Source organism: Canis lupus, chromosome 17, assembly GCF_048164855.1.
Source record: "Canis lupus baileyi chromosome 17, mCanLup2.hap1, whole genome shotgun sequence".
Lineage (NCBI taxonomy): Eukaryota > Metazoa > Chordata > Mammalia > Carnivora > Canidae > Canis > Canis lupus.
This window is the reverse complement of record NC_132854.1, coordinates 59,540,953-59,613,041: the sequence shown is the minus strand read 5'-3', so window position 1 is coordinate 59,613,041 and position 72,089 is coordinate 59,540,953. Positions and strand designations below refer to the sequence as shown.

The following is a 72,089-nucleotide window of genomic DNA, read 5'->3' as shown; positions in this document are numbered from 1 at the left end:
TATATCTATCAAACCTAAGCTCTTAAAGGGGTATGTTTTGTGGTTTATGAACTTAGAGAAAATTTACAATATGCCACAGCCATTTTCAGTCATTGTTCAAATAACTGCTCTTTTTGAGAGTTAGTGTAAAATCAGATGCCAGTTGTTCCTGTCCTTAAACTCTTATATGTGTTTGACATATATGTATTTGACAGAATGATTTAAATGATTAAATCTGATCTTCTATCTATGCAAGGCTGTGTTTCTGCTCTCAACCAAATTGTAGCCATAAAATTTGAATTTTAGTGCTAAAATTATAGAAAGGAGTTGGATTCATTATTTTCCCACCTTGAGTAACATCTCAGTTCAAGATGGATGATTCAAAGAATAATAATAGGGAATTTCTTTCTTTCTTTTTTTGGGGGGGGAATTTCTTATTTATGAAGTTACCTTTGATGTTTTCTTAGGAAAATGAAAACAAGGCAAAATTTAATAGCACAGACCTTGCTTGAATAGAAAATAAACATACAAATACAATAAATTCGGCTATGCTAAGAATTTCAAGGTCTAAGCATAAATACAATAGGTAACTTCCGTAGACTGTTCAATGCAGTCTGCCCTTTGCCTCTACCTTTTTGCCTGAAATTTGAATTTTCAAAGTGATTTCCATGTAAAATAGGAATAAATTGAATGCAGAATTGAAATAGATATTTTAGGGCAGCCCCAGTGGCGCAGCGGTTTAGCGCCGCCTGTAGCCCGGGGCATGATCTGGAGACCCTGGATCGAGTCCCACGTCGGGCTCTCTGCATGGAGCCTGCTTCTCCCTTTGCCTGTGTCTCTGCCTCTCTCTCTCTCTCTCTCTCTACATCTCTATGAATTAAAAAAAAAAATTTTTTTTTTAAAAGAAATATTTTAAGTTGTCCGCAATGACACCTCACTTTTTGTCTAGACTATTAGTTTCATGTTCCCTGTTATATCCGGTAAATAAATTTCTTAAAATTTTTTTCAGTTTCATTTTATTTAAATTGTCTCAAGTTATTTCTTTATGCCCCTCATATTTAATATCCTACTGTCAGAACTTAAATGCAGTTTGTCCTCCAAATCCTTAAAAAGACAGCTTAGTAATAAAATATACTGAAAATTTCTAAAGTCAATTCTTTTAAAGATTATTTGAGAGAGAGAGAGAACACGCAGAGGGGAAGAGAGACGGAGAGCCTATCAAGCAGACTCCTGCTGAGCGCAGAGCCCCACATGGGCTCTGTCTCACAACCCCGAGATCAGGACCTGAGCCAAAACCAAGAGTCAGCTGCTTAACCAACTAAGCCACCTACAAGCCAGTTTTTTAATTAGCCTGTATTCATTTTATTTTAATCCTCAGAGTATTAGAATAAGAACCATTAATAGATAATGATATAGATTATGTTAGTTATAATAATTGATAAAAAATAAAATTCTCATAAGAGAGCAATATAATAATTGATAAAAAATAAAAATTCTCATAATTTATTATTCTCATAATAAATTCTCTGTTCAGTATATAATTTCATCCTATGGCTCTAGATAGGTTTTCTAAAAATAGTTTTTTTTATCTTCTCTGTAGGGTAAATATACCTAAGTCCACTGGTTCTCAGTATGAATGAGATCATAGTATGAGATGAGTAGTGTCAGTAGTATCCTGGATATTCCACTTTGGATCCGCTACATTTTGTTAATATTGCTTTAAAAATATTGCATATAGAACTGAGTATACTCTGTGGTTTGAGTACATATAGTCTGTCTTCTATGAATAAGAGGTCTGTTAATACATCTTGCCTGATTCCACTAACTTTCTCATTGTCAGCACTGTTGGTTCATGTTGAGTCACAATCCACTGAAACCCTAAGTTTATCCAAAGTATGTTTCGAAACCTACCGTAAGTTTAGATTCAGCAGTCATTTGTTAAATTACCTAGTCACTACTAGATGTGCTTATAAAAGTTTAAATTTGTAGAGTCTTAACAGAGCTATAAACTGGGCATTAATAACCCATTTTTACAAAAAAAAAAAAAACCTCAAGGCTCCGTGTACTAAAATAACTTACCCAAGATTCATAAAGGATAGAGCCAGGATTCTGTATTGGTTCTTCCAGATTCAAATTCACTGTTCTCTATCATTGTTGCCTCAGTGAATTACTTCTGCTGTTTATTATATTGATAAAATTGAAAATGCAAAAAATTTGACTAGTAAATCCTTTTGCACTCATGATGATTTTAGAGCTTTAGGAGACATGCCTAGAATGTTTTAATGTTTTTATTAACTGCAATAATGCCTTATGTTAACTAGATGAACTGAAATTACAGCAGCACAAGATAGAAAGTAAATATGCCTCAACAAAAATGTTAATGGAATCAAAATTAGAGTTACAAATTACTTACAAGGAAATGAGGGGGAAACCATTAACTTATCTAAAATTTGTATCTTTTTTTACTGTATTTTAAAATTTTTATTAAATTTAATAAAAATTTAATGTGAAATGAAAACTTAAGGTATTTAAAGATTTCTGTTTACTCAGATTCACATTCAAGTTGACTTCTTAAGCCAAACATGTATTGTCTCACCTTTCAAAATGACTATTTTTTCTTAGAAGATCACTTAAATGAAAAGTTGATATATATTAAAAGCTTAATAATTAAGAGCCCACAGGCCAGGATATAAATCACTACACTTGGAATTAAGATTTTGATAAAGATGAAGGACAAGAGCTGAATGGTTGTTTTCTAATCTTTGTTTGGTTCTTCAATCTAGCCAGTAGTCCTCTTTCCATATCTAGTTAGGGAAAGTGGATTTTCTTTTAGCCAGCAAACTTGAAAGCACAATTTAAGGGATGGAGGTACTCTAATGTTTGTAGTGGACTAAAATTAAAATATAAGAGTAGAGAAATGGCGTGAGCCATACCAGGAAATATTGGTACATAGTTAATCCAGTTTGAATGGTTGATAGGTATGAAATAACTAAGCCAGTTATGTGCTAAGCACTGTACTCCATACTGAGAATAATTTTCTCTATTCCAAAGTTTCTTAAATATGGGCAATTCAGTATCAGCCAGAAAGGTTGAGGTAAGAATACACTGGAGAAGATAGACTTAAGTTGTCCTCTAAAGTAGGGATAAATGGAAAGGGGATTAGTGAGTATTTTAGCCTCCAGCAGTAGCTTCAGTGGAGATTCAAAGATCAGGCAGTAATATATAACTTGGGAGAGGGAAGAACTGGAAAATGATTTATTAAAAGTATAAGTAATATTTATTCTACTTGCTACGTACCTGGTGGCCACAGCACATGCCTATCAGTTTTTGTCCACTCATAAATACTTCCTATGCTTCTCTAACCTATAGGAATCCTTTTTTCTTAAATATATAATTAGTCATTTTTATAATAACAAAATGAATAATAACCCCTTACTGTTTCTCCTAAAATTCCTGATTATTTGAGAAAGGTCCATATACTATATTAGGTTGTGATGTCTCTTAAAAGAGAGATATACACACACACACACACATACATACATACATACATACACATGTACATGCTTGCACACACACACACACAAATTTATATAGCCTGACTTTTCTGGAATAAGTTGTCTAGAGTGCAATCCACTTCACAGTTTCTAAATAATCATTAATTTCTCCATCAAAAAAAAAATCAAGGGGATCCCTGGGTGGCGCAGCGGTTTAGCGCCTGCCTTTGGCCCAGGGCGCGATCCTGGAGACCTGGAATCGAATCCCACGTCAGGTTCCCGGTGCGTGGAGCCTGCTTCTCCCTCTGCCTATGTCTATGCCTCTCTCTCTCTCTCTCTCTCTCTGTGACTATCATAAATAAATAAAAATTTAAAAAAAACAAAAAACAAAAAAAAAATCAAGGAAGTATAGACACGGTTTTCTCTTTACCTCAAAACTAGGTTTTTTGGAGTATAAAACAGGCTTCTTGGATATATCTGAATATTATTTCAGCTCAAGTCATGATCCCTGTCCTGGGATGGGGCCCCACATTGGGCACTTCCCCCTCTCCCTCTGCCACTCCCTCACCTGTGCTCGCTCTCCCAAATAAATAAAATTTTTAAAAATAGAGTGTTGATGCCAGATTAAGGTAAAAAAATCTAAAGCAATGTACTGATACATAGTGGGTATGTCTAAACAAAAGAGCAGAAATATTTTCATGGCATGTATTAGCATCTGAATATCTCTAACATGTGACAGTGGAAACCCTCTGTAGATTCAAAGAAGTTTTTAGTTTAAAATAACCCCTTCTTGGAAGCATATTATAAAACCTACTTTAGCATCCCCAAAGTAGATGATCATTATAAGTGGAAAGGAAGAATCAAAATTTATCAAACTGGGATCCAAATTGTTGTATTACTGTCGTTGAATACAAGTAAAGAGAGATTTATCTGGCTGGAATTGCTCCATTGACATTATTCAATTTGTTAATATATTTAAATCAAGAATTTCCACATTTTTCTGGAGTGTGGAAAGATATTTTTGCTAATAAGTTTACAGGCCTTCAAGTAGAAAGTAGTTCTTTTTTATTATCTCAGTTAAAAATAGAAATGAAAATAGTCAAAGCTCTTCCTCTGAAGGTGTTTATTAAAACATCAGTGATAAAATTGCAATAATCTTTGAGATGAAATTAAGATGAGAGAAATTGTAGCATTTTTGTTGATAAAAATGATCCAGTAGAAAGACTAAAGATGCAAGAGAACATGCTAGAAGAATATGCTATTAAGTAAGCAAAGAGAGGATAAAATCCTGTGTATAAGAAAAAGTTTATGCCTTATGAACAGTGATTGTTTATCCATTATACAGAAAAGGAAGAGTTACATGGGCATAGATATATGTAGGTAAATAAATGTGGTAGAAATTGATAAAGTTCTTTTCTAATAGTTTCCGTTAACATGAATGAAAATGGGGACGAAAGGGGACATAATGGAAATTTGGAGAGAAGAGATACCTGTTTGATTGTTTTCTAGAAGAATGAGAAAATGAATAGACCAAGGTTGCCAAACAGCTTCTGAACCAATTTTAGGTATAAAGGATTTATAAAGTAAAATTATTTCTGGTCGCAGATGACATGATCTTATATGTAGAAAACCCTTCATTCCAAAAAGAAAAAAAAAAAAAACCTGTTATAACTAATAAGCAAATTCATTGAGGTTGCAGGATATAAAATCAACACTCAAAAATCAGTGGCATTTCTTTGCACTAAAAGTGAACAACCCAAAAAGTAAATTAAGAAAAGTTATATTTACAATAATATCAAAAAGAATAAAATGCTTAGTAGTAAAATTAACCAAGATGGTAAAAGACTGTACACTGCAAAATATTGGTAAAAGAAATTTAAGACACAAATAAATAGGAAGACATCCCATGTTCATGTATTGAGAGTCTTGATATTGTTAAGATGACATTCAATGCAGTCTCTATCAAAATCCAATGATATTTTTTATAGGAACAAAAAACTGCTCTAAAATGTATCTTAATGAATCTTAAGGGACATGAAACGGACAAAACAATCTATAGTCACTATGGAAGACAGTATGGCAGTTTTTCAAAAAATTAAAACTAGAATTAATCCACAGATACCACTTTGGGGTTTATACCCAAAAGAAAGCAGGACTCAAACAGATAATTATATACTGTGTGTATACGAGCAGTTAATCATCATAACCAAAAGATCAAAACAATTTATATGTCCATATAAGTGGCAAACAAAATGTATATACAAAAAATTGGATACTACTCAGCTATAAAAAGGAAAGAAAGTCTGATATATGCAACAACATGGATGAACTTGAAAAGCTGTATTAAGTGAAATAAGCCTGGCTCAACAAATATTGGATGATTCCATACATATAAGGTACCTAAAATAGGCAAATCTATCAACACAGAAAGTAGCACAGTGGTATCCAGGGGCTGAGGCGATGAAGGTATGGACAGTATTTAAATGGGTAGTTTCAGTTGGTGAAGATGAAAAGGTTCTGGAGATGGCAGGTGGTGATAGTTACACAACAAATGGACTTAATGCCACATAACTGTATAAAATGGTAATCTTTATGTCATGTGTGTTTAACCACAATTTAAAAAAATAAAAACTGACAATCTTAGTGTGAAGTTTTGTTTACAAGACTATAAAAGTGATTTTCATTTTGCAGTATTCACATTTATTTCCTTCAAGTTTGGCATCTTTGACTTTGTTTAAAATGTATAGAATTGGGGGTGGGGGAGAAGGAAGGAAAAGGAAGAAGATGGGAATTGAAGGGACCAAATGGATTTCTTCCTGATTTTGGAGGAAATGTTCACTTGATTTTGGAGCTATCATGTATCTGTTATTATTATGTATATGTATACATGAACTACATATATGTATATATATACATGTATACATGAACTATATATATATACACACACATACTGTGGGGGGGGCAAAAACAATATATAGTCTTGAATAGTAGTTAATGGTTCCATATCTTATGTTTTAAATGATTTTAAATTCTTTCTGAGAAGGTACTGTGTCTGTATACTACTGTACTAACTAGTGTAACGACTGGGACGGTGCCTGGCACATAGTAGATGTTCAATAAGTTTTATTAAAATAAAAAAGTACATATATAAACTTTGTATATTTGAAAATGTCATGTTTACATTTTTTGTTTGGAAAGTGGATTTGTGGAAGAGGATACCCCTAAAGAACTGTACCTTAATGTAATTGATAAGTAGAAATATGTATTGTGTATTTCTCAAGTCATTTCAAACATTTATTTTGGTTACATACTCAAAATTGTACAGAAATTTGAAATAGTAAGAGAGCAGAGTAGTATGCTCAGATTAGCTATGTATATTTTTTAGTAATGGGGAAGATACAAAAAATGTGGAATATAGGGCAGTTATGCTTTTGTAAACAAATATGAGAAGAAGGGCGGATTTCACTGCACACTTCCTTATTCTGTAATAGGGGTATCATAGCTTTAGCATGGCCATTTTAAAGATGAGAAAACTGTAGCAAAAGGTCGCCAAGCCTTGAACTAGAATGGTGATAGTTCTCTGGTATCTTTTAGAGAAGTGATTGCATTCCTATATCTAAGTAAGTGGAAACTGTTTCAGAGTATACTTCCTTGCCTAGTGAAGAGTGAAGGTAGGTAGGATATAGGAAGATCAAGAGCCACAAGATACCAGTTTTATTTTTCATCTCTGGATACAAACTTAATACATCTTTCCAAAGCTTTGTAATCTGGAATAGCTTTTTTTTTTTTTTTTCTGAGAGAGAGAGATTGGTGTTGGTAGGAAAAAGGAGAATCTTAAGCAGGCATTTCCTTTAAACGTGTATTTATGGGGGTCCTGGATGGCTCTGTTGATTAAGGTTGATTTCGGCTCACGTCATGATCTCAGGATCATGAGATGGAACCCTTTGGGCTCTATGCTGAGCATGGATCCTGATTAAGATTCTCTCCCTGTGCCTCTCTCCTTCCTCTACCCTGCTCGCTTTTGCTTTTGCTCTTCCTCTAAATAAATAAATAAATGTATGTATGTATGTATCTTTTCATTTGCCAACTTAAGTTTATTGAAACTGAACTTCTGTATGTCATTTCTTATTTTTCCCTTGATACGCATTCTTACCTACTTGCTGAAGAGGTCTTTTGAAAGGTGTACCGCAAGGAATGAAGTGCCATCTGTAAATTAATGCTTTTACCAAGGTAAAGACTAAATTTTATTTGTGTTTATAAAAGGAAAAAGTAGCTTCTGTATATTTAATGCATTAAAAAATTTGATCAAGTATTTAACTGTATTGGCTTATTAAGTTGACTAAGAGGGGAAAATGCTTTTCATTTCCTCCTATTACACATCTTTGTGTTCCTAACCTATACCAATGTGCTTTGCACATAGTAGGCTTTTTTTAAACATTTGATGGAGAAGTAAATTTTATTATGCTACTTTAAAGCTTCTAATAGCTAATTATGCATACTTTGTCATTTATAATCTTTAAACTTGGATTTCTTAACATATTCTCTTCTAAAAGAAAAAGACTTTCTATCTTCAGGTGCTAATGTATGTTTTAAAAAACAAAAACCTTGGAGTAAAGTAGCAGCACATAATGGTTTGTGGATTTTGAAAAGGTGCAGGCCATATTGTGCTGCCTCAAAAATACAAGGATCTGATCTTCTGAAGAAAATATATTTCTTTTTATTCATAGCTCTTATGATAGTGATGTCAGCAGTGCCTTAGCAGCACGTAAATATTGGCGTTAAGATTCTAAAATTATCTCCAGTATTAACTGTGCTGCTGAAGTAAGGTTGGCCATACTCTACAGTTTGATATTTTATAGTATAATATGTTTTACAGTTTAATATGTCTTAATGTGTCTTAATATTATTGATATATCTTCACTTTTATTGATAATTTCAATATTATTGATAATCTTGTGATGTTTAGTATTCTATAAAAATAAGTACTAACATTTCGGATATATTATATTTGTACTAAAGTAATACATAATTGCAGGACACCTGGCTGGCTCCATTCAGAGGAGCATGCAACTCTTGATCTCAGGGTCATGAGTTCGAGCCTCATGTTGGGTGTAGAAATTACATACATATATTTTTTAAAATAAAATAAAATCTTTTAAAAATAGAGTAAAATAATATAATTGCAATTTCATAATTGTGTTGAATGCCATGAAGTGGTTATTGAAAGAGCTTATACAGAGTCAAATGTATTTTAATGCATATCATATTTAATGTAAATACTGAAATTTTTTCTTCCAATATTTTCTCCTTTGTTTCCCTAGTAAAATGAAATTAAAGATAATTGTTTATCTCACCAGTAAGTGTGTGTTATAAAATACACATTCTGAACAGAACTTAGGAAACAGTTTTTAGTAATGTTTCTGATTATTTCCTTATAAGGGAAAAAGGAACTATCAAAACATATGAATTAAATTCCTGAAATCCTGGGTCTCAGAATGCTCTCATAATCATAATTTCAAAGGTAGGAAAGACCTTGCAGATGACCAGCCTATTTTTTTGGTTAGCTCAGGAAACAGAAACTCAAATAATTTGTCCCACACAACAGATTACAATCTTAATATATGCCTTCTAATTCATATTGTTTTTTCCTCATTTTTATTAAAATGTTTTTCTAAATCCTTAGCTGAAGATTTTTGACAAGTTAAAAATATAAAGGCCTTGTTTGACTTTTTTTATATCCAATATTTAATTTCAGAGTAAAAATTGTTATAATAGTTATTAATTTTATAGATACAAACACAAGTCAAAATTTTTACTTTAAGATTAGAAGGAGGGATCCCTCGGTGGCACAGTGGTTTAGTGCCTGCCTTTGGCCCAGGGCACGATCCTGGAGACCCGGGATCGAGTCCCACGTCGGGCTCCCGGTGCATGGAGCCTGCTTCTCCCTCTGCCTATGTCTCTGCCTCTCTCTCTCTCTCTCTCTCTGTGACTATTATAAATAAATAAAAATTTAAAAAAAAATTTAATTCTAAAGATTGGAAGGAAAAAGTTTACCTTCTTTTTATTTTGTTGTTTTATTAAGTCATTAAGCTAAAAATTAATATTCAGGATAACAGAGGTATGTTTGTGTAGTATACTACACTTCTGGCCTCCTTTTCTACAAAGAATATCTTAATCTTTTCAACTGTATCCAAGCAGAAAATCTACAGAATAAGAGCAGTTCTTAACAAATCATTTTCTAATTATTGCCGCTTTTAGAAGCTCAAAAAGTATTTCAAATATAATTTAAGGAATTGGGGGATCCCTGGGTTGCTCAGCGGTTTGGCACCTGCCTTTGGCCCAGGGCGCGATCCTGGGGTCCCGGGATCGAGTCCTGCGTCGGGCTCCCGGCATGGAGCCTGCTTCTCCTTCCTCCTGTGTCTCTGCCTCTCTCTCTCTCTCTCTCTAGAAGTCTATCATAAATAAATAAATAAATCTTTAAAAAATATATTTAAGGAATTGTATTCGATGATCTTCTGTTTAAATTATCATTTGAAGGTAAAGAAACTATATGATAAACTGTTTTAAGAACAGTTTTTCCTATGCAAAAGAATTTTCTCTCAAATAAGTAAGCAGCATATCATATATATGATAGCTAGAATTAAATGCCAGCTTTTACATGGAAATATGTATTGCCTTGGTGTTTTAAAAATCATTCATCAAGCTCTTAACCTGTTTTCCTTTATTTCAACTATTTTATAAAAAGACTATAACAAATAATGATAATTTTTAATTCCACTGAAAGGATTCAGGATTTAACATCTCAATACTTAGAAATATCTATTGAATAAACTACAAAGTTTGTGTAGTATTTTCCAGAACAACTCAGGAATTTGATTTCTTTTTTCTGTTTTTGTTTTCCTAAGTATATTTTGACTTAATTTTGGGAAATTATATTTAATCTAATCTGAATGACAGAAAACCTGGATTTTTACATTTACTAGGTGAATCTTTGTATTTAACTCCTCCAGATGTGAAGAAGGAACATTTGGGGCTATTACAGCTAAATGAAAACTTTGCTTGTCTTAATCCTGAGAATAGATTAAAGAAAACTTGGGACGCCTGGGTGGCTCAGCAGTTGAGCCTCTGCCTTTGGTTCAGGGCATGATCCCAGGATCGGGGATTGAGTCCCACATCGGGCTCCTTGCAAGGAGCCTGCTTCTCCTTCTCCCTCTGCCTGTATCTCTGCCTCTCTCTGTGTCTCTCATGAATAAATAAATAAAATCTTTTAGAAAAAAAAGATTAAAGGAAAATTGAAATATTGGTGAAGTGCAAAACTATAGAAAAACTGTTACATTGAAATTTATTGTAACAGCATACAACTTCTTTCCAGTCTCTTACTAAAGAAGAGGAAATGGCCTGTCGGTACCTAATGAAACACATTTTAGGTAATTCGGCAGAACTGGTAGTTTTATTTGTATGCGTTAATACACTTCCATCTTTGTGTAATTTTGAACACATAAAGAGAAAATAGTAAAATAACAGACCCCTTAATAACCTAAATTTGGCTATTTTACAAAGAAAAAATAGGATGTATGTTAAATTTCATTTTTTCCATCTTTGGAAAAAATCCTCATCTTTTTCATTCAGTTTCTTTTTAAGTTGATGCAAAATAATTTCAATATTTAGCATATTAAATCTTATGGATTGAGTTTGGAACTAACTCAGAGGACTCAGGCAAGTATGCAAGAGATAGAGGAATATTTTAATAGTTGAATAACTCAATTTACATGCTATATTTAAATGCAGATCTCTTAAGATCACACATTCTAATAAGTGATAGTAGTTATGAAAATTTGGCCTTAGACTAAATTCTGTACTTAACCATAAAGGTTTTCTTCATTCAATTATATATCTTTTTAGTTGTTATAGAAATTACATGTTTGTTAGCCACAAAGTATCATTATGGATGCATGCTCAGGTTAGTCATAATTGGATTAGCAAGATTATACTTTCATAAACCGTGATCTCTAAGTTAATGATTTATTTAGAAGTTGACATTCTAAATCAATTTTTTTTCCTTTTGCAGGTGGATATTACTATCCTTTATTCATCGAAAACGTTTTATTCTAAGTGTTAATTTCTCATTGAGTATTGACAGAAAGGAGAAAAATTAATGTCCCAAACTTTTGAGATAGATTTGGCTCTAGTAAGTATTTAGACATGTTATTTGCATACCTAGGAGAAGAAATGAGAACATCATGATTTCCAGCTAAAATTGTTTATTTTCTTACCTCTGTCAAAGGATTTCTTGTAATTTCTATCTTATTACAAATAACTTAAGCCCCTTTAATGCAGAATTAACTCACCAGAAATGTGAGAGTATATGTTCTTGCCTTGTTTGTTTATAAATATATATCTCACAGATTTCTGATATTTTTTAAAGCTATATACAATGAAGAAAATATTGACAAAATAAGTTTAAACCTTTTATGTTAAAGTTACTGTGCAGGGTGACAAGTTAGTTGCTTTTTTTTTGTCCCTATTATACTGAAATTAAATTTAACATTTATAATATCTATTTGAGTCTATTCCTTGATTACTAATACATGGAATTCATGCAAAAACTTTTATGAGTAAAATACTTAAATTAGCATTTTAATAATTACAGGTCCCCCTTAATTCTGTGGAACCTTGATATTAATTGTATCCTTGTGATTGAACTTCTGTGTTTTGAAGAAATGAAAACTACCTGGAAAATGTTATTGTTTCTATCATATGCTGTAGGTTAGATTTTATTTGAGAAGTTGTGCTGAGAAAGAAGAACTTTTAAGCTACTTTTATATAAAATGTTACTCAATTTGATTAACTTGTAATCTAAAAGTATTTTTTTAATCTTTGTTTTATAATTTAGCCACTTACCATGGATTATTCTATTAAGAAATATCTTTAGGAAGCGGTAGGAATTTAAACCACCTCAGAGTTTATTTCCACATTTCATTTTTAGATTTTGGGATTGCTTATATTCTAGCATTTCAGGAATATAAGTTCTTACGGTACCACTAAAACCTTTTTCTTTTTTGGACTTAATGCATATGATAGTAAATTATAGGAGACTTTTTTAAGTTTACCAATCATCAATTAAAACTGCAATTTTGGCATGAAGCAAGCAAGAGTATTTGTTGCCCTGTAGTATAAGTCAAGAAAGTTTAAGTACATCATTTCTTAAGAGAATTTGTAAACTTTAAAATACTTAATGTAGATTTTTATATTAATATGTTTATATTTTCATGAATATTTTGTGGCAGTGTGAAAATGCTAATGTTTGACAGGGCGCATTAAAAATAGACTTGAAATATTTATATAAAGAGAGGTACAAATTTATTCTATGTAAATGCTAAAGATCAGCACTAAGCAAAACATAAATTTCTGCCCTCATAGAGATTACTGTCTTGGGAGTGAGGTGAATGTAATAGAACATAGAAAAAAACCTGAAAAGTACTATATATGTGGTGTGTCAGATGATAATGAGTTCTATGTAGAAAAATAATGCAAGGGAGGGGGGTATAAAGGATGGAATAAAGTTGTTTAGAATGCAGGAGAGAGATGTTTTTAAATATTACGTCTCAGACATGGTATTTAGACAAAGATTTTTAAAACGATAAGGAACAAATCATTAGGTTTCTGGGAAAAGAGCCTTTCAGGCAGATGAAATAACAACTACAAAGATTTTGAGGCTGAAGCATTTTTGGTGTGTACAAGGAATAGCAAGGAGATCTGGGTGGCTATGATTAAATATACAAGAAGAGATTCATAGCTTATGGAATCAAAGAGTTTATAGGGGCTAGATTTTATGGCTGTTTAAACTTTTAGCTTGATCTACAGATTTAATTTTTCATACATCTTTAAGAAAAGCTTGAGAATGGTATGTGCTTCAGCCTATTTGACCTTTGTAGGTAGAACAGTATTTTTATGAATCTGACTCAGGGTTAGAGTTTAGGTTTATATTTAGAATATAAACAGAATGTTTAAATAGTTGGTTAATAGGTACATGTGTGATGATTGCATTTTTACAAATTGTGCTTTGATGGCTCTGAAGTTGTTTTCCACTTGATCAGTATACCTTGTCAAAGCTAAGGGCTCCAGGAGATACTCCAGGAGTAAGGTCAGTGCCTTACTCATGTTTGTCATTTACCCAGACGAATCACTGCCATCTTGGACTCCTTCCTTCTGGAAGTGCTGCCATAATTAAGGATTTCATTATTTCTCACCTGTTCTGTAGCTTCTTATCTGAGGAGTTCTTTGCCTATAATTGTTTCATTCATTATAGTATATATCCCACTAATTTAATCTTCCTAAAACACTACTTTTGCTTATAGGATAACAGTTAAACTCCTTAGCTTATACCTCATGAACTTTCCCTGACTAATCAAGTTTTTCCATTTTTCTGCAAGTGAACTAATCTCGATCCATTTTTTTTTTTTTGCCTTTATTTATGCCATTTCACTGACTGCCACTCTCCCTCAACTAATTCTTATACATGCTTAGAAATGAGCGAGACCTCTTATGTGTGGTAAATGTTTCCTTACTTTAAAAATATGGTATTAGGGCAGCCCAGGTGGCTCAGCGGTTTAGCACCGCCTTCGGCTCAGGGCATGATCCTGGAGACCTGGGATCAAGTCCCACATCGGGCTCTCTGCGTGGAGCCTGCTTCTCCCTCTGCCCCCCCCTCTCTCTCTCTCTCTCTCTCTCTCTCTCTCTCTCTGTGTGTGTGTCTCCTGAATAAATAGATAAGATCTTTTTTAAAAATACGGTATTATCCCTCCTTCTTGTGATATGAACGCTTTATATCCATAGTTCTTAACCTTTTTCTCTAACTTAACACACCTGAGGGACATAACACTGAGGTCATTAATTGGACCTCATTTATTAATCCATATTAACCTTTTAAATGTATTAACCATATAAATAAAATTTTTAAATTTTATGGGATGTCTGGGTGGCTCAGCGGTTGAGTGTCTGCCTTTGGCCCAGGATGTGACCCCGGGGACCCGGTATGGAGTCCCACATCGGGCTCCCCAGAGGGAGCCTGCTTTACCCTCTACCTGTGCCTCTGCCTCTCTCTCTGTGTCTCTCATGAATAAATTAGTAAAATCCTTTAAATTTTTTTTTTTATTTTATAAACAAAATGAAGAAAAGCAAGTGGACTAAGATGCCCAGAATTTGAAAACTTCAGCCTAAGTATCAGGTTCCAAAGTTTAAATACTAATTTTATGCTGATAAGTAATACAGTTGGTTTTTTTTCCCTCAGTTACGTGAAAAATTCTTCCCTTCTCTCCCTCTGGCCCCCTCTCTCCCCCTTCCTTCCCTCCCTTTTTCTCTCTGTCCTTTTCTCTCTCTCTCACCTATTAATTGAGTATGGACCAGCCAAAGACATCTCTAGGATTTTAGCATATTTAAAAGAATAATAAATTATTTTAATTTTTCAATATTGTAAAAGCAATAAATATTTTAAGAAATAATCCATGTGTTTATTATAGTGTTGTTTATAATATTAAAAATTGGGAAGAGTTTTTAAAGTGTCCAGTAATAAAAGCTGATTAAATAACATGCTGAGTGGAATACTGTGCAGGTATTTAAAATAATGCAATGAATATTTAATCAGCTAGAAATTGTTCATATTAAGTAAAGATATGTCAGATATTATGAACAGCCTCCTTAGAATACATTTACTAAACTGTTATTACTGGTTTACTATGGGTGTGAAACAAATCTTATTAGGGTGAGGAGGTGAATCATATTTTCATGATTATAAATAAGCATGTATGATTTCTGTGATTCGAGGAAAGGGAAGTTTGTTTTTTGAAAAGGAGAAATACTTGAAAAATAAAAAAAAGATTATTTGAAGCAGACTTAAACCACATAGTCCCCTCCGGAAATCTGTAAATGGAAATCCTACTGAGTTCAGGAACTTTAAAAGTGATAATGAAGAATTAACTATCAGGGAAGAACTGAACAACAGATAATTTCAAAAATTAGGTAATTTTAAAATCAGCTGTAGGGGAACAATCTGTTTTCAAAAGAGTATTGAAAGGAACTCAAGAATCACTTCTTGAATTCTTTGTTGTGTGGTTTCACTGTCATTTCTCCATTCTTCCAGCCCCCAAAACCTCAAAAGGTAAGTATGAAAAAAAAATCTATTTTAATTTTGAAACCATATTAATGAACTATGTAAAGAAAAATCTAGTTTTATGGTTATAAATACTTAACAGCAATTAAACAAATTTTCAGATCTAAAAATTAAGGATATTTTCCTGTTTTGGGGGCACCTGGCTGGCTCAGTCAGTAGAGCATGTGACTTGATCTTCTGGTCATAAGTTCAAGCCCCACTTTGGATATAGAGCTTACTTTAAAAAAATTATTTTTCAATAGGAAAAAAAATTTCCTGTTTAAAAAGATTTGTCTTAATTTCTTCTAGCATAAATGTAACACATAGGCATAGAAATCTTGGAAATGGCAAAAAAAAAATTCTGTTTTTAAAAATCACATTTTTGGGGATCCCTGGGTGGTGCAGCGGTTTAGCGCCTGCCTTTGGCCCAGGGCGCGATCCTGGAGACCCGGGATCGAGTCCCACGTCAGGCTCCCGGTGCATGGAGCCTGCTTTTCCCTCTGCCTGTGTCTCTGCTTCTCTCTCTCTCTCTCTCTCTCTCTCTCTCTCTCTATCATAAATAAAAATTTTTTTTAAATCACATTTTTACCATCCAGTAGCAACTATTATCAGCTTTATTCCCTTCTAGTTGCATAATAGGATTAGCAAATTTTTATTTCTTAATCCAATTCATAACTATACAAGGGATAGAAATGTAGAGCATCTCCCTCTAGAAAAGAGAGATGAGATATGCTTCTGGCTAAGAAATTTTACATTTCTAAAACATACCTTAAACTACTAATTTTATAATTTGTTCCATAATATTTTACTGTAGAGGATCCCTGGGTGGCTCAGTGGTTTAGCACCTGCCTTTGGTCTGGGGCACGATCCTGGAGTCCCAGGATCGAGTCCCACGTCGGGCTCCCGGCATGGAGCCTGCTTCTCCCTCCTCCTGTGTCTCTGCTTCTCTCTCTTTCTCTATTATGAATAAGTAAATTAAAAAACAAATCTTAAAAAAAAATTTTACTGTAAAAATGCTTTAAATTTATTAACTTTTTTTCTCATGATTAGCAAATTTGAACAGATGAGAAGATACATCTTGTTGACCCTATCTGTTCCTTTAGCACACCTTCATGCCAGCCCCAAGGGTACCTTTCCATAGTGCTCAGAAGCATCTGAAGCATGGGAAGTCACTGAAGTTTTTTTTAGCAGGAAAGTAAGAAAAATACTGAAATATGTGTAATACTGGGTCAAGATTTGCTCAAAGAGAAATCTAAGACTGATAAATTATGAGTTTGTTTCTTTTGTATCCCCACAACCATATCAAATTTATCAAAAGGCTGAGCTGTTCTAAAATTGTGGGATTTGTATTTGGTACTCAAAAAGCATTAACAATTATAGACACTTCAGTTCAAAACATGGCTAAATGAATATGACACAACTGTATGAATTCATAGTGTATGACCTTTCTGTTGATCTATTTAGAATGTAAGCAAAAGTGGTATGTCTTAACTTGTTTTTCTCACATGTAAATATTTTATAATTTAACTAAAACTCTTAATAGTAAATTAGAACGGTTTAGAACCTGAAAACTTGGCTAGTAGAATAAAGAAAATATTTTCGGGAAGCCTAAAATTCTTACTTTATTTGTGGAAGGGAGGGGTATTTGTCACCAAAACAGGCCTATGGCACAGATTTCAAGTCAGACCCTTTGTTGTACCAGTTTTGTCAGCGTTTTAGTGGTTTATTGCATCCTTTGGAAAAAAAAAAAAAACAGGAAAACCACCCATAGGTAAAGCCTCAGGTCCATAATAAATAAGCTATTGTACCATTTTTAAAAATTAATGGTTCTTAGATGTGTTTACCTCTAAAATTCAAGGAATTGGGACCTTTAAAAAGTGTTGACTTACTCATTTTAGAAAATTCTACTAGTTATACTCTTCAGGAAACGTTTATGGTGTTTTTATTATACTTCCTATATTCATTAAGAAAGTAAATCCCCCCCCCCCAATCCAAAAAAAGAGAATTCCTTTAGTGTACTCTTATTTTCAACAATACCAGATGGTCTTGGTTTGTGGATAGCCAAGTTGGATAATTTAATTTGGAATTTAGGTAGAGTTTGAACAGATTTCAAAACTAGCATGAAAACGGTTTATTTAGGTTAACCTATTATATGCTAATAAACCTATTATATGCTAATAAACCCATAAACCATCGTGGTTGGAAGTCTTGGTGTGTATGGCTCATATCAGGATACATGTAGAATATGGTGTGAACCAACTAGAGTGCATTCAGAGAATTGAAAATGGGGTGTTCAAATATCCTAAGGAATGGATGAAGGTATTGAGAAACTTCTTGAAAAAGAGAAGACAGGGCAGCCCAGGTGGCTCAGTGGTTTAGCGCTGCCTTCAGCCCAGGGCATGATCCTGGAGACCCGGGATCGAGTCCCACGTCGGGCTCCCTGCATGGAGCCTGCTTCTCCCTCTGCCTCTGTCTCTGCCTCTCTCTGTGTGTCTCTCATGAATAAATAAATAAAAATCTTAAAAAAAAAAAAAAAAAAAAAAGGACAAGTAACAATCTTGAAGCTTGGGTATTTTGTTTTGCACTAAAGAGCAAAACCAGAAAGATCAAGTTTCAGAGATGAAAATACAGCTCCTTAAAACAAGCAAGGGCTTTTTACCAGCTTTGAATGTGTGCATTATAGAAGTGGACTGCTTTATCGAGGACCTCAAAAGTGATGAAATGGGAATGAGGGGGGTAGTTAGGTTTAAAGATACTATTTGAAATGAAGAAAATGAATACATCATCTTAACTCCTTTAAAATACAAGAGCATTTGTGCTAACAAAGGACAATTTTTGATTAAAGAAAGTGATAGGGAAATGATGGAATTTTTTTTGTTTTGCTTTTGGATAGTTTCTACTGATAATCATTGTTTAAACAGACTTGACAATGTCTAAGGAAGGTGCCCTAAGAAGTTCAAGATTTCCAGAAACAGGTCACTTGTCAGAACTATGAAATAAATGAAAATGTTAACTTATCAAATACTAGAGTTGGAACATAATATTTAAATACTAAAAGCTTTCATAGGTTGGCATTTGTTTTCAAGAAGGATAACTTTTTGAAGGCTATTGGACAAATCTGGTATAGAACTAGATTATTAAGTTTTCATTTTCCTCTTAAGACCAAAAGAGAGAAAAGTTGAAAAATACAGATAAACTTACAGGAAGGAATTGATTCTACAGAAATCTTAATTGTACATTTTAGTTTGAGATGAGTTATCAACCAGGCATTCTTTGATGTTTATATTTTGTGGTGCTTGTATGTTCATAAGACTGCAGGGCCATGGCTTGGACTTAGAATTACCACTCATGGGATTCTCTTTTTGTAGTAAAATATAGGGGGATCCAGCTTCAAATAGAGTTTTTCATGTCTCACCAGGCACATAGTAGGTGCTCAGTAACTTATTAAATGGAGTGTTCCCAGGAGGATCAATATCACTCTGAAGTTGGCAGTGGGGTCTAGTTGATTCTGGCATCAAATATGCAGGAAATGATTCTGTAGTATCTTTGCCAGTTGTTATGGGGCCAAATCATTGTTGAGACAATGTTATGGCTTGGCTAAGATAATTTTATGACATCTTTTAATCCAGGCCTTTAAGAGTTTTTATAGTTAAGTACTTTTTCAAACTACTCTGGTTCTCTTCAAAATTACTTGAGACATTATGGATATGAGATAATTGTAAATACAATAATGAACGTCAACTGTGGCACATTTTTTAAGGTGTATTTACCACTCTGGGAAATAAACCAATAATTTTTTATTGTTTACATAATTTAGTGAAGATGACCCAAATCAAATTTTAAAGTATTTTAATACCAAAGGGTTGGTTTTTTCAAACTGCATATAGAAACCAAGCTTTAGATACTGCTATTAGTGATAGAAATAACTGTTAGTACATTCACTGTCCTTTCCCAGAAACTTTTACATTTTGTAACCCACTTAAGTCTCATAAGTACCTGGTGAGGGAAGTTCATCATTACCCCTGTGTTAGAAGCAAAGAAATGGGAGTTACAGGAAAACAGTATGCCTGATGCCACATAACTTGTAAGGGGTGGGGATGGCCAGTTACTCAAGTTCAGGTGGTTTGATTGCAGATATCATGCTCTTAGTAATTATATTTACAGCTTCTGTCCTATATTAAGAGGTAGAGGAGATAAAATTAACAAACATTAAGCACTAAAATGCTAAAAAATAATACGGATACCTTAAAGATAGATTTGTATGTGGAAATATTCTACCAAAAGCAGATCATTTTCTCGAATATTCCATGATGGTACTATTGTCCCACTTCAGGGAGACATGTTCTTAGAAGTGTGTTTTGGTGAGATTTGACATGGAGTGTGTTTGTATGGCCCACGGACATACACGCAGGTAAATGAATTCAGTCAGCTTCAGCATAATGGCATAGTCCTGGGTAAACTGCCCCCACCTAACTGTCCAGAATAAAGTCTACACAACCTATGTTACACCTGGTTGTATTGTTTTTAAGGCAGTAAAGCATCAAGCACCATTGTCATTTCAAACACGCTGTGTATCTCTGGAAGCTCATTAGAATCTAAGAAAAACAGACCTTTTGTAGCTAAAAGGCTGCAAACTATGCGATATAAATTGTGACTTGTTTTGCAGATAATCCCTAAGCTATCAGACATATTATTTTCTTAGTATTTCCTATCAATTTAAAGAATTGGACTTCTGGCAGGGCTTAAAAAAAAATAAACTTCATTCTGTCTCATTGAGCATTTCCAGGCAGTATAGCAAATGCTTACTCTTAGCTTTTAGAAACCTCCTCAGGTATTAGCTTAGAAGGGCAACCTCCTCTCAGCCTCTCCACATACACACGGAACATAAGTCCCTTTTCTGTACTATCATCCTCATAAGTTTTTATTGTTTATCTTACATCCTACTGTGATGATTTTCCTATTTCTCTGCTGTTGGGCCATAAGCCTAACAGGCTTGAGTCCAGAGACTGTGTATTAACTCTGCCCATTTATGACTAATGTAGGATGTAGAACTGGTGGCCTCGCCTAGCACCAACATCAGTAACATGGTAGTTCCTTTCCTTGGTATGTAATACATTGATCCCGATATTGGGCCACTCAAAACCACTCCCTAGGCAGCCAGAAATTAGATCTTGCTTTTCAGTGGAAGTCTCTCAGTCTCAATTAGGTCAAACCTATTTATAGATCACCAGGATCACAATTTCACCGAAGGATCAGAAGGAAAGATAAATTAGAAACATGAAATGATGTTTGCCAGGTAATAAGAGTTTTATATGTGAAATAGTTATTTTGTAAGGGCTCTTTATTTCTCATTATCTCCTAGGTAACATAGGCAAGAAAAACTTTGACAATATATCTGATGTAAGTCTTAAGAAAAATTGTCTGTAGCAGGCTGAAATGGATTCCCAGATGTTCTTTCTCAGATTTTACAAGAAAGCACTATGGAGGTCAGGAATTTCAGTTAGCTTCTCCAACCTCTCAAGATTCAGGGTTTTAAAAGTTTTAAGTACTTTAAAAAGTATTAAAATTACTTAATGGCCTTTTGTTCCCACTTCATCGATGATCTGATTGACCCTATAGTAGTTTGCTTAAGACAGCTTTAAAGTCCAAGTCAGCCTTGCTTAAGCCGATGAAATCATACAAGCTTGTGTGTAAGAATCTGACCAGAAAGCTCTTTGTAACTAATTCTGTTTCTACCACCTCAAGAAATAGATGTGTTCGTTTGCTTCCTTACCTGAGATCTGGGCGTTCCTCCTTTACCTAGCACTGCGTTTGTGTTCATGCTACTCTCCCTCCCAAACCTTGCCTGCCTCAACTCCACGGTACACAATCCTGAACCCCGTCTGCCTAAACCTGTGACCTTCCAATGCTCTGCTCTGCATTGGGAAATCTAGTTTCTGGGCTCTACTTTCGTTTGAGGGCCCCAGGTATATTACCAAACGAATCTTAATAGCTTGTTCACTATACAACATAGCCTCTGTTGCTCTTCATAGTTAATCCACCCAAACTAGACATAACCTACCTACCTTGTCAAATATTTAGGTGTTTTATAGTTAACAAATGAATTCCTTGGTAACTTACCGAACACGTTTGCTACTCTAAAACTAGTTTTCATTTTTTGATCACTTTTCTAAAATAAACTTCTCGCCTCCAGAGAATACTCCATATCCTCCTCAATTTTATTTTATTTTTAATTTTTATCCTCATTTTTAGACAAGTAAAAAGCCTGAGATATCCTTGCTTTAGAATAGGATTTTGATATCTAGATTCTAGATACAACACATGGCACAAAGGAAGCATGAGATGGTGAAATCCTCTTACAACCTCATCTTCAATCCAGGCCTGCATATAGTAGTCCCCTCTTATCTTTTGGGGATATGTTCCAAGACTCCCAGTGGATGCATGAAACCACAGCTAGTACTGAGCCCTATACATACCATGTTTTCATAAATATATATATATATATATATATACACACACACACACACACTCATGGTAGAGTTTAATTTGTAAATCAGGTACAGTAAGATTGACAATTGCTAAGAAAAAAAAAAAACCTACAGTAACAATAATAAAAGTTAACCTAAATGTGGTCCCTCAAGATACCTTGTACTCACCTTCGTGATGATGTGAGACGATAAAATCCCTATGTGATGAAGTGAGGTAAATGATATAAGCCTTGTGATGTAGCATTAGGCTACTATAGACCTGATACTTCATCAGAAGGGGATCATCTGCTTCTGGACTGCAGCTGACAGCAGGTAACTGAAACCATGGAAAGCCAAGCCAAGGATAAGGGAGCCTACTGTAGTATTAGCCACGGAGGGGTCTAAAGTGGTTGGAAATTACTTTTTCTAGCTAAATTTACTATTACTATCATTTTGTTTCATTTCCTGTCTTAGTATGATAATCTTTTTATATAAAATTGTACTGTTTGTATCTTCATAATTTTAATTTATTCATGTGTGGACTGTAGTTTTAAAATTAGTGATACCTGATGTTACTTCTAATAACCATTTCCTTACACATATAAAAGCAACATTAAAACTAAACTGAAAACATATCTCACATAGTAGATATCCAGCAAACATTTAAATTAATATTGAATGAATAAATCTGATTTATTTTTAACATGGCAGTTTTAAAATGTAAGTCAGAACTTTTAGAATTCTGTTATCAACAATCTTAGAATTTTAGAACTTTTGTGCATTCAGTGTTTACTTTTAGTAAATATTTTTATATTTAATTTTTCATGGTTGAAAAGATGAAAGTTCTCATAAAAATAGTAAAATGGATGTTTTAGATTAATTCTTTTTAGACTGTGCTTTTGGTTCTGTTACTTGCTCCCACAGAAAATAATGTAAGCATCTCTAAAGAAATAACTTAGAATTAGTATTCATTCAGGAGTTCATACAAGAATTAGGAATAATGTGGAAGATCCAGTAATATAAATTAGGAATGAAAATGCTCATTACGGTAACTTGATTCTAGATACGCACATCTGGTTATTTTCTATGATTTTGTCCTTATTTTTAAGATCTCAGACAAAGTTCCATCAGTTCATTCTCATTCAGTAATGTGTGTACAGCTATTCATTCATCCAAGTCACTTTGTTCAGAGCCCTTCCCTCTGATACCAGTCTCTTCAGTGTCCTCAAGGTGCCATTTCTTTTAGATAACAGTTGAGCATGTAAAAGAAGCTAAAGATTTCCCACTGGTTTAGAAGACCATGAAATGAAGCAGAGCAAAAGGTTATAATGCAGTACAATAAATTCATATTTCTGAATATTATGCTAAAGAAGTGTTTTAAGTAGCTTGGTTATTTTGCTAGAGAAATGACAATGTAAATAGAAGTTTAAACTGTTCCTATCCCAGAGAAGTTAAGTGTGGTCCTACTCAGATATTTAAAAATTGGCTGTGGTACTTACTACTGGTTAGATGTATGACCTTAAGTAAGTTGCAGTCTCTCTCCAATCCTCAGTTTAAAATTATAAGTGAGAGATTGAATTTGGCTCTGTCCTGCCCCATATTTTTAAAATCCTAAGCAAAATCATCCTCCAATATAACCATTTTGCATGTAACTCTTTATATTGACATACTATAAAGGCAAAGGAAAAAAGTTAAATCTTATAGATTTATGTGGAAACTTGAATATTAGAATTTTGCAAGTTATATGTTTAACTTTGCCATTATAGAAAAAAATTGTTAGATTTATTTCTCCTACCCTTTGTCAAACCGACATCTTGATTTTTGAGACAGTTAAAAAAAGAAAAACAATCCCCACTGGAACTTAAAGAAGTACTTGCTGTACTATAAGTGAAAAATAATAGAATTTTAAAATTTTATCAGATAAAGCATTTAACTGAATTAATGGGACATTAACTGAGGATTCAACTTGAGGAATTCCAATTTCCTTAAAGGAGATTTCACTTTATTTCAAGCTGAACAATATTACATTGTATTCATGATTTGACCACACACCTAAAGATGTACATTGTAAAGGATTTGCATTATGAAACTTTCAGTTATAATCTGTTGATTGTAAGCAAGGCCATGTACTTGTAGATCTCTCCTACTGTCAGAAATTGCATCAGAAGGGATTGGATTAAAAAAAAAGGGGGGGGGGATTGGACTATCAAGTATGGCCACTGGTTTTGATCATGGTTATGTCATATTCATGTAGTACAGTAGGACAGTTCTACTCATATGTACATCTATTCTTGAATAGTGTAAAAATCTGAGTTGGTTATAATTTGAGGCCTCAAACCTGTGAGTGAAAGTAAATATAATTTTAAGTCACTAAAAATAGTTATTAAAATGGAACTTTAAAATTTTTTAGAAGTTGGGAGTCCCCAGCTGGTTCAGTCAGTACATTATACAGATCTTGTTCTTGCAGTCATGAGTTCAAACCCCACATGTAGCATAGAGTTTACTTTAAAATGTTTTAATTTTTCAAGTGATTCTTAAGGGCCTATTCTATGGCCAGTACTTTGCTGCAGTCCAAAAAAAGATGGTCATTGTCAGCATAGAACTTTGAGCCTAGATGGAAATATGTACTAACATACGAGAAACAACTAGAAAATAGTGGAGTGTAAATTCTGTCGTGCAGACTTGAAGTTCAGTAGAAGCTCACAGAAAATGTGGACTTAAACCATCAGAAAAGACTTCTTAGGTGGGAGATGAGCTGGGCTTAAAGAATAAGTAGAATTAATTCAATGAAATGAAGAAATCAGAGACTTTCAAGTGCAGGAAATATGATTCAAAGCATCAAGTAGGAAGGAATAAAACACCTACACTAGATTGAAAAGAGAGATTGGTATTGGGGAATAATAGGTAGGGAAATGAGTGTAACCATGTAGGAGATTGTTTTTAGAAGAAAACGAGTATTGGATTGCCTGCAACCCTTTGAGAGCCAAAAAGGAATTATGATTTGAAGGAAAAAAACCCACAATTAGAAGGAAGTCTAGGATTAAATTAGACAAGTTTGCCCCAAATACTAGGGGGTCTATGGATTTTAACAAATCAAGTGAGAAATTTTGAAAGGGTTTCATAACCAAAGTCCTACCACCAGGGATTTTTTTTTTTCTCTAGGTAAGATTACCTTACCACTACGGTAATAATTGTGATACAATAACCAAATAACTGCTGTTAAGCCAAATAGAAATACTCCTTTTCCAAATGCCTCTCTAATTTGCATCTAAACTTTAGCTCAGGTTGCTTACTCTTAGAATACCCTTTCCCTCATCTCAACTGTCAAATATTCTCAGGATCTATACCCCTTGCATTAAATCTTCCCAGTTCATATTTCCTCCTCAGCTAGAAATGCCATTTCTCTCTTCTGTGCTCATATACCTGACCTGGAACATTTAATATACCCTGCCTTTAAGGACAGGGATTATTTTAACTCTGTATTGTATACTCTGCAAACTTAACATAGTGGGTGCTTGGTGAATGGCAGCTGATTGCTGAAAATCAGCAATAATATCTTTATGATAAATTTATTCTGGAAAGGCTAAATGCCCGCTAGATAAATACAGAAATGCCCAAGCTCCTCCTGGTCATTTAAGAATTTCTCTACCTTTTACTATGTACACAGGTCTCCTTTGATAGTATGCCACCTACTAAGACTCGAGTCTTATTTCTCTTGAAATGCCCTTTTTAAAAAAAATGTTAAAGCCAAAACCTGTGGGTAGGTTTATCAACAGAAGGCCTGTGAAATTTCAGTATCCCTCTGGAGGGCCATTGGTAATCTAATTGATTATCTAAAACTTGTCAATGAAGTATAGTTTAACCTATTTTCTGTTGGCCTTTATTTGTGTGTCTCTGAGGAGATGGGAGATAGAATGTAAAGTATTTATATTTAAAAATACTTTTCAAAAAACACCATCATCATAATCATAAAAAAAAACCACATATTGAGCATCTGCTGCAGTTCTTTAAATACTATGCTTCTGAATCCATCTGCTTACTGGTACCACCTTATTCAGTGAAATAGGTTTTCTAATAAATTTTCTTGGGCTATTGTATAAAAGACTATCCACGTCACACCAATGAAAGCATTTTTTTAAGCTCTATACCCATCATGGGGCTTGAACTCAGACCCCAAGATCAAGTCTCATGCTCTACTGACTAAGCCAGCCAGGTACACCCCAGAGAAAGCTTTTAGAAACTGAAGACAAAACTGTGGCTCAAATGTGGAGCATTTGTTTTCTGCTAGGACATTTAAGTCCTATTTATAATGTGATAAAGATCTACTTTTATGTACCCTTAGAGCTTTTATATAAAATCTTTATGACATTGATGTCTGTTTTTCAGAACCTGTATGTAAATTACAGTTTTTGAAAGATCTGTTGTTGCTATTGAGTTTGATTTGGCTTTGAGGTTGGTTGACTGTTACACTTAACATTTAACCAAAAGCCAGAATTACAACCAGCAATTATATGGTTTATATGGCAAAGCAGTTTCGCCTCTATATTGATTTGCTTTATGACCTGTTTTCTAGGCCTGTATTTTGACACTGCCACTATGTCCCCTCCAAAAGGTGAGAACTGACTATTCCATGTGTACCTAGACCATGTGGAGAAAGGACTGAGACTGGAAGCAGAAAACAGACATTGTATAGAGCAGAGTGCCTGACAACGGCTCACTCTAGTAGAGGGCAGTAATTGGCACATGATATGATCCTCTCGTCACAGAATTGTAAGTAACTTTGGGGAAGCACAGGGGAATTAGACTGTTGTCTCTGCTGACTCAGTAAAAAAAAAAAAAAAAAAAAAGTCTTCATTTTATCATTTGTGGCCTGTATGCTGTAAATTAAGATGTACTGAACTGAGGCGCCTGTTTGGCTCAGTTGGTTAAGCGTCTGCTTTTGGCTCAGGTCTTGATCCCGGGTCCTGGGATGGAGCTGAGCCATCCTGAGCTGGGAGCCTGCTTCTCCCTCTCCCTCAGCTGCTCCCCCTGCTTGAGCTCTCTCTCTCAAATAAACAAAATCTTTTTTTTTTTTTAATTTTTTAATTTATTTACGATAGTCACAGAGAGAGAGGCAGAGACACAGGCAGAGGGAGAAGCAGGCTCCATGCACTGGGAGCCCGACGTGGGATTCCATCCCGGGTCTCCAGGATCGCGCCCTGGGCCAAAGGCAGGCGCCAAACCACTGTGCCACCCAGGGATCCCTCAAATAAATAAAATCTTAAAGAAAAAAAAAAGAGAGAGATGTACTTCAAGAAAAGATGTACTGAACTGTTAAATAGTGGACTTCCCTAGTTTGTGGATAAGTATTTAAGGGGAAAAAAAATGCAATATTCCCTGAAAAGTAAACTTGGGACCTCTGCCTTAAGACCTGATGCAGATGCTTGAGATACATGAATTTGAATAACAGATACATGAATTTGAATAACTGGATTAAAACTAAGTAATTAGGCCTTTGCCTGGAAAACAAATTAGAGGACTTTCGTCTTGATAGAATATGGAATAGAGAGAGATTATGGCCTCTTGAAACAGAATAATAGAAATTGACAAAGTAATGGAATTAAATATAGCAATATATACTACATGGAGAAGGATTTTAAGATAGTAACAAAGTAATGAAGAAACTGGGCATGTAACTGTTGTAGTAGATCTAACTAGATGTAACTATTGTAGCTTGATCTCACAACCCTGAGATCATGACCTAAGCCGAAATCACAAGTCTGATGCTTAACCAACTGAGGACCCCAATCTTTTTCTTTTAAAAAGAAATATGTGATGCACAAATTTATATAAATAAACTGTTTGATGAGGTATGTAATCTCAAATAAACACTTCTAAAAATCAACCCCTTTTTTTTCCTTAGGCTGTCATATCCTAAGCTTATGCCTATAAGAAAATCCCTACTCTTGTATTAGTTATGAGCATCAATGACTAAATGTGTTATATTCTTGAACCTTACCGTCATATTTATTAATAAAACTAAGATCTTTCCCAGTATTAGATTGAGGGAATGAAACTGAGAACTTAAAGTTCAAATGATTCAGTCAGTTAAAACTTTATAAAATTGACATGGCTTTAATTTCTCAAATGGAAAGGCAGGTAATTGAATTGTGGGAAATGTGCTGGTCTCCAGTTTCAAGAAACAGTACAGCACAAAGACATGGCATTCTGGCTGAAGAGCTATAATAATAAACAGAAATTTGAAAACCAGGAAGACAAGTTTTCCAAATGTGCAGTTGTGGCATTTCAAAGGAGATATAACAAAAAATTCCAGGAGATGGCCAAAATAGGTTTAGGTAATTGAGATTCCTTACATGAATACTTGGTTTTGATGGAGAAATACAGTTAAAAATGAAGGTTCTAAGAGGCCTGTGACTTTCTTCTTCTCACCCTAAATCAGGTTTGCTTCTGAGTAAAAAAGTGTTAGAACAAATCAAACAGGGATTCAGTACATTGTAGCAGGATTTTAAAACGTGGCCAAAGGAGGGAAAATTTTAATTGTCAATAATTTTTGTTTTCTAGGAGCTAAACCTTGTGTTGTAGGATTTCTATTTAAAAAGTCAAAGTATCTTCTATCTAGTTACTACTTGCTATAAAAAATAGCCACCTTCATCAGAAAGAAATTCCACATTATTCTATATTTTGAATTGATTTTTTAATGTACCATTTTAATGATATATAAGGAAATCTAAAATATCAATCTGTGCTTCCAAAATAGCATTTTAAAAAAACTCAGTAATATGTCTTCTGGATATATCAGCATCTTTTAGACCATTTCACCTCAAAACTTGAACCATTTGATTAATCAAGTTCAGTAAACCTAGAACTTCAAATAAGGTTATCCAGAACTGGGAACATTTTTTTCTGTATTTCTGTCCTAGTTGCATCCGACTTATATGCCTGGTCTGATGACTTCTATCTTTTTATGACTCCTAAATTATGGAGGTAAGTCAAGATTTAATATCAATTATAGTCATAATAACATTCATTCTGAACTTCTGTTCCCTTAACATTAATTACTAAGCATTCTTGTAGCATTGCATTTTTATTAGCATATTATGTACATTCCAGTTTTGGCTGGCTGATTTCACTGATTAAATGTGTAATTTTGTGTCACTTTCAACTAGTTAGTATTCATATATACATCTATATTTTCATCTCATTTTGTATGCAGTTACCCAAGTAAGCAATTTTTTAAAAAGATTTTATTTATTTATTTGAGACAGAGCACAAGCAGCATTAGGGGCAGAGGAAGAGGGAGAAGTAGACTCCCTGCAGAGCAGGAAGCCCAATGTGAAGCTTGATCCCAAGACCCAAAATCATGACCTGAGTTGAAGGCAGGCTCTTAACCAACTGAGCTACTCAGGCACCCTACCCGAGTAAACTAATAGAAAAATACCATTGGATTTTTTTTCTGTAGTCTTTAGCTTGAATCAGTTCTTTTAGACTCTACATAAAGTATCATCCATCTTTGAATCTACTATAATTCTTGTTTTTCCAAGTACCTATTCACTGAGACTACAGTGTTCCAGATTTTTCAATTCAGTTTGAGACCATTAGATGTCCAGCACTGTGGGAGAATATAACGATCAGTAGAAAGTGCAATCCCAGTCTTCATATTAAAAGAATTCATGGAAGCTCAGACATTACAGCCAGACTTCCCTGGGGTCTCTTAATACAAGGAGAGAAAGATAAACCTCTCCTATTTGGCTTCCAACTTGGGAACCCAAAGAAATTTAGATTCTTACCAGAGTATAAAATAATGGAGAGTATCATGAAATAAAAACAATTGGTTTTGGATGTGTTTTACTCAGCTGATAGAGTAAAAAACCACTTTAAAACAGTGATTTATGGATTTGGAGATGTTGATATGAAATGTGAAGGTGCAGAATGCTGCCTACCTAAAAGCTCTGTATAATTAGACAAGTCTTAGGCACTTTTTAGTTCGGGAAACAAAGTCCTATTTATTTTGCTGTGTGTTATGCTCTTTAATTCTGTGCCATGCTTAATACTCATTTCCCATTCACTATGTAAGGTGTTAACTTTTTATCCATTAAAAGATTTTTGTGGTTGGATCTATCTCTTAGTTTAGGTAATTATTAAGGCATTTTTTAAGCTTAATATTTATGACATAATGAGTTTTTTGGTGAAATTTTTACTTTAATTTTCACCTCTAAAAGGTCTAATAGAAGGCCTAATAATTCTTGAAGTGTAGCTCTGTGGCAAAGCTGGTAATTATGGCTTTTACTAGGTCATTGGTATTCCAGAAATCTAAGTATTTTTAGTAATATATTTTCATGTCAACTCTATTTCTTGAACTTTGAAACACTAAGTTTGATGTCACATTGTTTTCTTCCATGGGTTTTTTTGGCTACAAGAAAATATAAAACTTTCCTAAATTTTTTTTTTTAATTTTCTCATAGTGAAAAAAATTTTTTTTCTCATAGTGGCTCTTCTGCATTGCTAAACTTGCTGTAAAGGAGCTCATTTACCCAATACAGAGGAAAAATAACAGTAGGATATGGGAGGTTTAGAGTGCTCTAAGCAAGTCTTTTGTTATCCCAGCAAGGTTTCTAGTGATGTGACCATTTCTATTATTTGTGATAGAGAACCAATACAAAAACTTATAAAGCAAAAGTGAAATGCGCCAGATGTAAACAGTATAGAAGATAAATTTGAAATAGCTTATGATTCCCTAAACCATATAGTATTTCTCTAGGTGCTTTCCCTTGACCATTTTATGTCATTTCAGGCTCCTTGATTTCAGATATATTTTGAAAGCAGCTCAAATTAATTCCAACTTTACCATAACCTAAGAACTCTTTGTAATTATGACTTGTATATTAAATGCAAGAGTAAATTTCAACCTTAGCTTTCCTTTTTAGAAAATCTTCTTAGGGATAACTTCCAGTCACTTATAAGGTAAATTATTGAGGTTTAAGAATTAGCTAAGATATTTAGTGTCTCATCCAAAATGAAATTGTGGGTGATGGAGAGAAGCTAAACCCACATAAAAGAAGTAGGAGAATAGGGGAGACCCAACTACTGATGGTCCCATTAAGGACTGACAGATCTTAATGTGTCATTGTGATGATTTGTATTTGTACACATGAGATAGATTGATATGTACATATGATTTGATAGAACAAAATTTTCAGCGTGGTTTGTCCAAGACAAGCTTCTGCCATTATTTTCTTATATTTTAAAATAACACTAAATAACAATGAAATTAATTCAGTCAAGAGTTAAGAGTTAAGTGATACCCATATGAAAATGTTGGGCCACATGTAGGTGCCAATTAGTAACAAAGTTATTATTCCTCTCACCAAATGTTTAGCAGTGGTTTATACATAGTAGTGTTAAAATTGTTGAGTGGATTGACCTCACATTCAGGTGAAAAAAAATTGTTTTATGATGGCATGTAAGTCTATACAGAGGAAAGGGCTGGTTAATATGCTTGTTCGGAAAGGAGGAAGATAAGGCCTCACTGAGAAGGTACATTTGAAAGTGGGCCACCAGTCATCTTTCTCTTCTTCATCATCGTCACCATCACTAAAGTTACTTGGTGCCTACCTTGTGCCAGACAGTGTGTTGAGTATTTTACATTATCTCCTTTTATTTTCATATATCCTATAAGGGAGATAAATTATCCTCATTTGATAGATGATGAAGTTGAAGCACAAAGAGCTTAAATGGCATGCCCAAGTCACATAGCTAGTAACTGATTAAGTTGGGATTAGAAATCAAGCAGTCTGATTCCAGAGCCCATTCTTGAGAGTTGTGTAAGTTTTCAAGAAAAGAAAAGGAAAGAGGCATTGAAGGTAGAAGTAACATGTGCCAACACACTAAGTGCACAGTGGTATTCAGAGAGCAGCTAGCCGTTAGTGTGGCGTAAGCACTGGTGAAGTATGGTTGCCGGAGATGGCATGCTAGGAAACACGGACAAGAGTTACACTGAGTACATATTTGACTAACATACATGCCATAAATGTGGAATTTCCAAAAAAGAAAATGGCAATTTCTCTTTACTGTAAAAGAGAACAGAGGACCTCATTTCTTTTTCTGAGATTGCTCCGACAGGGTAGTTTCTGGTTTCAGTGTTTTGTTCATGGTGAGAACTTCAGGCCTTTTTATCCTTTCAAAGCTATAGCATTCAGTTTTGTCTTCAGAGGATGATGTTCTAGTGCTGACTAGGTGGAAGCCTTCCATTAATAAAGTGTCGATTAGTAAGCCGAGGACGTTAGTTCCGTTGGCCAATTTTCGGTTATCAGGTTTTATAGAAACATACCTAGGACACACAATAGAAGTTTGATTATAAAGCATCCCTTTAATAACTAGCAAAACTAAACACATCAGTTTGACCTACAACTTCAAATAAAGGTGTCATACCATTTTTGTTCAGGTTTTTTTTTTTTTTTTTTTTTTTTTTTTTTTTTTTTTTGAGACTTCATTTATAAATCCAATCAGTAACTTCGGGTACTGAAAATAGAGACCTTCCTGTGATCTCCAAGGTCATTTTAATTCCACATTTAGGAATATACCAACATTGACGAATTTTCATTGCAAAATCATTTTCTGGAGCAAACAATTTGATTAAACAATTAGCTTAATTTTTATATAATGTAACAACTATTTCCAATTTTTGTTTTCAGTTTACTAAATATTGTTTTAATCAACGTAATTAAGTTAATTAATTCAACCATTTTAATGAATATTTTCTACATTTACAGTTTTCCTGCTAGATGTAATTCTACCCAGATTAGCACTGACAGAACAAATTGTTTCTTTTGTGGCGTATTTCTATCAAACACATGGTTTTCAGATACAATTTTGCAAAAATAAAAATGTCAAGATTTTATTGTCAGTTTTTACTCAATCAAAATTGTTCCATTGCTAAAGAGTAAAGCTCAGGGTCAAAAGGCCTCTGGAGTCAAAATGACAAAACTTTCTATTTCCTAGGAAATTCTATAGAACCAATACACATAGTTCAAGAAAAATATACCTGAACTTTTCAGATTGGCTGTATCTTAGTTTTAATAGTGTCAACATAGCATGTCCACTATATATTGCGATAGATATTACCCCTTTACATGCCATCCAGGATATTTTTATGTCTTTGAATCCTCTCACTGTTTGTTTATGAGATGTGAAGAAAAGGCTAACTTAAATTACTTCCACATAGCAGCCTAAATTCTCAGTAGTTTCATGTCATAAAAAGAGCCCTTAAGGCTTCCTTAGCCTCTTTTTAATTATGATTAAAATAGAGTGATTATTGGGGCACCTGAGTGGCTCAGTCGGTTAAAGGTCTGCCTTCCACTCAGGTCATGATCCCAGGGTCCTGGGATCAAGCTCTACATCAGGCTCCCTGATCAGGGGGAAGCCTGCTTCTCCCTCTCCCTCTGCCTGCCACTCCCCCCTGCTTGTGCACGCTCGCTCTCTCTCTCTCTCTCTCTCTCTCACTCAAATAAGTAAAATCTTTTTTAAAAAATCAAATAAGAGTGATTATTGTAGCTTACATTTAGAAATTAATTAATTCTAGGCAAAGAAAATACTATAAGATTTATAAAAGTACATATCAAAAAATGTTTATTATGTTTGATACAGCAAATTTTTAACATTAGGAAATCATTCCATCTAGTCCCAATTCCCAGATCTTGTGTGTGTAGCCTAGAAGCATTTGTTAAAGAGAAGAAAAGTTATAGCATATCTCACATTAAGATACAAATAATATACAGTAGATGATAACAAACACTTGCAAGAAATCACTGAGCTACAGTACTTGATTCTCTTTGAGGTCAAATTAAGAAATGAAAGATTTTAAGGCAGAAGAGGATAGAAGAATGAATGCATTGAGAAATAGAAAATCAAAACTTATTTTTTTATAAGATCTTATTTATTTATTGAGAGAGAAAATGATCAGGGGGAGGGGCAAAGGGAGGGAGAAGTAGACTCCCCACTGAGTGGGGAGCCTGATGCCGGGCTTGATCCCAGAACCCTGAGATCATGACCTGAGCCAAAGGCAGACCCTTAACTGACTGAGCTACCCAGGCGCCCCTCAAAACTTATTTTAAAAACTTAAAAATGCAACTACACTTTTCCATTTGATCCAGTTTAATAAGGAAAGGTCGGATAGAATAAAGGCTCTAGAATCCTGTGACCATAACTTGAGCTTGATAATGTGGTATCATATGAATGGCCTTGTGCAAGTTGCAAGCCAAGTCTTTTTTTCTTTTCTTTTTTTTTTTTTTTTTATTTACGATAGTCACACACAGAGAAAGAAAGGCAGAGACATAGGCAGAGGGAGAAGCAGGCTCCATGCACCGGGAGCCCAATGTGGGATTCGATCCCGAGTCTCCAGGATCGCGCCCTGAGCCAAAGGCGGGTGCTAAACCGCTGCGCCACCCAGGGATCCCCCAAGTATTTCTTATACTGTGAACTTCAGAGATGATAACTGAGCAATCTGCTAGGTTAACAAGATCTCAGAGTGGTGAATCATATTAGTAGAACATACTGAACAGCTGGATGATACACCGGACTCTTAGGGCCAACCAGGCAACTCCTCCACTTCCAACCTATAAAAAACATCTGAATGGATGATTCAGAACAGGGAGTGAACAAGAAATAAAAATGACTACGCAGGCAGTTACGTACCTAAGATGGGCCTTTCAGGGCCAGAGTTTTCATCCAATCACCCAAAATCCCAATAATGTTCCTTTCTCAGGTTATCCATCTCTACTTTGAAATTGGCATGATAGAAAAAAATCAACACTTATGGAGTGGAAAAGAACTCTAAACTTTCAGCAACTGAAAATAGTACTATTTGGTGATGAAAAAATATAATTAGTAAAACAGCTTCTGGTTTTGGAATTCCCTATTTTGGAAGTTTAAATATAATGCCACTCTCACATTATGATGAAAAAAATTAACAACAAAGGAAAAACCAGTTGGCACTGTACATACAAGTATATTCCAACCTTAGTTTTTAATTTTTGTTTTTTAGTGTTTTTTTCAATTATTTTCTCCAAATGCATAGATATAAGTGTTTAGTATTTCCAGTATCTTTTCATCTTGCATGTTTCTTCTTAAAATTAATTAGGCCATTTTTCCTAGGTTTCTATCTTTAAAAAGGGCGGGGGGATCCTCAAAGATCCTAATCATTAAATCAAATTAAAAAAAAAAAAAAACTGATAGTTTTTCCCTTCTATTCATTAGTGCCCCACCAGTGAAAAGAAAGTTGTATACAGAGATATCTTAAAACACTTCAAGATAAAGATAGGGTCTTAAATTCCCTTCACAATCAGCCTATTAATTTAACTCTTCCCAAAGTGACATTTCAACCTTTTGGAGAGGGCAGGAAATTATTAAGTGTAAGAACTGAAGAATTGTCATACTGCCCAGTGTTCTTCAGTTGGTAAGTAGAACAAAGGGGTGTGTTGTGGGAGAGGCAAACATTGATCCTTCCCAATGGCGACTGCTGAAGTCAAGAAAATATCCCAAACTATGTCTACCTTTTCTCAACGCCCCCTCAAAAAAAAAAAAAAAAACATTTTAAATAATACCAGTAAAAAACATATGCAGGCTCCTTTTTCTTCCTCCTGAAAATTAAAGCCAGCTTTAACAGTTAGTAAAATAATGGTGGGACAGCATTAAGACATTTTTAAGGAGAAAAAAAAGTGTCCCTGACAGCAGAGTGGAAATCAGCCTTAGTGTTCAGCCAAGAACAACAGTGAGAGAAAGTGAATAATTGACTCAGGAGCAACTATCCTTAACATACTGACAGCCTATCCCAATATTTTGAGTTGTCTCAGAGTGCCAAAGATGTAATAGGATACCAGATTTGCTATGGGATATATCTGCCTTAATGGTGTTTAAAAATAAAGTGGGATGGAGGAAAATCAGTAGTCAAATCATAAGGACTAAAAGAGCAAATACACACAGAGTGTAAGGAAATCGGGAGAAACTACTGAAACTTTACTACATTGCCAGCCACTAAAAGAATCTCTTGGGGAAAGAAAGCGGTCTCGGTCCTAAGCCAAATTCACCAGCAATGGAACATTATCTATAAAATTATTTCCTCTCACAACTTGAATGACTATAGTTGCAGTTTTCCCTGGACAGTCTTGGCTTATTCCTATTGTCCCACATAATAACAATACCCTCTTTCACTCTGAAAAGTAGCCCAGTTTGGACAGTAATTATCTGATCATTCTACCCAGCTCTACTTATTACCTCAAAACATTTGAGTAATCTTTTTTTTTTTTCCAAGAAAAGTCTCAGCCATGAGAAACTTTCAGTTTGGAGGGGAAACATCAGGAACTGTCATAAGAGGAGAAAGCCTTCCAAGTACAAAATACCTGACTCCAGTTTGGTTATCAGTAGTGTTGTCGGAGCCGCACCAGAAAACCAGGTCATGGTAGGAAGGTCTTTGTGGAGGCAGAGGAAGTAAGGTCATCTGAGGAGGGAAAGAGTTACTACTCCAGGTCAGTGCCGAAGGTTGCTCTACAAACACCGTAATCCTCCCAGTTAGCATCTCAATTGTTTTGCTGCAAGAGCCAAACACCCTGAAAAAAGCTTGAGTGTTTCTGCTTAGGAACTGCACCTCCACAAGAGCAGGTCTTGGCAGTAGCCGGTCTTCTTGGTTTAAGAGGTCGACCAGAGGATCCAGTTCATAGAAAAGAGCTTCTCTCTGAAGCCTCAGATAGTCTGAAAAGTCGGCTGGTAATAACAGCTGATGAGTTCTCAAAAAATCTAAGATGAAACTAAATAGCATGCCATCTCTGTCCACAAAAATCTGGCCACCAACCATCTTGAATTCTTGGTCTGTGCCCTCCATCATTCGTGTCAACCGAGAAGCAGGAAACTGCTTTATGGTAGAGCACCTTGTTGTGAATATCTTCCCTCCCACATTCAAAGTGACCAGTTCCTGACTACTCATCCTTTTCTTGCTTCAAGCTAGAGGCTGCAAACCATCAGCCACAGACTTGGCAACTTGTAAATCAACCTCCGACCATAAATGTTGCTGGTTACATACAATTAAGAAATGGAGAGGCGGGGAAAATAACAAAAAACAGACCTCTAGATTCCCACATAACTGCTGTAAAGCAAATAGCGAGCGTATCCATAGCTGTGTTTGCAAATTTGAGTTGCTTGGGAACTTGCAGTATACAAAATGAAAAAGCAACAGATGAGGAACTGGATTGTTTAAGAAAAACTGCCAATATTTCTAAGGAGAGATGTCAAGTAGATCCCTTTCCTGTATTCCATTAAAAAAAAAAAATTCTCCATGAAAACCTATTGTATATCTCTATTTTAAAGAAAGAAAAAAAAAATACTGGGAGGCACCTGGGTGGCTCATTGATTGAGCATCTGCCTTCAGCTCAGGTTGTGATCCGGGGGTCCAGGAGTCGAGCCCCACATTGGGCTCCCCGCAGGGAGCCTGCGTCTCCTTCTGCCTGTGTCTCTGCCTCTATGTCTCTCATGAATAAGTAAAATCTTAAAAATATATATATACTGGGAGGGGTCCCTAGATGGCTTAGTTAAGTGTCTGCCTTCAGCTCAGGTCATGATGGGTTGGGGGCCCTTGGATCCAGCCCAGTGTCAGGCCCTACTTCTCCCTGTCTCTCCGCCCCTCCCCCACTCGTGCGTGAGCTCACATGCACACATGCTCTCTCTCCCCATCTCCCTCGTGCTCTCAAATAAATTATAATCTTTAGAATAAAAATACTGGGAGCAGAAAAGCACTCCCCTTTCCTCCCCTTTCCCCAGACCTCTTATCTACAGTGAGTTATCACAGCAGAGTAAGATTTACAGAGAAACATGATCATAATTTATGAACCCCTTAGCAATTTAGTGGCTAAATCATGAATTGTCAATTATGGATGAGGCAGCCATTACCTCAACTAGCAGCTTAATTTGACTTATTCCCGTAGCTGGATTCTTCTGTACTTTAAATTTAGTTGCCTCCTCTCAACCAAATTAAAGGACAGGGTAAAAGACACTGTGGGCTTTCTAAGGAATATCCTGTTCCATGACAAAAATAAGGGACTAGAGAGCATTGTAAGATGAGATCACTTCTTGTTTCACCTGAATTCTAAGCATGATGAGAAAATGAAGTATTTTTAATCTGTGGGAGATAGGGCATCTTTATCTCATGCAAGCAGATAGGACAGCAACAGTGTTTTCTTTTTTCCCCAGTTGTATATATGTATGTGCATTTCTTGCTATCTTTTTAAAAAAGATTTAAATTATAGCTAACACACATTAGTGTTTAGCTGATTGCTTTGTACTTTATAATAGCTGAAAGACTGTTCCATCTATCATCAAATTAATCTTACCCTTTAGAAAGATGTTAAGCAAGTGCATTGGTTTGGTTGTACAGTTGCCATGATACCTTGGAACAACACAACACTTAGCTGCCAGTAAAAAGAAGGCTTTCCCATTTCCTGTTCTTGCCATGTGTGTGACTTTTTTTTTTTTTTTTTAAACCTGTGCCTTTGCTTGCACAGCTACCTAACACTGCTGTACTGTATCACTGAATTCCTTTGGTGATAAGTTTACAAGACCAAAGGAGAAAAAGGCAAGTTGAAATCCCCACCCTCCTAAAAATGCTGGAAAATGCTTTTTGTTCACCTGAGATTTACATTTCAGCAAAAAAGTAAAATTTAGAAATCCAAATCTAGAAAAATTTGGAAGTCCAATCCACCCATATTTCTTTACTTTTTTTTTTTTTAAAAAGAACGTTCAGTCTCAAAAAAAGCTGCTTTACAAGAGTCATCTTTATTACATGCTTAAATGAACAATCACGGTTACACTTCCTCATTAATAAACTATCAGATCGTGTGCTCTTTTGCCTCCTCTTTCCACAGCGTAAACACAACCAACATTGGGGGCAGGAGGTGTATTTCAAAAGCACTCTTTAAAAAGGAAGGAGGGTTCAGGACTGTACTATTAAATTCACATTTATCTTTATGCTACCTAATTTGAACACCACGAACAGGACATTACTTTTGAAAGGCATACTTTTGCAGGAAAATATCTGACTGAAATCTTGACCAAATCTGAACTACCGCTCGGCTTGTCAACAAATTTCTAACAAAAGACAGAGAACTATATGCTTGCAACAGGTTTTTATAATAGTTTATATTTGCACACAAAGTCTGCCACATTGTTCAGCACCACCAACATAAAATTCTTAAATTTTTCACTGAAAATGAAAAACCCGTCCATCACCTGTTCCCAGTAAAACATTGATTGTTCTACAAAATCAGCTGATTTAGTCAGATAGGAACTGAAGTTTGAGAGATGGTCTTTCCAAATTGTGAGTTCATCAAATAAAGATCCTTCTAGAAATATAGTGGGACCAAAGAAAACAAGAAGGCTGAACAGAAGGACCACCACAAACAACTGATAAAAGCTCCAGGGAATCTTGCTAATGAATGTGCCAGTGTCTTGAGGCAAGGAAAGTTTATCCACATCTACTAATTTTATGTCTTCCCACTGACTGGTATCAAAGTTCTTCATTAAAGGACTGGTGGGCAAGTTAGAGGGAGGTAAAGGAGTCTCCTTGATTACTTTTATTTTCTCCCTGAACTCCTGCATCTGTTGCAGAAATATGATGGGTTCTGACACGTCTTTGAAAGCCTCGGCAATGTTAAAGGCCATTCGTTGTTCCTGCAAGATAGTGTTGAGTTTGTTGATCTCTGGGTCATAGGCTTGCATAACTGCAAGTTTCATGGTCTCAAAGTCAGACAGGATTTCATTCTTCTTTTGATCTAATGTGTGTTGTAACTTCTCAAAAAACTCCTTCACCTTATCTGAATCTCTAGTCAGTAACTGTAGAGATTTCCTTTTGCTAGTTTCCAAGGTATCCAAGCGAGAAAGAGCATCTCCCCGACGCCAGGTCTCAAAGCTCTGGAAGAGCGACTCAAAGGCATCTCTTTCCTGAGCATAGGCATCTTCAATAGAACAGAAGACATGCTTGGTGTGGTCACCACGAGTAGCACAGATCCCACAAATGAGCTGCATATCAGTCAAGCAGAAAATGTTGAGAGGCTGCCCTAAGTGTCCTTTGCACACTGGCATTTTGGGAGAGATCTTGATTTTGTTATACTTTTCCACAATACCCTTCAGGGAGTAATTAACCTGCAGGCTATTAACTCCAGTAGCTGACGTTTCCTTACGGCATGTAGGGCACTTGAATGGAGAGGCTCTCCACAAGGAATTCCGTACAGTTCCCTCTAAGATACCTTCTAAGCATTTTTTGCAAAAGTTGTGTGAGCAAGGCAAAACTCGAGGATCATCAAACAGACTGCAACAAATTGGGCACGTGAGATCTTCTTCAAGCAGCTCCATCACATCCTACCATAGAAAAAGAAACATTTTTACTCCAGTAATAATCAGAAGAAACTCTCTTCATGGGCATTAAAAACGATCTCTCACTGAAATAACCAGGCAAACAAAGGAAATGAGTGAGAAATTTGGGAAGGGAATGCACACCAAAGCAGATTTAATCTGCTAGGACTAGAACGCACTCCTTATTAGCAGGACTCCCTGTACACAAGGGCTTTGTGTGGGCTTTCCAACAACAGTCTTTGGCTGAGATAGGGTTAGGTCTAGGACAACTGCAAGTTGAGCCAGCAGGACCCAACTTGATTGTTTTAAAACAGAAAGCTGACTACTAGCTGTCAGAAACAAAGCTACTCAGTGTCTGAATAGAATGAGCTCTTTAGTCTGGGCCCACAATTAGAAAATGGTATGCTATTTAAAAGAAAGAAACACAGAAATATAAATTCAAGCATGCATCTTGTTCAGGCTCTTATTAAAAATTGGCAAATTTTTCTATTTCAAAGGCAAGATTACAATTATTAAAATCATAAGTAAAAACATTAGAGTTGCAATTCATTCTTTAGAGAATTAAATGAGTAGTTGTTGTTTTAACCACCAGGACTGTCTAGAGCATCAATTCTCAAAATGTGGGCAGAAATCTGGTGTTTCTAAGGCTCTTTCAAGTCATTCGTGAAGGTCAATACTTTTTTTCACAGTAATACTGAGATGATACTTGCTTTTGGCACGTTGACGATAGTGCTGTAAAAGCAATGGTAAGTAGACACTGCTGGAGCCTCAGCAGGAATCCAGCAAGGCAAAGGGTAGCCCCAAACTGTACCACGAGTTACTGTAATCCTCATTACTATACACCCACAGCACGAGTGAGGGGTGGTAGCCAGTTTCATTTAAGAATGTTGTTTATGAAGCAGCAACAAGTATTTATTTATCTTATTAAATCTTGATTCTTGTGTACATGCCTTTTTAATACTTTGAATGACAAAACAGGAAGTAAACAAAGCATTACTGCTGCATCCAGCAGATACCGTCTGGAGAAAAAGCAATTACATGATTGAGTCGCAGTCTCAACCAGCTGCTTTTTTCCTTGTGGAACACAATTTTTACAGAATGAATGACAAACTGGCTTAGGTAAAGCAAGCATCTTCTCAAAAATAAAATAAGCCCTTCACTTTGGGGAAACAAATGATATTTCTTACCAATGATAAAAGTTAAGTTTTTGAGTAAAAATTAGAATTCTGGCAAAAATTTTTGCCACTTAAGAACTTGATAGCTTCTCATTAAAGATTTTTTAAAAATTATTTTTATTGGAGTTCAATTTGCCAACATATTCATTAAAGATTTTCTAATGAAATACGTGGTAATTTTAAAGAATGTGGGCTTTTAATTTTTTTAGGGGGGACATTATTGTATAATAAAATATTAATATTCGGGGATCTGCATAACACAATGAACAAATTGGTCCACCAATGCATGTTATAAATCATGCTTGGGTAAAAGATCAAAAGACCAATACATTCAACAGTATGATTCCAAATTTCATATTGCAACTTTTAAGAAACTACCACTTGTTGAGTTTTGGTATAGTATCAAAGATCCACAATGATCAGAAAAGGCTATTAAAATATTCCTCCCTTTATCAACTATATATCTGCAAGACCAGATATGATCTTCTTTGTATATTTCAACCAAAATAACGTACTGTAACAGGTGTAATGCAGGGACAGATTAAAGACTCCAGTTATAATCTATTAATAGCAGTTCATTAAAGAGAACTATAAATATGTAAAGTAAAGCCACTCTTCTCAAAACTGTTTTGAAAATGTTATTTTTCACAAATTATTTGTGTCAACACGTAATGGGTTTATCGTTATTTTAAATATCTGAAAATTTTTGTTTTAATTTCCAATACAATAAACATCTACATACAGTACATATGTAAATAAAAACTCTTCGGATCCTCAGTTTTTACGAGTGTAATATAAAGTCCTGAGACCAAAAAATTTGAGATTCCTGATCCAAAGAAGATCATTTCTCAGTTCAAGTTTATTATTTTAAAATGTACACTTTAAAACCTCCATCCCTAAAGTTTTAAAACCAAATATAGTGCTAAATATGTCCTCATTCAGCTTGCTGAGGGACATATGTATGTCACAGTACCACCAAACTAATAAATAAAATAGAGTCTAATAATCTGTAGACCATCTTATAATCAAAAGTAAATAAATTTGGGCTGTAATTTTAGGAGTCACAATTAGAGCTATAATCTAAAAGAGAAATAGTATTTAAAAAGTTAGCTATTTCCAAGGCTAATTAGTTTGTGGTTTTACATTAAGTTATGGGAGATATGTATAAAAAATTATACAATTATATGCAGAATTAAAGCAAAGGTTATTTGAAAAGCATTGGGAGGAGGAGAATGGCTATAAACACTGGAGTTAGTATACTCCCTGAGAGAAGTTCTGTAGCAGCTGTAAAACATTCTGACTCTAGAACAGAGAAGGAAAACTTTTGATGATCCTCCTATTTTATCATCTCCACTGCTCCTTGTCCCTCTTTCACCTAAGAACTCTATGCCAAAACTAGATTTTGGAGAAGGCAGTAGAAACAGGAAAGTAATGGGGGTCAGCATTCAATAAGATAATTTATTCATTCTTGCAAGGTTAGTATTTCCAGACATTCTTATCCAAGCATATTAAATAAGAGGAAAAACAAAGAATACCAAGTGGTTGGGATGCAGAGGAAAAAAGCAAAGAGAAACTTTGAGGAACTCTGAGAAAGATACTGTAATAGGGGCCAAAAAGAATTTTAAGGCAATCAAGTGTGATCAAAAGTAAACAGGAAAATGTCATACACAGGAAAATTTAGTGGTAAACAGACATCAATGCCATAATCACCTTATAGGTCTGAAAATGAATCAGAGGTAAAAACTATTTAAAAGTTTGCATAGGGACACCTGGGTGGCTCAGAGGTTTCCTTAGCACCTCCCTTCCACCCAAGGCATGATCCTGGGGTCCCGAGATCGAGTCCCATATTGGGCTCCCTGCATGGAGCCTACTTCTCCCTCTGCCTGTGTCTCTGCCTCTCTCTCTCTCTGTCTCTCACTGTCTCTCTCATGAATAAATAAAATCTTTAAAAAAAAATTTTTTTTTTTTTTTAATTTGCAGTAAGGGGCACCTGGGTAAGGTTCAGTTGGTTAAGGGACCGACTCTAGATTTTAGCTCAGACCATGATCTCAGGGTCCTGGGATCAAGCCCAGAGTGAGGCTCCCCATTCAGTGCGGAATCTGCTCATCTTCCTCTGCCCCGCCCCCAGCCTGCGGACGCGCACGCTCTTTCAAATAAATACATCTTTTTAAAAAAATAAAAATGTGCATCAAAATTATGGTGGATCCTGTTCCATTTTGAGTGATGCAGCTTACAAATTTTGGTTTATAATTTAAATATTCTTATTTCCATTCACTTTAAAAGCTAAACATTTTTTTTCCTCTATGACCAAATTAATGTGACCACTTCCAGAGCCAACTTTTAGAGAAAAATGAGACAACCAAATCCAAGAAACCATAGCAAGTTTGTTGCCTGAAACATTTTAAAGGAAAATACTAATTAATAAGGTTTTTAGTCTCAGTAAGTGAAGAGTATACTTGGTAGTAAAGGAACTTACAGATCCTTAAAGTGTGGCTAACATAAAAATCTGAAGGAGTCAATAAAACATACTCTTGTACAAACTAAAATACAAATCCCCTCTTTTCTAGAGCTAATTTTTTTACCAGTATAGAAGAAACTTTATGTGAGCAAAATTATTGTTGTCCAGTCATAAAATTTCAACTTAAACCTATCAAATTCAATGTACAATAGCAAACACATTTCCAAGGCTGATTTTTCCTTTGAATGTGTTTCTGAATACCAAGAAAGTCTAAATCTTTGAAGGACAAAAATCTGTTTTATGCACCAATTAGAAATTTCCCAAGTTTTATACCAACAAAGTAACAACTATATACCTAATTGTCTACCCCCTCTCATTTTCTACCTCATTTTCCTGCCATGTGTGTTTTTAAATATACTTTTAATCTGTATACAATGAAATTCACTCTTTTTGGTATATAGTTCTATGAGTTGTGACAAATGCAGTTGTATAACACTACCACAGATTTATTTTTAGGCAAATATTCATGATATCTGCACTCAGGGTAGACTGTGAAAACTGTTTTATCAATCCTACCTTGAGTGGGTATATAGCAGTAAGTGTCTACAAATGAAAACTGAAACATGATAACCAGAAATATTAAAAATGGAAAAGTCAATACTTAGAAAGTGTCATAAAATAGAAGCAAAACCTAACATCTGTGTATTTGACTTCTCTCTCCTACAAGTCCCTTATTTTTAAATGATCAACTCAAAGTAATTATAATACAAAAGGTGCTCATTTATACACTCTTAAACATTAATCTTAATAAACTATTCAAAGAAACTTTCCTATTAAGCCTTTGAATTTAATTGATAGGAATATAAAGTTGTTCAAGATATTACCCATGATTTCCTTCCAAATCCCATTAGAGAACAAAAAGAGAAGTTAATACTACTTTGTATTTTAGAGACTTCAATTTCCATCCTGCTTTGAGGCATCTTTGGATTCAAGAATTGCAAAGTAGATACTTAATAAGAAACTACATTGCAAATACTGACACACACCTCACAGACAAAACTAAATTATGCAAACCTATACTAAACTGGGAGCCAACAGTCTTTCCTGAAACAGTGCTTAGAATAAAAGGGATCGCTTTTTAAAATCACTTCCTCTCAGCATATTAATCTTATTTTCAAATAGTATACTGTATTCTGCTAGGATGAGACCCACCTGTAATGCTTTCTTGAAACCTAGGGTAAGGACAGCCTGGGTGGCTCAGCGGTTTAGCGCTGCCTTCAGCCCAGGGCCTGATCCTGGACCCGGGATCGAGTTCCACGTCAGGCTCCCTGCATGGAGCCTGCTTCTCCCTCTGCCTGTGTCTCCTCTCTCTCTCTCAAATAAATAAATAAATAATATTAAAAAAAAAAAAAAGAAAAAAAAGAAACCTAGGGTGGGGTTCCCTGCAGGGAGCCTGCTTCTCCCTCTGCCTTTCTCTGTGTCTCTCATGAATAAATAAATAAAATCTTTAAAAAAAAAAAATGGGATGCCTGGGTGGCTCAGTGGTTGAGCGTCTGCCTTCAGCTCAGGGCATAATCCCAGTCCTGGGATCGAGTTCCACATTGGGCTCCCGGTAGGGAGCCTGCTTCTCCCTCTGCCCATGTCTCTGCCCCTCTCTCTCTATGTCTCTCATGAATAAATGAATAAAAATCTTAAAAAAAAAAAAAAAAAAAAAACAACTTAGGGTGTAGCTACTGAATCCGGGTAGAGGATGTAAGGATATTTATTAAAGTATTTTTTCAGATTTTCTGTATATTTGAAAATTTTCACAAAAAAGTAAAAAACTAAAAGGGACTAATTATAAGAAAACCATATTTAGCTTAAAAAGCAAAACTTGAGAAGCATTAGCTAAGTATGATAAGCTTTACAGGAGCTTGATCTGCTGTAGTACTGTTTTATCTTTTATAAAACAAATATATTACTGAGAATCTTTGGATACAGGCCTGCGAGGAGGCAGACATACTTGTCTTGTCTGGTTCTTAGCAGCCTTTGACAAACCACTCATACATATTGCAGTTTATCTCCTCACTGTTACAAGTGTTTTGAAAATTATATGAAAATTATTTACAAAATATTTGTTTTAAGTGTTCCATATCAATGTGTTGTTATACTTTATTCTGGCTTTTAGAGTCGGTTCCATAACTTACGTGATCAAAACAGGATAAAGTGAGTTTAAGAATCTCAAAGGGAATACTGAAGATATATATAGTACTTAAAAGAGCTTATCTAATTGTTATGTGGCTCCTGCAAACAATATAAAAGTTACCTATGTATCCATATAAGACAATAAGAAACTTCCCTTTTCTGGCATTATTCTAGAATTAGTAGTTAAGATATCCCCCAGGATATTTCTAGTAGGATTCCTGATAAGTAGGGCAAAATAACCCTAGAACAAAAGGTCCATCAGCTTGGAAGACCCACCTATTCAGCAAGTTCACAGAGGTTTTGGACTATAATAACATTCTCAGAAACATAAAAACCAGGTCATTACCCTTACTAGTTACCAAACCATTAAAAAACAAAACAAAACAAAACAAAAACGGTTTTTTCCCTTTCCTTCATTCTCTTCTCTGAACCACTATTTTGCTAAACTCTTTCCTTTGTTTATTCTCGTAACTCATCCTCCTGTGTCAAGGTGTACAATCTTTTGATTTCCTCCTATTCTTTCCTTATCCCCTACCTGCCTCTTCACCTTGCTTATCTTTCTTTCCCTTTTATCTTCTCCTTGTGTCTCTTGATAATTACCCTCGCTATTATTCTGTAATCCTGTAAACCCAGAGCAGTATGTCAGTAGGGTTTTAGGATACAGCTGGATCAGATATCCCCCTACGACACTTCTGTACAACTATCGAGATATCTGTGGGAGCATGCCTGGCTGGCTCACTTGGAAGAGCACACAACTCTTGATCTAGGGGTCATGAGTTCAAGTCCCATGCTGGATGTAGACATTACTTTTGGAAAAAAAATTTTTTTAATTAAACAAGAAAAAAACCCCACAGAAGTCTATGTGATTTCCAAACAGTATTTAAGCCTATTCTCTCCCATCTAGATGAAATAAATTTGAATGAGTCTGAATTTAAAGAAAACATACATATAGACTAAATTTTCTCCTACTCCAATCCTAAACAGATTAGCTATTTATCTTTACCTGTTAAAGAGTTCCAGTTAAGTTGGAACTAATGACTTCTGGAAAGGTCAAACCAGAAATGTCTGGTCTCTTTTCTCCCAAATAAATATAAGTGGGGGAGCAGCCCTGGTGGCGCAGCGGTTTGGCGCCGCCTGCAGCCCAGGGTGTGATCCTGGTAGACCCGGGATCGAGTCCCACGTCGGGTTCCCTGCATGGAGCCTGCTTCTCCCTCTGCCTGTGTCTCTGCCTCTCTCTCTCTGTCTCTATAAATAAATAAATAAAAATCTTTAAAAAAATAAAATAAAATAAAATAAATATAAGTGGGCTTAAATGAAGATGGAAAATTTTTACCCCTAAAACGACTTGTCCTCTTACACAACCATAAATTTGGCAATCACTGTCAGTTGATATCTATTTCCATCACAATCTAAATCTGTATTTCAGGTTAATGCCAGCTTTCAGAAAGTATTATCAAAGTCTGGCATTCAGTAGGTATCTAGCTGGATTTATCTAGATAAGTAAGGCTAATTATACGTCATATATAACACTATAGAAGGGGAAGCAGGCATTTGATAAGCACTACATATCAACTAGTAAGAACTTAGTCTAAGATGACTATTGGAAATGCAGTCAGTATAAACAAAGTCCCTTTTGCTCAACGTCGAAGTATGTATACATCTTATGCTAAAGTAAACCTGATCTACAGAATATATCAAGTAGAAAGCTGTTTATGCTAAACTTCAAGCAACTTTTAGGTTGGCTATATTACATCTACTGCGTTGGCACTCCTCGCTCATATCTGATAGCACAAAAATGCAGGGGGTAAAAAAAAAAAGCCCCTCTGGGAGTTATAATGGGGTGCCAGGCTACTGCCAAGTAGGATTTACTTCTGGCACTAATGCCACAGGAAAGACAATAATTTATACAATCAACAAAAATGTTCATGTCAACTTCTCTGTAGTAATATGTCTACATCTATAATGGAAATGAATTTCCTTAAAAAGAGCTTACGTTATCGGAATTTGCTTCATAGAAAGCTTAATGGGAACGTAACTATTCTGTTTGTCAGAGGATGCCTGTATTTGGTTAACTGGTACGGGAAGTGGGCATAGAACTCTTCATCTAGTACCATTCTACTATCCAGGGTTCCAAGCCAAAGTAATTAAGATGGCAGTGTCTTTAGTGAATAACAAGAATGAATAATCCAGTGACCTAGTGATATTTAAAAAGATGAACTATAGGCCAAAAAATCAATTCCTGCCCTAAATTGAGAAATACAGCACATTTACGAAGATATTGTTGCTCTGAAAGGTATGACAAATGCCATAAAAAGGACATAAAAAGTTGGCACCATAATGAAGTTAGGGTATCCAAGCAACTAGCCTTTATGTTTTTCTTAAACTATAAAAGTAATTTCTGAGTACAGTAAATTCAGAAAATACAGGGGAAAAATCACCAATAATCACATCAGCAAGGAATAACATTATTTTGTTTCATTTCTTCCAATCTTGTGTGTGAATGCACATACATATTCTAACAAAACTAGTAGCATCACACAATTTTGTAACCACCATTTTTCACTTGTTTGATCACATGTATTTCCCCTATCATTATATATTCTTCTAAAATGTGATAGTCCATCTTATGGATATGCTCTTACTGGCTGTATGTCTTTTTGGATTATAACACTTAAATGAACACCTTGTAGGAAAGTCTTGGTCCATAGCTCTGATTACTTCCTATTACACTTAGACTCCTCTAAGTGTACTGTTAGGTGTGTCAAAGAGTAGAAACACTTTTAAGGACCCTGAAAGATTACCAGGTTTCCCTCTAGAAGGCATATAGCAATTTATGAACGCTAACCAATGATATATGAGTGCCCCCCTTCTCCATGCAGATCCTAATCTTAGAACAGTATTACAGTTGAGTGAAAAAACAAAGATAAGACATACATTTTTACCATACCTACCCAAAATGTAAAATATAAAAGTTTAAGGCAGTTAAAATTAGTAGGTGTTCAGGATTACCAATATGTAGGGAACATATGGTAACAAAAGTCATGAAGTAGGAATAAAACGGAAGAAATGATCTGGAAAACATTTTTTATAAGTGAAAAAACAGCCCCCCCCCCCTCCAAAAATGGAACTTTCCCAGTTATACACAGTGAGCTAGCCATAGGACCTGAGCTTCCCAATTCTTAAGACTTTTAGCACTATCTAGAAAGTGGGTCAAAAATTCTGTGTTCTCATTCATAAAATGGAGACGTTTAATCATGGATCTATGAATCCCTTCTAAAATTTCAAATTTTTTTACAACTTGGGCTGTAACAGGCTCCCTAGCAGAGGAAACGGCGCTGACCCTGTCTCTGACTACCTAAGTTCCAACAGGAGTTTTACCCTTCATGGAATGAGGATTTTTTACATTATGTACTTCATAATGTTTTGGGGAAGATTAAGTCATTTGTGTCAGTTTTGTAAACTGCTAAGCTATATAAATATAAGGTGGTTTAAATTACAATGTGTACAAATACAAAAAATGTAAATAGACATTTTTATGTCAGAGCCCGGGTACATTAACCAAGAAAGGTCCTGAAAGAGAGCCTGATTGTCTTGAACTACAATTTCATGAAAAGGTAAAAAAAATAAAATAAAAAATAAATAAAAAGCATTACATAGGCTAGCAGGTACAAAGCACATTCATGGAAATGGGCATCTGAACAAAAGCTGTGGCCCAAGTAAGACCAGGCAACCAACCTGCCATAAATGTATAGAATGGAAAGAATAACCTGGTGTTATGGGAGGACTTACAGGGAGGCCTAGTAGCTCAGCTAGTGCAAAAAAAGATGGTTTTTGTTTTTTTTTTTTTTAAGAAAAGGAGAGCCTGAAGAAATGTACCTTCCCATTGTGTAAGAAGTATAACCAGTTAATCAACAGCTCCATCAGGTTCTCCCAGAAGGAGTGGCTATGTAAATAAAATTGTGCTTTCAGAATACCTATTTATATAAAAGTCTCTAGAATTAGAAAACTCCCTGTTTTAACAAGTCCTAGCAGCATGGTATGGGGGAAGGAAAAAAAAAACTTAAAAAAAAAAAGAAATGCTACTAAGTCTTCTCTTTCTTTTCAGTAGAAATCTGTGGATTGTAATACATGTCGAGAACTGCTACATAAAGATTTTCCAACTCTACTGAATCTATTTTTTCTGAGTTTTGGCAAAATAGGAAAAGAAGAGAGTCCACCCGTGAGGATGGGAACACATTGCGTTGTACACGTAGATTAATTTTGCGTGATTCTGGGCCTAAAGAGAACTGGGTGGTTTTTTGTTGCTTCTTAACGTAGAGAGAATAGTGGTTTACCTCCGTGCCCTGCGAGCAGGTGTGTGGTCGGGCTACTGTTCCCAGGACGCAGCAGTCGGGTCTGTGGGGTCTTCCTCTGGCGGGTGGTGGATAATCCGGCGACGCTACTGCAAAGGAAGAACAAAGAACATTCGGCATTTACTGCACCAGCTCCGCGGTCTCGGCGCTCGGCCGCCCGCGGCCCATCGGGGCGGCCTGCCAGGGCCTGGGGGGAAGGCCGGGGCCGGGGGCGCCCTCCCCGCCCCGCGCCCCGCGCCCCGCGCCCCGCCCAGGCGGCCGCGGGCTCCGGCTTGGGCCGCGCCGAGGTGGGTCCGCGGGGAGCAGGCGCAGGGCCCCCAGCCCGGTGCCCCCCGCTCTCCGCGCGGCCCGCGGCGCAGCACCCGCCCCCCCCGCCGCGGCACTGCCCCCGACCTCCGCCTCGGGGCCGCGGGACCCGCCGCCGGCAGCCCCCTCCGCCGCGGCCACCGCGCTCCCCGCCGCGCGCCGCAGCAAGATGGACCCGCCGCCCGCCGGCCCCGCCCCTGCGCCCCGCTCCGCCCTGCGCTGTGCCCGCCTCGCCTGCGCCCTGCCCTGCGCCCGCCCCGCCCCTGCGCCCGCCCCGCCCCTGCGCCCGCCTCGCCCCTGCGCCCGCCTCGCCCCGCGCCCGCACCCCGGCGCGTCTCCCGCCGGCCTCGCCTTTGTTCCCTCCCAGGGGGAGGAGGGGGCCGCGGGCGTCCTTCCGGGGTCAACAGCCGGCGGGGGCGGGGGCGGGGGCGCCGGGCTGCTGCTGCTCTCCTGGCAGAGGGGCTGCGCGGGGCCGAGCCCGGGGCCCCCACGCGGTGCCCAGAGCCAGCTGAGCCCGGTGCCCCCGCGCGCTGACCTCGGCGCGGAGCCCGGTGCGCCCAGACCAGTGCCCCCCACGCGGAGCCCGGTGCCTCCAGCCCGGTGACCTCAGCGCGGAGCCCGGTGCGCCCAGCCCGGTGCCCCCGCGCGCTGACCTCGGCGCGGAGCCCGGTGCCCCCAGCCCGGTGACAGCGCGGAGCCCGGTGCGCCCAGCCCGGTGACCTCGGCGCGGAGCCCGGTGCCTCCAGCCCGGTGACCTCGGCGCGGAGCCCGGTGCGCCCAGCCCGGTGCCCCCGCGCGCTGACCTCGGCGCGGAGCCCGGTGCGCCCAGCCCGGTGCCCCCCGCGGTGCCCAGAGCCAGCTGAGCCCGGTGCCCCCTGCGCGGAGCCCGGAGCCGGCTAGGAAGGCGGGCGAGGCGGCTGGGCCTGCGGGGGCGCGGGCGCCCACCCTGCGGAGCCACCGGCCGGCGAGCTGGCGCCACAAGACGGTTGGGTTTGGATTGTTGTACTTTTTTTTTTGTTCGTTGCATTTTCAGGAACAAAAAAAAAAGCCCAACCCTTCACACCGCTTCACGTGCATCTCTGCGGACGGGAAGGCCGGCGAGCACCCCTGCGCCCACGGCCGGGGGGAGGGGGGGGCGGTTCCTTCTGACCCTGCGGCCCGAGGTCACCCCGGGGGCGCGCGGAGCCTGGAGGGCCGTGACCCGAGGGCCGCGGGCACCATCTGTTTGGTTCCAAGAAGGACACGAAGGCGAAGGAAGGGTTTCTCCAAGATGTAGTCTCGGGGGAAGAGCAACAAGGACAGAAGCACCAGGCGTGCCCCGGGGTCGAGCCCCCCAGGCCCCCCCCCAGGCCCCCCGGGGAGTATGTGAGGCCTGCGGGGCTAGGAGCTCCAGGGCTGCTCACCCTCAGCTCCGAGTCCATAGAACCTTACCCCCCCCCCCCCCCCCGCGAGAGGCCCAGTTCCCCGCCGGCCCTTACGCCCAGTTTCCCCCAGTACAACGTCCCGCCTGCCGCAGTCTCCATCAGAACACCCCGGGGTGCGAACTACGATTCTCACCCTGTAGATGAGTAAACGGGTGAAGCCATGGCTCCAAGATGAAAACCCAGAGGCAGGGCCGAGACTCCAAAAGTTCCAGTCCACCTCTAGGTCCTTCCTGTAGCATCATAACTGTCAATGCCATTGAGAGCTGCACCCCAGTCTCCTCCTAGGGTCGCTTTTCTTTTTTTTTTTTTTTTTAACACACCAAAAAAATCTGATTTATAAAAGCACTTTAAAGGCCAACTATTAAAATGACACAAGAGTGAAAGGTCATTGGCTCACAAAGTGTCCTTTACTGTGATGGTATGATGCCTGCTTACATAGCTAGACCTGTCTGGTGCCAAATACTTGCTCATGAACTTGTGCCCACCTGGAAGTAACACTGGGTGGATGAGCACAGAAGTCTTTTGAGTGTTGAATTCCTAAGGGAATGCTGTGCAGTGAACCCGGGGCGGCCGGAACTGGGGAAGGAAGAGTGGCCTCTGTCCTCACACCGTGGGCCTGGACTGAGAGTAACTCCCAGATTCCGGTGTACATGCACAGCCATGTCCTTCCTGGAAGACAACACTGTGACTAGATCCCGCCCGAGGTAACGCAGGGACTGTCCCAATTGTCGTCACACTGCAGTTTCCTTCTATTGACGGCTCTTCATGTTAAGGACACTACCAGCCGACCACTGGGAGTCCTCTGTCGGCCCACCGAGAGGACCAGAGGGTCCTATTTCGGTTTGTCTTCTGGGCTCTGCTGTTACAGGGAGAAGTTCTCAATCTTGTGTTAAATCCTGTCTATTCTTACCGTGTGGACTTCCCCTGGTGCCCTTGTCTCGAGCCCTGACAGAGGTAAAGCCCGGCAGCTCTCCTGCCACCAAGGGCGACACGCTGTCAGCTGTCCCGGGACAGATGGGCCGAGCCAAACCTGTCACCAGACAGGGAGCCCCGCAGGCTGGGACCGCGGCACTGATGGGCAGGACACCACTCCCCAGCAACCTGGTCGCCCCGGCCGTCCCAGCAGCTGCCAAGGTCGCAGCGCAAGCCCCAACATTCCCGAGACAGAGTTCCTTGCAATGCCAGGCCCCGGGGGGGCGAGGTGCAGTGAAAGCAGCAGAGGCCGTGGAATCCTTTCCGCACCCAGACTCTGGCCAGGCCACCTGCTAGTTGTTACTAGAAGTCACCTAACATCCCTAAGCCGCAGTGTTTTGTTCCAGAAATGGGAATCGTGATTTGCTGAATGATGATAATGAGCTGATACATAAAGCAACCAGCACTGCACCCGACCTGTAGCGATTAAGAAACCATGTCTACGGTTACGTGGAAGAAGAGAGCCGTGCCACTGGGCTTGCAGCTGCCCCGGCTTTGTGTACCTGCTGCCCAAGCGTGACAGGCTCAAACTGCCCATGCAGCAGAGGAGGCGAGGACCGTAATTTATGCTTTTCTATACCCAGCCGGGGTGACCTTTTGAAAAGATTATATCCTACCGCTCTCTACCCCCTTCCCTGTTATTAGGGAAGAGAGAGAAAAAGGGGGAAAAAATCACGCTCAACGAAAGGAAAACTTTGCAGGTTTCTTTCTTTTTTTTTTTTCTAAGCCTCTATAATTTCAGAGATAACGATTGAATATCCAAAATATTCCATTAAGAAGGGAAAAAAAGTCTGTCTGCAAATCTACAATCATCACTAAAGATAGAAACTTACCTAAGGCCTGATGAGATTGAAGGTATTAGCCCCTTGGTTTGAAGAAAATTCCAGATTCCATATAGTTTAGTTGCACAGGGAAGTTCACGCATCAAATGGAGCAAATAGCAAAAATCAGTTGGCTTCTGAAGAGAATGAGAGACGCTACAGCAACAGTAAACTCGGCCTTTAGTTGTGCTGTTTCTGTAGTTGGAAAGAAGAATTGTTGAGAATAAAGCGAAATGTCAGAGGCAATTAAGATGATGGTGGCACGTGCTTATAATTGTATCCCCAGGATTGCGCTGGGCGCCGAGGGCCCTAATCAAGGGGTTTCCCGTGGGGTTGACGAGACCAGCCTTAAACACAGGAGGTAGACCTGTAACAGCACGTGGCGGGGGCTGTTCAAGGCTCAAGACAGGCCTGCAGGGAGGTGACAGAAACATCAGGCAAGTTCTCACAGGGGACGTGGGAAATGCAACATTTAAAGGTAATAGGATTCTGGGCACGCGGCTCGCCCAGCCAGTGGAGCCTGGGACTCTTGATCTCAAGGTTGTGAGTTCAAGCCCTACACTGGGTGTGGTGAAACCTACTTAAAAATAAGTAAATAAATAAGAAATAAAGACCGAAGGATTTGAAGATGAGAAAGAGGAGCCCTGGAAGTGAGGAACACAGCTCGGGGTTGGAATGAGCTTCGCTGACGCGGAGTCGGTGAAGAGCATGGCCTGGCTTGAAAATAAAGTTTGAGGCCAAAGCACGTAACGTGTGGGACGTCACAATAAAGAGTTGAACGTCATCCTGTAATGAAACGGAAACCACTGAATAATTATTTATGTGGCACTGATAAGAGGAAAGCAGAATTTTAGAAAGGTTGATCGGATTATAGGATCTAAGATTTAAGAGAGAAGAAATTTCCTTTATTTTGTTTTTTTTTTATTTTTTTATTTCCTTTATTTTGATACCTCTGAGGTTTGTTGTTGAAAATCATAGATTTTTTTTAAATGCAATAATGTGTACAAAAGTACAGCATATATGGGTAAGTCTTCCTGAACCCTTTAATACCACATAATTGTTCATTAAGTTCTTGATTTGTAAATAAAGTACAATATAGAGAGAATTAATTATGATGTTTTTTCCTAAAATCCAATAAGAGAAAATTACATGTATATATGTATGTAGATTTATATGTCAATCATATATATAATTTTTTTAATCTTAACTACATTGTATGCCTAATTATTAATACACTGTTGGCTACATTTTAGAGTGTGCCTTACTAGAGCTTTAAAAATTGCTGCATGTATATATTCTGAAATGTACTCCTCTGTTTTGATATTTTAACAATGATTAATTATGTTCAATCGTGTTAACTAAATTTTGGGGAGATTTAATTCCCATACATGTAGAACTTTATTCTTGATGAAGAGTGGCTCTGTGCGGGCTTTGAGGGTTTTTAATTCAGGTAAAGTAATAGATATTGTGTATTTACAGTTGTTTCAGAGTAATTAAATTTGTAGAGACTTTATTCTGGGATCTTTCTATTGAGTTCATCAATCCTTATGTGCTCTGTTTTTATCTTGAAAAATGTCCATTTTGATGATAGAGTTGTATAATTTCAACTTAGAAGAGGACTTTCATCCTGTTCTATGGGGTATTTTTAGCAATATTTCTTCCCCAGATAGAGATGCCTCAGGGGTGGGGGTTCTGGAGTCTTCAGCAGGTGGATTCCTGTACCTTCAACACACTCCACGTTAGGTGGAGGCAGCAGCACATTTCCTAGAGCTTTGGTTCCGATGATCTGGATTTATCAGGTACCCGTCTTCACAGCATCGCACAAGGAATACGTGCTTCCTGCGGGTTTTGTTTTGTTTTAAAGATGTTATTTATTCATCCATGAGACAGAGAGAAGCAGAGACACAGGCCAAGGGAGAAGCAGGATCCATGTGGGGAGCCCAAGGTGGGACTCGATCCCGGGACCCTGGGGTCATGGCCTGAGCCCCCCAGACGCCCCTGCTTCATGGTGTTTGAAGGGAGCCTGCTCAAGTCTCTCTGACATCAGAGCACGTGGTAATAAATGCCTTGTCCCAAATGTGCCTGTGTTCTGGTGACCATGTTTATCCCACCCTGCTGGGTGGCACTCCCGTGAGGCCAGGTCTGCAGGGCCCGTGCGGGTCCCACCCCGCCACACCTGCTCCTGGGCAACCAAGCCCACGAGTCGGTTACACAGCGTCAGCACAGGTTGTGTGTTCTTGTGGAGGTCACCGTGTGGGTTCCTCGGGCTCCTGATTTCCTAGCGCCACTCCCTGCATCCTCCGGAGAAGGCCTCCTTTCCCTGGAGCTTTGGCCAAGGTCACGCTGGCCCCTGGCTTCCCTTTGGCCAGCCCAGGCACATCCCCCAGCCCGTCCTCCGTCACCCGGCCTCCGCATGCCCGAGTACTTGGACCGCGCGCCCTTCGAGGCGCTCAGGACCTGTCACCCTTGGGTGATTCTCACGGTCCCCGTGAGGCAGGGATCACAAACTGATAGCCTGTCGTCAGACCATGGGGTTTTGTTCACTTATTTTTCGGAGATTCTGGTTTTGAGTACTCTCTGCCCCCAGCGCGGCCTGGAACTGGCCACCCTGCAGGGCGAGGGGCACGCTCCACTGCCAGCCAGGGCCCCTCACACCGTCTCCAGATGATGAAAGCTGTGTCCCTCGCAGCACCTCCATAGGGTGCACTGACATCTGGCTCCCCACAGCCCTTCCTCCCTGGGGGTGCTCGGGCCACTGCTGTGCCACCAGGCCTGGGCTCCGGCTGGCTTCAGGGTTCCTGCCCCGCGCTCTCCTCTCCCTGGTGCACCTGCACGTCCCCCCGCCCCCCGCCACGTCCATGTGCAGCACAGCTGACACATCCCAGGCTAGCTTTCCAAACTGGTCCAGGCGGGGGGCAGAGGTCCCTGAGTCCTCTCACCCCGTCCTGCGCTCCTTGCATCGCACACTATGCAGTCCCTTGTCGTGCACTGACTCACGTGATCACTTGATTATCGGGGTCGTCTCCATGCGACTATAAACCCTGTAAGAGCAGGGACGGTGTCTGTTGTGTACATGTGTGTGTCCACATTTCCTCGCCACTGCAATCCGAGCACCTAACCCGGTGCTTATCAATTTTTTTTATGAATGTTTTCAGGGAAGTAAGAATTCTCTCAAAGACTATTGAGGCATTTCAACCTTCTAGATATTAGCTGTCGAGACAAGCCGAAATGGTAATGTACTGAGTTCTATTCACTGAAAATAGAGATTTTAATACATTTGATCAAAATAACCGCTTTCCCCCTTCATTTGCAAAGCAATTTTTCAGACTCCTCCCTCCAGTTTACAAGATATGTCAACAATCTTCATTCTTTCACAGAATAGCTTGTCTCTGAAGATGAGATAACTTCTTGAATGGTTCAGAGAATTCCCATAAAAAAATTGAGAGCCTTCTTTTTATGCATAAAAGTTAAGCAATACACCATGAAAAAGACTTCGTGATATAACAAGAAAAATGTAAAACTGTTCCTGTTTAAAACACAATATAGTCATGATAGGACACAGCTAATAAAAAGATGGGTCACCTGAGTAGCTCAGTGGGTTAAATGCCTGCCTTCACCTTCGGCTCAGGTCACAATCCCAGAATCCTGGGATTGAGCCCGAGTAGGGCTCCCTGTTGGAGGTGGGGGGTGTCTGCTGCCCCTCTGCCTCTCCTCCTTGTGCACATATCTCTCATTCAGATTAATAATGAATAAAATCTTTTAAAAATAAAACAATTTGGGGGACCCTGGGTGGCTCAGCAGTTCAGCTTCTCCCTTGGGCTCAGGTCATGACCCCAGGGTCCTGGGATTGAGTCCCATATCGGGCTCCCTGCATGGAGTCTGCTTCTCCCTCTGCTTGTGTCTGTGCCTCTCTCTGTGTGTCTCATGAATAAATAAATTAAATATTTTTAAAAATTAATTTTTAAAAAAAGCCATATTTTTTGAAGAGGATAAAATTTGGAAATTTTCAGTCTTTATGTTTTATATTATTATAATTCTTTTTATATTTTTACATTGAGCATCTATTACTTTTGTAATGTATAAAAAAAGAGAAAAAATTGTTAAAGAAAATGGCACTCCATTAGAACAAACTTTTCCAACTGAATAACAAGGCAAAACACCTAGACAGAAAAACAGACCAAATACATGAGAAACAGGGCATTAAAAAAGGAAATACAAATGATCAATAAGCATAAAAAAATTCATTCTCAACGATAATCAAAGAAATACCAAGCAAATTCTTGAAATTTGCAGAGATTTAAAACATTATAGTGACCAGTAGGCCAGGAACGAGGGAGACAGGCCATCTTGTTTGCTACTGGAAACCAACATGGATACAACCTTTTAGAGGACAGTCTGTATAAAAACATTCAAAAATCACATATACTTAATTCAATTTCTAGGAATTTGTCCTAGGAAAATAATCATAAACACTGCAATTTATACATGGAGATTATTTGTTACACAGCTATGGAAGGGATTGGAAATTTTGTTATTATCCATCAAAAGGACATGAGTTAAGTGAATCCTGGTACATCCATACAGAACGATAATATGTAGCCATTTGTAAGTCATGTTTCAGAAGCCCATTTAACAACTCAAAAAATAGGGCAGCCTGGGTGCTCAGCGGTTTAGCGCTGCCTTTGGCCCCGGGCATAATCCTGGAGTCCCAGGATCGAGTCCACATCAGGCTCCCCACATGGAACCTGCTTCTCCCTCTGCCTGTGTCTCTGCCTCTCTCTCTCTCTCTCATGAATAATTAAATGAATTTATTCTCATGAATAAATAAATAAATAAAATCTTTTAAAAAACTCAAAAAATGCATATCTTTTATAGGTGAAGAAAAGCAAATTTCAAAAGGCATATATAGCATAATGCGGAGCATACGTGCGCCTATTAAAAAGTGATCACAATAGCAACAATTGTTATCCATAAATAGTATAAAGTGGGAAGGACTTTTATTTTGTCCTGACTCTTCACTAGATTTTTCAGAGTCTCTCTAATGGTTATATAATGCATCATCTTTATAGTCATAAAAAACAGTTCTTTTACAAGTTGCTGTCCTATGCTTTTGGGGAAAAAAATTGGCCGTTCCTTCAGCAGAGTTCCTATAAGCTCTAGCATGTCTCCTCCTAGATATATGCCCAAGAGAACTGGAAGCAAACGTACAAATAATAATATAACATGGATGTTCGTGGCAGCATTATGTGGAATAGCTGCACTCAAAAACAGAAATGACCCCAAATGCCATAAACCAATGATGGATACATAAGCAAACTGCGGCAGGCCTCTTCGATGGAATATTATGCAGCCATATAAAAGGTGATCCTGGGGCAGCCCGGGTGGCCCAGCGGTTCAGCGCCGCCTTCAGCCCAGGGCGTGACCCTGGGGTCCCGGGATCGAGTCCCACGTCGAGCTCCCTGCTTGGGGTCTGCTTCTCCCTCTGCCTGTGTCTCTGCTTCTCTCTCTGTATGTCTTTCACAAATAAATAAAATCTTTCAAAAAAATATCATATAAACTTAGCTGATGAGGCAGGGTCTGAGAGAATGGATTCTAAGGGAAGATTGAGCCTCCAATTGCCTTTGGTTAAGAAATCTTTTTTTTTTTTTTTAAGATTTTATTTACTTATTCATGAGAGACACAGAGAGGGAGGCCGAGACCCAGAGACACAGAGAGGGGACCGAGGTGGGACTCGATCCCGGGACCTGGGGTCACCGCCTGGGCCCAAGGCAGGTGCTCCACCGCTGGGCCCCACAAGGCTGCCCCCTTTTTAATATTTTTATGGAAAAATGGATTTACAAATGAAGGGGGTCACAGGGGTAAAGTGCTTTGGCCGAAGCCGTCCAACTCTGAGGAGCACCTGCGTGACCTCAACTTCTGCCCCGGGAGGGGCCCTGCTGCTGCCTTGGGGCGCGTGGACACGCCCCCCCCCCCCACTTCTGACTGTGAAGAAACAACTTTGCCAAGGAAGCCGCCAGTTCCAATGCCGACGGAGGGCTCTCGACTCCCGTTTTCCCAGGAAGTGGGGTCGGGGCGCTGGGGTCGGGCCCTCTGGAACCCACCCCAAAGATCCACTTCCAGGGGAAGCACCCAAGTCCACAGAAGCCAGGTCCAGTCCAGTGGATCTGACCAACTCACGGGTGGAGATGACACGGGGGTTGGGGATGACTCATCACCGACATTGCCGCTCTGGGTGCCTCCCAGGGACACGGGGGACCCGGCCCCCCGAAAGAGCGTGGCCTGAAGCCTGCAAGCAGCGTCTCCTAACCCGTTGCTGCCCCGGGAAAGGTGAGTTACGGGTTAGCCTTTGCATTCATCACCCAAGGGTCTGCAGTTTTCCTTTTTTATCCTTTTTTTTTTTTTCTAAAAATGGAGCTTTTTTTTGCATTTATTTTTTGATTCCAAAAGCCCCCACTGAAGCCTTCTCTCACATGTGCCCCCCCAAGTGCTGCTCCAGGGACCTTTGGTCAGTTCCCCAACCCCAGGCCCTGCAGGCACCGCCTCGTCTCCGTCCTTCCAGGCATTTCCCCAGGACGCCCCCTCCTTGCTCCGCTGCCGCCTCTCCCAGTACAGCTTCGGTGCGACTGGGCCCTGAGACTGGGTGCCCCCCACCGGAGCCCCGGCAGGTGCCTCCCCGGCCTGCCCTCCAGGTGTCGGCCTTCGCGGAGCTGAGGTTGCGGTGCACCGGCCGCCCACCGAGCAGCAGAGCGTGGGCCCGGGAGCAGGGGAGGCGGGGGGAGGGCAGGCAGCTGGGCGACGGACACGGGGACCCACCGCTCACCCCAGCGGACTGAGGAAGACTCCCTGGGGACCTCACGTTGGGGCAGGGGTGAGCAGGGCAGGGCAGCAGCGGGGACAAGCTGGGCGGGGACGGCAAGGACCAAGGCCCTGGGGCAGGGACCCCCTCGGGGTGCCGCAGGAACAGCCGTCCCCTCCCCACTGACACTGGGGCCACGGCCCCCCCTCCCTGCTGACACCCAGGCCCAGGGCCCCTCTCCCTGCTGACACCCAGGCCCAGGGCCCCCCCTCCCTGCTGACACCTGGGTTCCAGGGCCCCCCACCCTGCTGACACCCAGGGCCAGGGCCCCCCCTCCCTGCTGACACCCGGGGCTAGGGCCCCCCCCCTGCTGACACCCAGGTGACACTCTGGAACACCTGGGGGGCTCAGTGGTAGAGCGCGCCTCCCTTCGACCCAGGGAGTGACCCGGGGGTCACGGGATCGAGTCCCACGTTGGGCTCCCCACATGGAGCCTGCTTCTCCCTCCACCTGGGTCTCTGCCTCTCTCTCTCTCTCTCTCGAATAAATAAATAAAATCTTAAAAAGATAAAAATAAAAAGACCACGCTGGGGAACATAGAGACTTCCAGTGCATGGAGGCCGCGGCAGAGGGAGCGCCGGTTGGGTGGAGGCAGCCCCGCTCCCGGGAGCCCCCCACAACCTACAGAGACCCGCGAACCGCTCTGCCGTCGGCCTGCACCAATGTGACGCTGCGTCGACTGTGCTCAAATAAAAGCATTTTTAAAAATAAATAAATAAAACTAAGAGACCCACGGTGGTTGCTGTGTGCGGGGATAAGGTCCTGGGGTGAGAGTGGCGTGGGGGGCAGCTGAAGGCCAATGGCCCAAGCAGGCCGGTCGCCGGGGCCTTGGGGGCGAGAAGGGCGGGGATGGGGATGTGGCTTGGAGGTGTCAGAGGTGTTAGGGGCAGATGGGCCCCGCCGTGACTTGGAGGAGGGATCGGGGACAAAGAGGAGTTTGGTCTTAGGGCCTCCGACGCTTCAGCCATCTCAACCTTGTCCCCCAACCGCGAAGGGGGACGGGAGGGGCATCTCCCTCCTGGGGTTGTTGCAGGAGGGGCCACCGGGGCTCACACAGGCCTGGGCACAGAGTACAGCCTGTTAGCACCCCGACGACGACTGTGGGTCCCCGCTTCTTGGGGAACAGGGTCATACAAACAGCTGCCCCAGAGCCTTGCCCCCCAGAGAGCACCCCCCCCCCACAGGACAGCCCTTCACTGTCCTCGCCCTTAGTGTTGGATCCTCGCACCCGCGGCGGCTACAGGAGGACCCCTCAGGTCACAGGAAGCCCGAGGCCCCCAAGTGCCTTGGCCCATCCCAGGCTGGAGGAGGAACTCGGAGCTCAAATGACACACGTCGCGGTTAACCTCCGAGGGACAATCACCCACCACCAGGAAGGACAGATACCACCGTGTGCCTCCACATGGACGGACTGGAGGGGGGATGCCGAGTGAGGTGGGTCAGTCGGAGGAGGCCTCACCCATACGGGGACCCTAGTAACTGGTGGGAGGGACCAGCGGGGAAAGGAGGGGAGCTGAGTGGGGAACATCAGGGACGGAGACAGACCACGGGAGACTCCTGACTCTGGGAAACGAACAGGATAGTGGAAGGGGAGGTGCGCGGGGGACGGGGTGCCTGGGTGACGGCACCGAGGGGGGCGCTGGACGGGATGAGCACTGGGTTACATGTTGTAAATCGAACTCCAATAAAAAGTATACATATGTAAAAATAATAGATAAACGTTGATCCAGATGTAAGAGGAGCACATCTGAAATAACAAGGATCTTGGAAAACAGGTCCTTGCTGCGCGGGGATCCTCCAGCCGCTGCACAGTCCCCGGAAGGCCGCTCTCGGCAGGGGCAGCGCGGCCCTCGCCTCCCCCCGGAAGCGCTCACAGCAGCCGGCCTCTGCTGCCATCAGCCGCCCCTCAGGTGGGTCACCTGCCTCGGCAGGTGCTTCCGTGGGGTGAACCCGTCTCTCCTTCCGAAACTTCCTGATGGCAGCCTCCAGGTAGCACGTGAACAGCTGCCGGTGGGGAGTGTAGAGGCCGCTCTGGGCCTGCAGGGCCTCTCCTGCTAGCATCTTCCAACTCGCCAGATCTCGGTGACCATCGCCAGATCTCTGCGACCACCACCAGATCTCCCCGACTACCGCCAGATCTCCGTGACCACTGCCAGATCTCCCCGACCATCGCCAGATCTCCCCAACTAATGCTACCCCACTCGGGCAAAGACCAGCCCCCAGGGAACCTGGGAGGCGGTAAGGAGCCCCTAAATCGGAGACCTCTGTCTCTCCTTGTCCCATAAACTCCTTCTTACAGGCTTTCCCTCCCTGGGAACCTGCACACAACCTTGAATTTGAACTGGAGCTGGAGCGATCCGCCCAGTGACCTCCAGACTCAGATGGCAGAGACCCTGGCTCCTGAAAGCAGGGTCGTGGGAGCAGCAGGCCCCCAGGGGCTCGTTAGAAACGCCGAATCACGGGCGGTATTCCATACCTTCCAAGCGGAATCTGAGTGTTCACAAGGTCCCCAGGTGACTCCCACTCAGCTGCAGGTTTGGGAAGCCCGAGGAGGCTCAGGCCCCCCTGCCTGCCCTTCCTGCCCTTCCTGAGGGCTCCAGAGAATTCTCAGTGAGCGTCCTGTAAACGGGACTCAAGCCTCAGCCTACTTCCCTGTCCTCACTTGTCTTTCTTTTTTTCCTAAGTGATCTGCACACCCAACATGGGGAACTCACACCCCAACGTCAAGAGGCACGTGCTCCACCTGTACCCAGCCAGCGGGAGGCCAGGCCCATCCTCACTTTCAAAGAATCCTGAGGGGGGGCTTCTGACATCCCTCTGCCCCCCCCCCCCCCCCCACAGCCAGCGCCGCTCTGACGGGCCTAGGTCCCTTCTAGGAGCCCCCAACCCACTCCCTGGCCTCTGGGGTATTTCCTGAAGGGTGGCTTTCCCCAAGTGAGGCCTGTGAGACCAATCCAGGTGCTCCCCCTCTGCACTTCTTCTTTTCTATTTACCTGCCTAGAGTTGCCTTCACCTGTCCGGTGATAGCCCCGTAGAGCTGGGCCGACTGCCCAGCAGCCTGGTCTTGGGCAGGGACGGGAGCCGCCTCGGCCGGCCGAGCAGCCTTGCCCGAAGCCAGACCTCCCAGACCTCCCCCCGCCGCACAGTCGGACAATCCTGGTTCTTTTCCCTGCCAGGTACCCCCTACGCCCCCAACAGGAAAGCAGAGCACAGCGAAGGCTGCCTTCAGACGGGGACACTGAAGGAAGGAAGAGGACGCAGGCGGACAACCAGCCTTGGAGAAAGGGTCGAGGTTCCTGGGACCAGCCAGCAGGAGGGGCAGGTACATTTAAAATGCTCCAAGCACTTGATTCTTTGAAGGTTTCAGGATTTGAGTTTGGAGGGTTTTTTCCAAAGCTTTCCAAAAGGAGAAAAAAAAAGTTATAGAAAACTTCTGGGTCTTGGAAACCAGAGCCTCTTCTAGAGTGTTAAGGTAAGGCCTTGGGGCTCTTACTCCGGAGGTCAGGTTGATTAACCACACATCCTTTCTCACACCTTTATCATTTATCACACAATTGACACCACCCCCCCGCCGCCAACATATATTAAAAGCCAATTTCCAGTCTTTTAAAAAATACCCTGGGAATGTTATCCTTATATTATTAAAATAGCGTTTTAAATTTTTATATATTTTATGTAACAGGAAATGAGTATGGTACTTTTTTACGCCCCAAGAACGGTCCTAGGAGGTTTACAAAGATTAACTCATTGAATCTTTAATCTAATAAAATATGTACTGTGTTATCAACTACATTAATAGGTGAGGAAATTAAGTCACAAAGAGGTTCAGTCACTTGTTTCAGGTCACACAGCTAATAAATGACAGAACGAGAATTCAACCCCAGACAGTCTGGGTGGGTCACAGCCACATGCTGAATCCCCGGGCTTCACTGCCTCTTTAAAGGGCCTGGGTCAAAGCGGATTCACATGAACAGAAAGTGGATTGATGGTTGTGGGGCACCTGGCGTGAGGTGGAGAGCACAGGAAAACTTCCCTAGGGTGTAGGAACAGTCTATACCTTCACATGGTGGTTGCTTGGGAGGCTCTATTTGTCAAAATTCATCAAATTTAATGTGTGTGAATTTTATGGCCAATAAAACGAATGATCATGAAGAATATTAAAAAAAAAAAGTTATTCATTCAGGGCACCAGGCTGGCTTAGTCAGTGGCTTGTAACGCTTGATCTCAGTGTTGTGAGTTCAAGCCTCACATAGAGCGTAGAAATTACTTAAAAATAAAATCGTAAAAAGTAATAATAAATAAAAATCAAAATAAATATTTTTTAAAATTAAAAAAAAAATGGGATGCTTGGCAGCTCAGTGGTCGAGCATCTGCCTTCAGCTCAGCATGTGATCCCGGTTCCAGGATCGAGTCCCACCTCGGGGTCACCGCAAGGAGCCTGTTTCTCTCTCTGCCTGTGTCTCTGCCTCTCTCTCTGTGTCTCATGAATAAATAAAACCTTTAAAAATAAAAAAAAAATTTTTTTTGAAGATAAGGGCCTGGGTAAGTATGTGTGTTTATTTCCATTCATATTTTCAATTCAATTTCAATGTTATTTCTGTATAAATATATATTTTATGTATTATATATTCTTACATATTATATATCATATTTCACACGTGCATGATGTACATATGTAAATATATATGAGCGAGAGTGTTTAGGGGAGACAGAGGATTCTAGATGCAGTTTTTCCACATGGTCACCCTTCCACACCTAAACACACCTAAAAGCCACTTTTGAGAAACGTGTGCTGCTTGGGGAGCAGGACCCCCCGGAGCCCCACAACCCGGATTGCCCCCGCTTTCCTCGCCTGAGCCGGCAGCAGGGAAGGGGGGGACCAGTGGGCCCGGTGGGAGTGAGGCTGCCCCGTCTCAGGTCCCTGCCCTCTGCGGGGGCCGGCTCCCCTTCCCTCTGCAGGGTTGATGCCCCAGAGGTCGGAGGTCGGGGTGTCCCCGGGCTGCTGTCCCCGCGCCGGGCCTGAGCGCTCTGGGTGCCGTTGCCACCAGACGCCGCCTCACCTGGAGGGGTCAGGGCAGCCCCGCAGAGACCAGGGCGCCTCTGCCGGCCCTGGGGGTGCTGCAGCCGGGGCGCCCTCCAGGCCCGGGGCGGCCTCCCGTCCTGCACCCCACTGTCCTACTGTCCTGATGTCTTGCTGTCCCGCTGTCCTGCTGTCCTGCTGTCCTGCTATTCCACTGTCCTACCGTCCCACTGTCCTGCCAACCTGCAGTCCTGAATCCTGCTGCCCTGCTGTCCTAATGTCCTGCTGTCCCACTGCCCTGCTGTCCCGCTGTCCTGCCATCCTGCTGTCCTGCTGTCCTGCTGCCCTAGGGTCCCCCGCAAGCAGCCTGTACCAAGCACACAGCCTGAGTAAGGCACCAGTGAGCTTGGGGTGGTGATGAGAGACCAAGTGTCGCAGCCTTCCAGGGCCTCGCCGTGACCGGGGACGCCCCACATCTGGGGGTTACGATGTGAGCTGACAGGTGCGGCGCTGGAACCCGACCACGTGAACCCCACGTTTGCAACTGCAAGTGGCAACCTAGGGCCCAAGCCACGCAGCACAGCACGATGGCCCTTTTATTAGGGAAGGAGGACCAGGACTCATGCTAGAATTTTCTCTGTGCACCGAGATGAACGACCTGCATGGGAGCCATGGGGCCAGCCTGTCTCCCCGAGAGACCCAGGCCGCTGGGAGTAGAACTGAGAGCCCCAGGGCGGTGCGCGAGCGGGCAAGGAGGCCAGGCCTCGCAGAGAGGGAGCGGAGGCTGGCACAGGAGGCTGGCACCGGCCTCGGGACGGAGCGCGCACTTGGTATTAAATGAGTAAGTGACGTGTGCACTCAAAGACGCAACCTGGGGCGCGGGGGGGTGGGGAGGCTCAGCGTCTGCCTTCGGCCCGGCTGTGACCCCGGGGTCCCGGGATCGAGCCCGCCTCAGGCGCCGCAGGGGCCTGCTGCTCCCTGGGCCTGGGTCTCTGCCCCTCTCTGGGTCTCAGGAATAAATAAATACGATCTAAAATACATATATACACGCAACCAAGATCTCTGACACTTTTAGAACAAGAGTCTGGTTTATCCTCCAAGTAGATTTTGTTGGATTTTATTTTTTATTCATTGTTGTTATTATTATTTTAAGATTTTATCTACTTTTCTGGCCCCGGGGAGAGGAAGGGTGGGGGCAGAGAGCAGCACCAAGTGGGGGGCGCCGGCCCGGGGCTGCCCCCACCCGCCTGGCCGGGCCCCTGGACGCCGCAGCTGGGAGGCACCTGACGGCCGCAGGAAGGCACCCGGGGGAGACACGCAGGCCACCCGAAGCCGGGGGTGGAAGTGAGCCCCCCGCCTCGGCAGCTCGGCCTCGCGGGGTGCGGGGGTACAGGGGAGGCCATGAGCCCCCCAGGGCACGTGGCCCCCCGCCACTCGCTGTTTGACCACATGTTGTGAGCCGATGAGGCAACGAAGATCCTTAGATGGGCTGGTTCCTGCCGGGGACCCCCCAGCTCCTGCAGTGTTACCTGTTACCTGTTACCAAACAGCAGCAGCAGAACAGCACCCCCCGCCTCCACTTTTATTCCATCAGCAAAGGCCAAGGGAGAGAAGCTGCAGAACCACCTGGTGGGTCGCCGCAAGGACCCACTGCCTCTGTCGCGCAGGGGCCGGGACAGCTTATAGTCACACGGCTTCACCCAAGGGAGCAGGTCCCCGAGCGCGGCCACCACTGGGCGCTTCACCTGCTGCAGGAGTAGCGGTGGCCACGGTGGGTCTGGGTGATGAGAACGCGTAACCCGTAGTTGCGTAAACATACACTCTCCCCCTGCACGATGAAGAGCTCTGATCATTATTCTATTATTTTTAAAAGAGTTTATTTACTTATTTGGGACAAAGCGAGTGAGAGCACAAGGGGGGCCGAGCGGGGAGCCAGCTGTGGGGCTGGACCCCAGGACCGGATCACGACCTGAGCTGGAGGCCCCCGGGGCCCCTCTATCATGATTCTTTATGATTATTAAAGTATCAGTTTGGCCTTTAACCAGAATGTCCCCGAGGTTCTGGTAAGTTTGGGACAAGTGCAGGGCCCATGCTGTGTCCCCGGATGGGATCTTTGTCCAGTTTGTTCGTTGGTTGACACCCTCCTTTGTCCCTCAAGAGACTTCACGTTGCCCGGGGCCTTTCACGTCAGAGGTGCCAAATTGCACTGAGCCACATGCTGCTAGGCTGTGTACGTACGTGTGTAAAAGACGTGTTGATCGGGATCCCTTGGTGGCACAGCGGTTTAGCGCCTGCCTTTGGCCCAGGGCGCGATCCTGGAGACCCAGGATCGAATCCCACATCGGGCTTCCGGTGCATGGAGCCTGCTTCTCCCTCTGCCTGTGTCTCTGCCTCTCTCTCTCTGTGTGACTATCATAAAAATAAAATAAAATAAAATAATTAAAAAAAAAAAAAGACGTGTTGATCACAGCAGTCATAATATTAGACGGATTTATTTGGGTAACACCGAATTCCAAAACTGATGGTAACTGAAGCGAGTTATACACACACATGTGCGTGTGCTCGTTGTTTTTTTTTTTTTTTTTTTTTTACGCTGTAGCTTTTCAGAGCAGTAACAGAAGAAAAAGGCAGAGAAGACGAGGCCGAGCCGGGGTAGGTCCTATGCAGGGGGTTCTTCGGGGTCCCTATCAGAGAAATGGATCTCCATCTGCTCATGATTTTCCCAGTGACCGCAACGGAACAGAGATGTGAGGATGACCCGAGGTTCAGTCCCCTCCGCGGAGTCCTTGCAGACGCCTGTCATCGGGCTCCTTCTGGTTTGAAAGGAAAAGAGGTAGGTCCCTACTCTCTGGGGAGCTAACCCTCCTCCGCTAAAACAGTCCAACCACACGCAGCGGTGAGCTCTATCCCAGGGCAGAGGTACCCAACACATTCGGTAAATAAAACACGATTTATTTAACCCGGGAAGGATTTCGTGGGAGAATAATAAAATCAGGAATGCTACAGTCATTTTGTGAGTCATCCAGGCATAATCACCAACCAATAAAAATAAAACATCCGTAACGCCCTCGGTTGCCATTACATGCTGGTTTTCAAGGCATTGTTCTGCTGTTTGCCTGCGTTCAAGCAACGTCTCTAAAACCAATACACTGCGTCTGTCCATATGTACTGGGTGGAAATCGTTAGGATTATGGGGTTTTACGTGCAACCACGTTGTCCAGGTCCCAGCTCGGAGTGCACAGTGAGCATGAGCCACAGGCGCATCACTGTGGCCCAAGGGCCCTGGATTGACGGAGTCTTACCCCAGGGAGCCTGACACAACACAGCTAAGGGCAGGGAAACAAAAGGTAACGTCTCAGTTGGTAATAACGGGCCTCGTGTGAGGTCAGAGGGCAAGTAAAGTCAACGAAGGCTGAAGAGTGGCGGTTAGAACCCAGAAGCTGAGAGAAAGGCTTTGGGAGCTGTGAGTCCCCTCGAACCTCCGCAAGCTAAGGCTAGGCCTGATAACGTGGGCCCAGATATTCCTCATCCTCCTTGCTGGGTCATTATATCACCAGCTTCATTTACGCTGAGAAATTAATGGCCACGGGAGATGATGATGATGATGGTGATGATGATGATGATGACAATGTTGGGATGACCGCTGTCTTTCTCTCCCTGACTTCCAGAGGTGTGAGGTAATTATAAGCTACTTTACGTGTTTGCTTGGGCAACCACTGTAACAGGGACCAGAAACGCTCAGATACTATGTGCGCCCTGCAGACCTGCGTGGGAATCAGAAGCCAGCCCGGCCACGGGAATCCAAAGAGTAAAGTCACGGTGGTATAAGGCTGTGGTAGCTGAGGTGACCTTCTGACTGTGGGGAGTCCCTCGCCCCCCTACAGCACCCACACGAGGTCCAGATCTGCCACTGGGAACAGAAATGACGCCAGCCAGTCCTATGAGATCCAAAGCTGTGAGAAAGGAAGACTCAAGGCGGCCAGACGTTGTGTCTACAGCCTAGGGAATGCAGGCGATTTTGCACTTGGTTTTTTGTAAATTGGAGATTGTTTTTTCGAATATAAAACATTCTTCATAGGCCCCTCCCTGCAAAAAAACCTCCTAGGCCCTTGGCATGCCCCCTATAGTATTCCATGATAAAATGGTCCTGACGGCGTAGCCTTAGCCAGAGATGCAGGAACCAGCATTCCCGGCAGAATTAAGGGACGACAGGCCCCGGTTCCTGGGAGTAAGCCAGGAATGGAAGCCAGGGATGGAGACAACACTGCACCCCTCACACCCACCCTTCACACCTGCTTCATAGCAGGCCAAGAAAAATGTTTGAAAATGAACGAGCAGATTACCAGGTGAGCCAGAAAGTCAAAGTAGGAAGATGATAAGGTAACTAGTTTTAAGTACAAAAAACCACAAGAGATCAGAATCCAGGAAATTAGATGAAGTCGAAGACACTGCAGCACCTGGTGATCAGAATACAGATCTAATCGTAGTGGTGACCTCTTCTGCATTTCCTGCTGAATCAGGGTGGTGGTGAGTGTCTTGGTAGCTTTTCAAGCATTTTATGATGCAAATGTATAAACACACAGCGAGATCGAGAGAATCTTGTGAATGCTGTACACGCCTACCACCTGGATTCGACCATTAACGTCTTACATTTTACTTAGTTTATCACATGTGTATTCATTCCTCTATCCGATCCCCTGTCTTACTCTTCATGCCTTCCAAAGTCCGCGGCAGACATCTCCGCTGACTGTCAACATGCGTATCATTAACTAGAATTAAAGATCTGTTGTTTTTTTAGAAACTTGAAGCGAAATTTATACACAATCAAATGCAAAATCTTACCAGTAAATCCCCGGTTTCAACAAATACCCACACCTGTGTACCCCAAAGTACTCACGTGTATCCCCGACCTCCGTCCTGGAGGTTGGCCCGACTCTCCCTGCCAGAGTCCGGACTGTCCTGCACATTTCTAGTACCCAGGCAAGTTAAATTCTTAAAACTAAGAAGCCCAACCAAGTCTTAGGTCCTCTCAGGATTGTGTACTGAAAACCATTCAAAAGCTTTCCTATTATATATCTTATAATATTAAATGAAATAATCTATATTACCAGAGTTGATATCCATTTATCTAGCATTTTTGCCGTGCAACATTTTAGATGTGGCTTCTGGCATCGGAATATGGAACTTTAGTCACGTTTGTGTCATATCTGGACATTATGATGTCATTAAAATACTCCATTAAAAGACTGTTTAAAAACTTTGATTACAGAAATTTTCAATTACATACAAAAGTAAAGGAAATATAATAATGAGTCTCCGCGGATTTATCCCCCGCCCCAACAATTATGTTCTTCCTAATAAAGCACATTCAAATTCACCCATGTTGTTGCACCAATTAATGGTTTGTTCCTTTTTATTACTGAGTAGTGTTCCATTTTATAGATTTTCCATAGTCTGGTTATTCATTTACACCTTGATTCCTTGTTTTGAGGTAAATACAAATAAATATTCACCTACACATTTTTCTGTGAATGTATATTTTAATTGGATAAATACTTAGGCGTGAGATTGATGCTGGGTCATGTGATAAATGTATATTTAACTGTATGAGAAATGGCTAAATTTTTATCTAAAGTGACTACCATTTTGCATTTTCAGCAGCGGAGAAGGAGACTTCCTGTTGCTGTTCATCACGGCCAACATTTTGTATCCAGCTCTTTATTTTAGCCGTTCTAAGAGGTGTGTAGCAGTGCCCCATTGTGGCTTTCATTTACGGCTCCCTAGTGACCAAAGATGTCGAACACCTTCCCATATATTTATTTGCCATTTATATGTCTTCTTGGGGAAGTTTCTTTTCAGATATTTTGCCCATTTTAAATTGGGTTATTTGTCTTATTATTGTTGAAGTTTAAGAGTTCTTTATATATTCTAAACAAAATTACCCTATGATCCAGTAATCCCACTACTGACTATTTACCCAAAGAATACAAAAACACTAATTTGAAAAGCTACACACACCCCTATGTTTATTGAAGCATTATTT

The 72,089-nt window shown here is 40.3% G+C and overlaps 2 protein-coding genes across 5 annotated transcripts; both read right to left on the bottom strand.

Annotated features, from left to right (window-relative positions):
* Positions 1–29,153: 29,153 nt before the first annotated feature.
* Positions 29,154–37,062, bottom strand: KCNRG (potassium channel regulator). The gene is made up of 2 exons (XM_072783218.1): positions 36,482–37,062; positions 29,154–32,415 (listed from the first exon to the last, which is right to left on the bottom strand). The coding sequence occupies exons 1-2, from the start codon at positions 37,060–37,062 to the stop codon at positions 32,178–32,180; spliced, it is 819 nt and encodes a 272-aa protein (XP_072639319.1). The 3' UTR covers positions 29,154–32,177.
* Positions 37,063–38,884: 1,822 nt separating this feature from the next.
* On the bottom strand, positions 38,885–71,252 carry TRIM13 (tripartite motif containing 13). Of its 4 annotated transcripts, XM_072783211.1 has the most exons (5): positions 71,155–71,228; positions 68,285–68,455; positions 54,183–54,365; positions 50,630–50,736; positions 38,885–40,484 (listed from the first exon to the last, which is right to left on the bottom strand). In XM_072783211.1, exon 5 carries the CDS (start codon positions 40,476–40,478, stop codon positions 39,255–39,257), a length of 1,224 nt encoding a protein of 407 aa, XP_072639312.1. In that variant the 5' UTR covers positions 40,479–40,484; positions 50,630–50,736; positions 54,183–54,365; positions 68,285–68,455; positions 71,155–71,228; the 3' UTR covers positions 38,885–39,254. The 4 variants fall into 4 exon arrangements, with proteins under 4 accessions (XP_072639312.1, XP_072639311.1, XP_072639310.1 ...); XM_072783210.1 differs by lacking the exon at positions 68,285–68,455 and having other exon boundaries at positions 71,155–71,252; XM_072783209.1 differs by lacking the exons at positions 54,183–54,365; positions 68,285–68,455 and having other exon boundaries at positions 71,155–71,177.
* Between the last annotated feature and the right edge of the window lie 837 nt (positions 71,253–72,089).

Bases quoted from the DNA above. Each gene is read 5' to 3' on its own strand.
- KCNRG (XM_072783218.1), bottom strand. From the start codon at position 37,062: ATGAGTAGTCAGGAACTGGTCACTTTGAATGTGGGAGGGAAGATATTC. The intron at 32,416-36,481 runs GTATTTTGTACT...TGTGTGTCCTAG, and splicing joins GATAACCAAACTGGAGTCAG to GTATGTTTCTATAAAACCTG.
- TRIM13 (XM_072783209.1), bottom strand. The intron at 40,485-50,629 runs GTAAACCACTAT...TTTCTATGGTAG, and splicing joins CCTGCTCGCAGGGCACGGAG to GATGTGATGGAGCTGCTTGA.